Here is a 72,089-nt window from a genome sequence, read left to right on the forward strand (position 1 = left end):
TTTGGTTTTGCAGAAGAGTAACTTTCTCGGTTTCTCTTGAACCTTGAAACGTCTGTCCTTTTAGGATTGAAAAAGCGTTCTGCAACCATGCTTACCTTTCCCAAAAGTAACTTTATTCATTCATCAAAATCATCGGCAGGGGAGGGCACGGTCTGAACTCAGAGGGAACGGCAGAACATGAGTTATTCCTGCCATGCTCCTGGGGCCTGGCGAGAACGAACACTCGCCGGGGCACCCGCTATGTGCTATTAAGTGTCGGCGCCCAGAGTTCTAACACAGCCACTTGCGCTGCATGTGCTGGCTCCCGGCCGGGCCAGCAACTCGGTCCCGGAGGCGGCTGACTGCCCCCCGCAGGCCTCGGCTTTGGGGGCGGCTTGGGCCCGGCTCGGCTGCGGCGTTCCTACCAGCCAACCCTCACTTCGCGCCGGCCCCGCTCTAGAATCCCGGGCAACTCCGCCAGCCTCCCTGGCTAACTTCCTGTTCAGAATGCGCCGGACGCCGCCCCGCGACGCGCGCCTAGCGGCGTCAGAGCCGGACAGAAGGAAAGCACAGACGCGCCACTGGAAGTTGGCGCTCGCAGCACCCCTGGCGCGCTCCCACCGCGGCGCCTGCGCCAAGAGGCCGACCGCGCGGGCCCGTCTCCGATGACGTGGCGAGGCGGGGGCGGAGCCAAGGTCGGCGGCGGGAGGGTGGGGGAGGAAGAGCGAGGTGAGCGCGGACGTCAGAGTGGAGAGCGGAAGGTCAGGGAGGCTCGGAGCGGAAGTGAGACCAGGGAGTCTGTCCGCCATTGTGGACCCGAGAAGCGAAGAGCGAGAGGGGAAGAGGAGCGTGCAAGCGGAAGAGACGAGCCCCTTCCACCAACTCCCGAGCGCGAGGCCGTCTTTCTGGCTTCTCAGCGAGCGGCGGCGGCAGGAAGAGCCTCTCGGCCGAGGGCGGCAGCCAACTGCTGTGAGTGCACGGGGAGAGGCCCAGGCGGCGGCGGCGGCGGCGGCGGTAGCAGCGGCAGCAGCAGCAGCTCTCGGGTTGCGGTGAAGAATGTCAGCCACTAGCGTGGATCAGGTGAGGGAGCAGAGGCCGCAGGCTTGGCTAAGGCCCGAGCCGCGGAGCTCCACCCTCGCTTGGGGCTTCGGCTCCTCCCTGTCGCCGCCGCTGCCCGGCCCGTAACGGTGCCCGGGGCGCAAGTTGCTGCGGTCTCGCAGCCTGGGCCGGGGCGTGCTCCGTAGCCCCGGAGCCTGCGGCCCGGGCGGGCGGCCGCGGGGCCGCGGAGGGTGCGGGCAGGACTGCGCTCCGGGGCCTTCGGACGCGTCCCGAGGGCGGCAGACGCGGGGCTGAGAGCGAGCGAGCCCGGGGAGACGGCTTCCGAGTGGCGGGTGGGAGGTTTCAGGACCGGGATTGTGGGGAGATCGGTGGCGATGGAGGATGTGGTGGGTTTCACTCCTACGCGGATTGTTTAAAATAACTTGTCTTCGGTAACGTCTCGGGTTAACACACTTTTCCTCTCTCCCCCCTCCCCTTTTTTTTCCTTCTTATTACTACACCTTTCACCTTGCTACACAGAGACCTAAAGGGCAAGGAAATAAAGGTGAGTTCGGATATTTTTTATCTTCTCATTGTTAGTTTGATGATACTTTTAAACTACGTGAAAACCTTTTTGTTTTTGATCTTTTTTTTTTGGAAATGCAGGATTAGAAAAAGTTCATCACAGCTAAGGCAGCCAAATGCTGTCTTGAAAGTGTGGTAGTTCCTTGCTTTGAAGCCACTTTTATAGGAATCAAAAGGATACAAGTAACAGTTTCATTAGTTGTACTTCGCTTGAGGTATTGGTTATGAATTGTAGTGACATTTATTTAATTTTACAGTTTGTTTTAGGTAAGTTCTGCAGATTCAACAAATGCATGTAGATAGGTGGACATTGCCCTCGACATGTCTGGTTTACATCGAAACATGCAACCCACATAATTTTTCTGTTACATTGGTGAAAATTGTATTGTTAATCACTGGTTCTGTTGAAGTCAGTTACACTGAGGCAATAGCCTGTTAGAGATCAGAACTGAGCGGGCATGTCATGTTTCTGTTAGCCCTGAAAGGTTTGACTCAATATGGTATTTTAGAAATGACTGAGAAGGAAATAATTTGTGAGGTTCCTGCCAGGATTATGTGGTTTACTCTTTAGTTAGAAGGGAAAAAAGTAACACTGAAAGTCAAGCATTTTTAAAAATGAATGTATTTTTTTTTTATTAATATGGAACAATACAGTCAGCTGACTGAAACATGACATTAATCATGTGACATTTGTAAGTGTAGAACAATAACTGCTTTCTTGGGACAGTGCCAATTAAATAACATTGCAGTGAACTATGTATTTGTTACATTTTATAATAGGGCTTGAAATTAGACTAAACAGAATTAAGCTTCCTGTTTTTTATTTCTGTTACAAAGTATTGCCTATTAAGATCTGCAGAGCCTTTTAGATGTAAATTCAATATTTTTATTAGTGCCCTTTTTATTTTTAGGGTTTTTATTAGCTATTTCAATAAATTTGAAAGGCTTGGGTTCCGTATACACAGTTTAGTTAATTTTCTTTGAGTTGTACAATTTCTTGACAAGTTTTGCATGCTAGATAATGGCACTAGGTAATAAATTCATTGCTTCATTTTGATTATATATAAACAGCAATTTTAATTTTTAGACTAATTTTAATTTAGAATTATTTTCTGTGTTGTAAGCATAAAGCTCACAACTTGATATTGATTTATGTGAGTTTTAAAAAATTGGTTTCAAAATTTAGAGAGAGTGATCCATTCATTTCTTTTGTGCTGGTCTGCCCATTAGAAAGTATATAGACTTGGGCATATGTGAAATCTGTGGTCATTATTGCCTAGCATAAATTATTTTATCCTAGATCTGTGGGGAGGTGGCACTTTGCAAGGCTATTTGAAATGCTAAGTGTTTTGTGTTACCTGCTTTAAGGTAAGTGTGCAAGTTCTATGCAGTACTTGTCTGACAAAACAAGATAAGAGTATCTCCAGCATTGTAAAGCATTACTGTATTACTATAAGTATGATTTGTGACATAGTCATTTAACTTAGGTGTGTCCTTATGGCATCATTGATATTAGAGATACAGATTTCCTATAAACAAAATTGTGTATTGACTACAAATATTTTAGGTTATTAAAATTATTTTCATCCATCAGTATCACCTCTGTTAGATATATTTAGACACACATACAAAGTATTTATTTGTATAAATGTTTATTCAAAGAAATTTTCTTTCTTACTATTCAGTTCACGGTTTTACCCATGGATCCAGTAGTCTAGGATCCCTAAGAGACCTGTGTTCTAATACTGCCTGTGGCCACTGACTTGCCAAGTGATCTTGAGCACATTACACCTCTTGGTCAGAATTTCCCCTCTCCGTTAAATAAAAGTAATAATTCTGGCCTTGAATCCTGTTGTATGTTTTGAGGGTTGTTGTAGTTAAAATAGCCCACCACTTTAGTAGCCATTGTATTTGCTGCCTCACCTAATCTGTTGTTAAGGTGCAGGAAAGCTGTTGCCTAAGACATGGCAGAGGGGAAAAAAATCTACTGGCCTTAAAAGTGTTCGTAATGACTTAAGATGCTTCTGGGGCTTCCTTGGTGATTCAGACAGTAAAGAATCTGCTTGCAATGCAGGAGACACGGGTTCGTTCCCTGGTCAGGAAGATCCCCCAGAGAAGGGAATGGCTACCCACTCCAGTATTCCTGCCTGGAGAATTCCGTGGACAGAGGAGCCTGGTAGCCTACAGTCCATAAAGTTGCAAAAGAGTTGGACACAACATAAGATGCTGTAAATTGGTGGATACTCCCAAGTACACAGATACGCATATACATTACTTGTATTTTTATGCCTCTGTGGGAGAATTACAAGAAGGCAGCACCTCCAGCAAACTGATAACTCTGAGTAACTGTGTTTGAAAAAAGCTGCTCTGCATTAGTTGACTTGGTTTTCAAGCTAGTAAAATCGTTTTATATTTATTTTGTTTATTTTTATGAAGCAGAAAGACTTTCCTTGAACTAAGGCCCAGTATTCTAAGGATGAGTATGAAAGTTAAATTCAAGACTTAACACACGAAAAATGCATGTCTCTGAGGAATTATCAAAGTTTTGAAAAGCATATTCCTTTTTAGTTGACTTAGTATGATTTCAGGGACTGTGAATTTCCTTTCTTAATAGTCTTCAGTTGACAGCATCAGCCTAATACCTGGCTTTATTGTCTTGATTTTCTACTGAGTATTTTTCTGTATGTCCTTAAATGCACTGAAGGATCGAAAATTTGCAAAGAATTCTGTATCACTCTCTTTGTAAGGCAAAAATGCTTTTGTAGCATAAATAACACTGTTAAGTTTACTTATTTATAAGTTGAAATTCTTTTTAATTGATAGATTGTCACTGTGTTAAGTATTAGAACTGTTATTCTTGGCCAGGGTAGTACTGCAGGATAGTAGAAATTTAAGGATAATTGTGTATCTATTGGCCCATAATTTAAGGCTGACTTAATATCATTTTATTTATTAACAAGCTGAATTTTTGCTTGCTGGAATAAAAGTGTATATACTTTTAAAAAGTGTGTTAAAGTGTTTCCTTTCCCTGCAGGCACCACAGATAAGAAGTGTCAGATCCCAGGCTCCTTGTGGCCTCAGGCCTTGCTGCCTGCTTCCTCCTTTCCCTTAAGTTTAAAAATAGGCAAATATTTGGAAAGGAATTTATCTTTTCCATCCTTTCCTTTCCTACCCCTCTGAGCAGAGGGAAATGCTCATTGTTTGGTACCACAATTTATAAAAAATTAGGCTAAAAAAAAAAATTAGGCTAAATTTGACTATTTGTTAGTGTTTCAGAAAAGCAATGGAAAATGCCTTGTATTTTGGCAGTATCTTTTGTATCCTCTCCCCTCGCTACCCCCTCTGGAAATGATTGCAAAGCACTTACTGTTGTTACAGGCTTCATTTTATTAATCCTCAAAACATCCCTATAAGGAGATACAGGGTATATGGTATTGTCCCTGTTTTTATAGGTGGGGAAACATGATGCACAGATCTGTTGACTTTCCTAACTTGATGTAGTCAGGACCAGAGCAAAGAATCACCTGACTTCTAAGGCCCATGTTCTATCTTGATTTGACTCTGCTTCATAGAGCAGAGGAAACAGGCGAAGAATCATGTAAGTCATCTGTTCTTTTTTCCCTGCAGAACTTGTACAGACTATAGAATTGGCTGAGATTTCATTACTTTTTAATGGCTTTTGGGCTCCAAGACATTAGATTGTCATTAAGTGATGTCCAAAACCTAAAGTCTTTAAGACAATTGAATTTCCTTAAGAAAGGTATGCTTCTGAGACTCAAGGACTAGCTTCTTACTCAGATTCTAATTTGATGCAAATTGCTTATCAGTATGAGTGAAATACTTGAAACAAAACATTTTTTTCCTTAGATTGACATAGTCCATTGATAATCTTTTAGGACTTCTTAGACATTTTAATACATCATTTATAAAAGACTGGATTGTATTTATTCAGTGCTGTATTTAGTGTATGAGAATATTTTCTTAGTCTCAGCCTTGTAGAAGAAGAGAAAGAACAGGAAATGAGTAAGAATAGTAGTATAATATATATTTAGGTTAATTTTAAGCAGGTACTTTGAAAAAAACTACAGCAGTGTAGAATAACTTTCTGAGACTCTATAATGAGTATAAGTGATTTCATATTAGGTAGCTATTTCAGATACTGTTGAATACATACCAGCGACACATAAGTACCAGTCCAGGAGTGTGGTGAAGACATGTTTTTCAGATTAATGGATCAGGCATAACTAGCTTTTTGATAAAGGAGTGGTAAAGAGCAGATACATTAGAATCTCTTGGGCTGAAATGATTAGTCTACCAGAAATAACTTAAAGTACCCTCCACTTTAATTTTGTTTCTAGTAGTTGTTACATATTTAAATCCTGGGGAGCACATTCAGCTCAGCTCTGGCATTGATACAGTCCTTATCAAATACAGTAAAACCACCTCAGTGGAGCCAGGATCATGGTGACCTTCAGGTTTCTCTTAGAGGCTTTGAGGGGCAGTGGAGAATTCATGAGAGGTCTACTTTGAAGGCTTAAGAGAATAGTAGTTTTTGAGTGATCATTGATACCCAGGATGGCAAAAAACAAGGGATTTTTTTCTAGCTTTGCTCCCATGTTTCTGTCAACTTGTATATTTCGTTTACGTCCCTAAACTTTTTGGAATAATTAGGGAAAATAGAGATGCTATTATATAAGAACACACAACTTAAATCCATTGCTCCTAACCTTAATTTATAATATTTTATATTTAATGGTTATACTTAAAAATACATTGTATTTTCAGCAATAAATCTTCAGGTATTGAAGGGCTTTATTTTGTTCCTAAGAGATTAGTCAGTCATAAACTTGTTAATGTGGTCCTAAAGTAATTTTTAGTCCTATTTGGATCTTGTAATATTTTATGTAATAATAATATCCAAGATTATTAAATACTGTCATTGAATACTCAGATGAGATGAAGTAGGTACTATTAATAACCTCCTTGAACAGGGAAGTAGAGTAGAGAGGCTAAGTTATTAACTTGAGATCTCCCAGCCTCTCAAGGTTGGATTTGGGACTCACACCCAGGGTCTTTTTACCACCTTGAGTCTGTGCTTAAGAGTCCTGAGACAGTTTCCAGAACAGCAGCTTCATACAGAGCATTGATGGAAGTGATCTCTGAACAAACATGGCGTTACAAATCAGCCTCTAACTGGTGTTTTCATATGTTGCAAGAATATTATGGTTATCTTCAGTGTCTTAGTTTTATTTGTACTTGCTTGTAAAACTCTTCATTGTTTATTGTTTAGTGTTAAGGCCCTTTTTATTTAGGTTTTTTATGATATTTTATTGTGATACTACTTGAAGTGAATTTTTAACTGGAGATTCTTAAGAAACTGATTTTAACTTTGGTTACCAAACAAGGTTATTTATTTATCTTTATTGGACTGAATAGTTACAGTGATTTAGCAAAGGTAGAGAACATTCAGAAATCTATCTTCTCAACAACACTGCCTGAAGTGGTTATTTTAGATTCAAATATAGCATTAGCAAACCCTTCCAATATTTAAATTTAACTGTTTGCTTACTACAGTGTTGAAATTGAGATATTTATGTTATGTTTTTAGTAGTGGGAAGTGTGTATATATATATATATATATATATATATAGTTTGTGTTTATGGGATCTTGGGCTTATATATCCAAGATTTGTAAGTTTTTGGTGCCATATAAATATTTATACCCAAAATTAAGTCATCCTTAAGGGGGTTTTTAAATGAAAAGAACAAAGAACTCAGGATAATTTTTTCCAAGCCGACTTGAAAAATACTGAAAATATTAGGTTATTCTGTGAGTTTCATATAGATAATTACAATATATCTAATACAAACATATTTTTTAGTTTCAGTACAAAACGGTTCGATTCATCAAAAAGATGCTGTAAATGATGATGATTTTGAGCCATACTTAAGTAGCCAGACAAATCAGGTAAGTCTGACAGTCCCATGTTTAGGAAATGAAACAATATTTATTGATTTTTAAAAATAGATGTTTTAATTGAATGAGAGGAACTATATCATGTATTAATATAGTGTGCCTACATAATAGTGAGTAACAGTTGCAGGTTTATGACACAGGAGAATTCTTTGGAAATTGTAGATGGCTAAAACTCAATTATGAAATTTAAAGATTTAAAGATGAGCTTTTGTATATATTGTGGTTAGATTGACTGTTGAATTTAATCTTTCAATGCTGCTGCCATGTCTTCATAGCCAAAGCAAATGACAAGGTTTAATTAGAAATTTTGGGGAGAGGACAGTTTGTACCTGAAATTTTTGGTTAGTATATTTAAAATTTTTATTTAACCTGATAATAAGGAATAGAATTAAAGATATGATAAACACACTTGCCTTATATATTGTAAGCATAGAGAATTTCATCAAATCAAGTAACTAGTGGCTTTTGAGGTTCTTTGTTTGAATTTTTCACAAATAATCTTGTGAATTTATATACAGGAATAATTTAGACTTAAATATTGACCAAACTGAATGATATTCTTTAGTCTCTGTATTCCATTTCTGCATCTCTGTTAATAAAAATATCACTACTGGAAATTTAACAAATCATTATTAAACAGTTTCTTTAGAGACAACATTTTGGAACAAAACTACTTTTGTTAATTTTCCTTATAAAAAGATGCATGAAAAAATGTACCTTGAAATATTACCCTAGATTGTTTTTAAACTTAATAAAAGAACAAGGAACCAAATATTGTTATAGAACTTTGCAGTTGCAGAGAAAATTTCAACAAAAAGTAGTTCCCAATTTGTGGAATACATGATTATTTTTAGGACTTTGGAGAACTATGGTTATGTTCAACCTAATCTATGTTTATTTCTCTCTAACACTGCCTTCTGTCAGTTGATCTACATCCCTCGAGTATGTTGAGAGGGAATAAATAAATGAGAAAAAATTAAAATGAGTGATAAAATTTATGTTTTTTTTAGAAGTTTGGCTACTTCTAAAAAAAAATGAAAAAAATTATTTTCATGCTTATGTAATCTAACTTTGTGGTCTCAGTAACAGATCTACTTTCCACCTATAGGTGTGAAAGAATGTATCACTGGAAAGTAGGGAAAGATCATTTGTTGGGGGGTGTGGTGAAGGTTTTAAACAAAAGAAACAGTACTGTGTTCTGTTTGGGCCCAGACACTAATCTCAGTTAACATCCCTTATGGCAGTGTTTCCAATTTTTTGAGAAATTCTAATAAAGAGTTATAGTAGATACTCTGCTAACAAGGTCTCCATTGTTAGAAAAGTTTGGGAAATTTATTTGGTTTAAATAATTGAATTGTTTTTTGCTACTTGATTTTATACTTTGTGTGTTATAATGTAAAATAGAATGTCTAAGGAAGGGTACAGAATGAGTATTTTCTGAAATATTTGTTCAAACTTTATTTTCAAGAAATTTTAATGGATTATAAATGTTTGAGAATTGCTGCCTGTAAGAATCTTCTTGTTTTATTTGGTAACAGATATTTCATAATTTATTTGTCACAGGGACTTAGAAGATTGGTTTTTTGGCATTCCACAGAGATGCTTCAGGTCTGCCTAGGGGAGACCTGGGGAGGGTAACCTGGATCCCACCTGTGTAGCAACCAGAGCTGTGCTTTGCATTTTATGTGTTTTATATGTTGGAATTCTGCATACAATTTCACATAAAGCATTGGAAAGTCTTTTTTTTTTTTTAAACTGTTAAGGGCATTTACATTAGTGAATCCAGTTTTTAAATTGTATCATAAAAGTTTCCTTATGTTGGGGCAAAACATCTATAAAAGGTTTGTTTTAATGTGATGTTTAAATGAAAGGTCTTATGATTTCTATTAAATCACTTAAATCAATGATGAATTAATGTAATGTGCTATTTAAAGAGATGTCTTAAAAGTTTGATACCAGTGAGACTATATTTTACCACCTCCTTCTTGCCAGTACTAATGAATAGGTTTTTACCAGTTACCTTTCTGTAATAACTAAAAATAATGATCTAATCAGGGTAAATGGTACTAACACTTCCCTGGTGGTTCAGCAGGTAAAAGAATCCACCCACCAATGCAGGAGACATGGGTTTGATCCCTGGGTTGTGAATGTCCCCTGGAAAAGGAAATGACAAGTCACCCCAGTATTCTTGCCTGGGAAATCCCATAGTCAAGAGGAGCCTGGGGGGCTACAGTCCCTGGGGTCGTAAAGAGTCAGATACGACTTAGCAACTGAGCATGAGCGTGAACACTATAGAATATTGAAAACTGGCTTTATTGGAGAGCAAAATTGAAAATTATCTGAAATCTTAAAGATAAGCCTTACAAAATTTAAATTTGTTGTGATTACTTAGCTGAAATAGAAAATACTTTACAAATTGACCTTTTAAAGTAGATTAGTGAAAACTTCTGTTGGTGAAATATTTGAAGTAATTATTTGGAGATTTAAAGTCATGCAAGTATTTATAGCTTCTTGCACTAACCTAGCCGAAATAATTGTTTAATTAAATTTTCAACGAAAAACACATTATGTCTTTAAAATGAAATCCCTTCATCTGATTTTGCTATTATAAATAATAAAAATTATATTCTTTAGTCTGGAAAGGTTTTTATTGTTTGTTTTATATACTTAGAGCGAAATCAGTTCAAACTCAGGGATGCTTTAAAAACAGATTGTTGGTCTTTTACTTCTGTGGCAGTGTATTTCTTCTATTTTCCTAGTGCTCAATATCTTAGAAAATAATTTTCGTGGTAATTTAAAAAGTAAATGTCCTTCAAGATTTAAAATTAGTTCTCTATAGTTCCTCGAAATAGTCTAACGAGGAAGTTGATTGAAAATTCAGGTTTAATTACTGTTAAAAGATGCCATGTGATTTATGCATATAAATTTGAAGAATAAATTGAAAAACACCAAAGTTTGAATTTGTCTGCTTGTGTGTATATATATATATATGGGGAAATAAATTCATAGCTGTGTTGATCAGAGAAGAGGTATAGAGAACTAAGAACATAAAATATCTTTTTCTGTCCCTGTTACTGCCCTTAGGTGAGGTTTTCATTATCTCTGCCTGTTGGAATGATTTCCTGACTGGGGATTCCATATTGCCACCCAGTGGTCTTCTTAAAGTCGTAGTCTGTTGCCATAGTCCTGTTTAAAGACTTAGCAAAGTTTCACCACAGTGGATATATTCATAGTGGCTCCATTCTGTCCTTGACTCATCTTTGGCCAACTTATCCACCTACATTATCTAGGGAATAGGACTTATTTTCTGAAAACCTAAATATTTTCTGAATATTTTCTTTCATGATCTCAAACTTTTTTTATCTATGTGTATGATTTACACACACACAGTCTCATATATCTATTGCTTAGTGAAGTCTGCTGATTTTCTCAGTTACTTGCTCCCTCTTGTTTATACTCAAGTGTTTTGTTTTGCTTTGTTCTCATTTCTGTAACTGTCCTTCCTAGATTGTCTTCCCTCCTAAAGGTGTGAAATGCTCTAGGCCAAACACCATCTTTTTCTGTCCGTCTCCAGTGACTGGCACTGTATCTGGCATGTAGCAGGATTCATTAAGTATTTATTGAATAAGTAGATTAGGTTAACTGCTAGAATTAAGGAGTAAAGAAGTATTGTTGGTGAAATATTCAGATTGAGTATAATGTATAACGCTACATCTTCTTATTGACATCTATATGATTACATTTGCATGTATTACACTTTTTTAAAAGTATAATAATTTTAAAATAATAAAATTCACATACACAGTAAAAGTATATTAAACTCAACTTTTTGTTGTTAATCCAATAAGTTAGTTCTGGAGTTTGAAGTACCTCAAGTTCTTAATGGATAACAGTTTTCTCTGCAGACGTCCTGTTAGTGGTGAATAATACTTTAACCTTTTTTGTATTGACCTTCTAAGACATTGTACAGTATTCTCTTTTGAAAGTTTGGATATTTATGAAGTAAAAATTGGTATTAAGTTAGTATAACTGAAAGACTCAGTTATAATTGAGTTGTACTGAAGTGCCCTCAGGTCAGAACAGTAATCATGAATTTTTTCTTACTGTTGTTCAAACTTTGTTTGAGATAATAGAAAACAATTGCCCTATATCACAAGGCTAAGAAATGATAATTATAAATGATTGAAATTCTAAGGAAGAATTTTTAATCTTTTCTGTATTTGTTTTCAAATTAAAATAAGATTAACTCCTGTACTTTAGCACTTTGCAGTTAACAAGTAGATTTTTTAAATTTTGTAATTGATTAGAGCAGCAAGTGTTATCCCATTTACCAATGAAGGAACAAGGTTAGAGAAATTAAATGATCTGATGATCACTGACATAGAAACTGGTAGAGAATTGAACCTACTGTGTCCTTGATTACAATTGCTGTATCATTCCATGACTTTATACTCTAAAGATCCAGGCTAGTCAGTTTGAGTGAAATTATATGCATTTGCTGATTAATTTACATTTTAAACTTATATTTTCAAAAGGCAAGTTAAATTGTATTAATACAACTATTGTTGATTGACTAGTTAGTGTGTCCTAGGTACCTTATTTTTATTTCTTTCAATATTTGAGAAAACTCAAGTGTTTAAATAACTTGATTTTGGTTTTACACAACTGATGAGTACTGGGTTGGGATTAGAATTTAGATTAGATACCTCCTGGCGTCACATCTACCTTATATAATTAAATGGTCTCTCTCCAGATTGTATTTCTGAGTTTATGCTCTAGGTAAAGGGTTTGTGGATCTGTTACCTTACAAGTATGTTTCATTATTTCCATTGAATATTATATCAATTTTTGTATGTGCATATTGTTATCTTCCTATTTCCAGTTCTTGAGTAAGAGAGAAATACCAAACATTTCACATCACTTTGTTTAGAGGTCATATATCTTTAAACAACAAAGTGAAACTTCACTACGAATAAACTATTTTAAAGTGATTATTTGGACATAAACTGCTAAATTGATTATACCTCATTGTACCAGATTTGAAGTAAAAGGTGAAAGATAGTTTTGAGTTATTGTTTTCCATCATCAGTAGGTGGAAATTTTGTTCCCCTTCTTTACCCAAGGTACTTTCTCCTAATTGATACTCCACTTAGCAATTAAGAATTTACCTTATATTTGGCAAGACATTGAAAAATATTTCCAGTTATAACCAAAGCTCTGCTAATACAAAACGTGTTTACCGTATCTTACTTTTAAACTTTGAATAGTTTCCCAGAACTTTGTTTTCTCTAGAACCCAAACTGAAACACTAGCCTGATAAGGAGACTGCTTAGGTTTTTCTTTCACAGAGCTAAGGAAAAAGCTTCTCTTTCAGCTATAACTACCGAAAGAATTAGGAATTAGCATTGTTTGGTCAACTGGAGAGAGTAGGCCATTTATGTATTGTGCTCACTGTGGATAGCTCTGGAGTTAGGTATGGACAGCTGAGCCTCTCTGCTGACTAGCCTGAGCTGTCTAACAAAACACTTGTGGTTAATGGAGCACATTTTAAAGTAATTTAAACTTAGTATTTTGACACAATCACTAATTTAGGGGTGAAGTAAAACTCATCATTCAAAAATAATTATATTTAATAAAAATCTCCACACCAAAAGTGTTTGGACCTGGTCCAGCCCCAGAAGTGAAAGAAATGGCAAAAATTTGTTACACACTGAATCTAATGGTACAGGTTTTTTGTTTTTTTTTTTTTAAATAGGAATCAGTATAAATAGATAATCTATTAAAACCAGGTTTGACAAACTGATCCAGGGACCAAAACCTGTTTTCTTTGAGGAAACCCTTGAGCTGGCAGCTTTTTAAAGGGTTATAAAAAGATGAATATGTGACTGCAACCAGAGGCTTTATTTGGCTTGTGAAGCTTAAAATATTTGCTCACTGGCTCTTCAGTTTGCTAATACCTGAATCATGTGACATGTATAGACAAATTAGAAGCTTGATACGTAACTGTTGTGCAGAATTTAGCATTTGTGAGGGTAAAGAAAGCATATTCAATATAATTTATGAGTATGATTTTGCAAACACTTTTATCATGAAGAATGAGCTTCAAAGCTTTTCACTTTGTTTTTCCACTCCCACATCCAGGTAAGGATGTACTGAGTCCAGATTTCAGGCTAACATTCTAAATTAAAACTTTGAAAGTGATTACCTGCATGTTCTTTTATCTCTCTTATTCCCTTGTGTGGAATATATTCCACTTCCCTGTGCAGTATGTCTTCTTAACTGTAGGTTTTCCTTTAGAATGAATATCTTATGTCAGTATTTTTAACAATGTAGACTTTTAGTAAGTGTTTGGTTAGAATAAATAATAAAGTAATAAAGGGAATTATTTTAATAACTTCAAAAAATTTAAAAATTTAAATCTTGATTATTGGCTAAACTTAGGCTTTCTCAAGTGACTTCAGTATGAAGTACTGTGAATACTTTCAACAAGTAATTTACTGATTGAATTATAAACACAGATGTGAGTGTATCCCTGGCTAATGAAGTTTGTTCATTATCCTTCAAGAATTTTATTTTTTTATCAAACCACTGTTGGTGATTTTTCAGCATTCTTCAGGCTTCATTTCCTTCATGCTAATATTTTGAGAGTTTTTTGAATATATTTTCAGATATGGTTAATAATTATCTAAAAACTAAATTAGTAAATAGTTGACACACATATTTCCAGTTTCAAATACAGTGGAATTTACTTAATATCAAATATATTTAAAGTCTTTTTTTTTTCTTTAAATATTGCTAAATCACAGTTGTTTTTTGTTTTTAAGTTCATGTTTAACTGGAAATACTTGGTAAATCTGTGTCTTTTAAATGCAACCTTTATTTGATTCTCGTTATTTTCATTTAATTGTATCAGAATTATTTCAAAAGACAATATTAAATTAGCTTTCTTATAGATAGTGTAAAGTTTAACAGTTGTGAGGTATATATCACAGATACCTTAATAGTAATAGTAAAGCATTTTAACTTTTAGTAATAGGCCTTTTAAAAAATAAAATGAAGTCCAGGTAGTATCTATGATGTGATTGTCACACATTCGTGTTGATATTCTTTCTCAAGTGGGAAAGCAGCGACAGGAGTAATCCCAAGAGAGTAACAGCCCTTCCCACCCCTACCCCCCAAAAAAATGCACTTTGCTCCATCACCTTCTCCACTTTGCTCCAGGAAACTTAGAGTGTAAAGTGAATAATTTTCAAAATGGTATTGACTCTTGGGAAGGAATACAAATTGTCTCGACTGGATATTAGCTTAATTTTTTCATCTTGATGAATTTTACAAAATTTAAAGCTCTGTTCAAGGCTTTAAAAGTCACACCCAAAATATAGAGTGAAAATCTATTACAGATTGTCCCTTGGGGGAATTTGTTTCAGGACCCTACTGATAACAAAATTCACAGATACTAAAGTCCCTAATGGCATCTGTATCATATAACCTATGCACAACCTCCTCTATACTTCACATCACCTCCACATTACTGATAATACCAAATAAAATGTAAATGCCATCTAAACATGCTGCCCATGTGCCAAATTCAGGTTTTGCTTTTTGAAACTTAGTGAAAAACTTTTTTTTCCTGAGTGTTTTTGTGCCATGGTTGGTTAAATCCACGGATGCAAAACCTGTGGACTGGAGGGCTGACTATATTAGACAGATTTGGGGCACAAGAAACCTACCTTCAAAAGAAATCCATAGACTCTTATTTTTTACATTGGCTAGTTAACAAATTTGAGTTTTTTCTTTAATAAGCTTTGAATTTTGACATCACTAAATGAATGATTAGTTCATTTCATTTAAAATAAAGACCAATTTAGTTACAGTAACTCTGGAAAAAATGGTAGGAACTTAACTATTTCTAAGTTAAAATTCTGATCAGGAAGTTGGTAAATTTACTGTGTAAAATTTCTTTTTTTAAATTATTTATTATTTTTTTGGGCTGCATTGCATGGCATGTGGGGTCTTAGTTCCCCGATCAGGGGTTGAACCTGTGCCCCCTGTGTTGGGAGTGCCGAGTCTTAGCCACTGGACCACTACCGTATTATGTAAAATTTAAAACATAGAGAATAAGAAAAGCGGCACCTGTTACCAACCATTAAGAAACTATTAGAGTTTCATTTTGTTTTTCAGAATGAGCAAGGCAAAACTAAATATGGATTTGTATAATATTAAGTCTTTTTTTGTTTCTTCTCAGTGCGAACATTTCTCTATTTTTTATAAAAATACAAAATTGCTGAACTGGATTCCATCATAGATACACTGTAATTCCTCTATCAGTTGGCATTATTTCTGTGTTCATTTAATCCTTACTCATAAATTTTTTGATACATCAGTTGCTTAAAATAAAGCTAAGAATCAAGTGTTTCTGCAAAGTTTATAAATCAAGTTTTTGTAGAAATTAGTGTTTTTAAATTGTGCCCAGAGGATCTGGGTCTTATACAAAAATAATCCCCATCTTAACCTCCCATACCCCCCAAAACCCTGTGATTTTATTATAAATATATTAAAGTAGTCATCAGTAAACTTTTCTCTTGATAAAATCAGATTTAAATTTTTAATTTTTTTTAATCTGAAACAGGTACATCTGTTTCCCATTTATTTAAAACAATTTGGTTTTAGGGATGTTCCCCTCCCCCCACATCTTCGTCACTCCTGACTGTGATCTCTTGTTTTCCAGAATAACAGCTATCCACCAATGTCAGATCCATACATGCCTAGTTACTATGCTCCATCCATTGGATTTCCATATTCGCTTGGGGAAGCAGCATGGTCCACAGCTGGAGACCAGCCTATGCCATATCTGACAACCTATGGACAGATGAGTAATGGAGAGCATCATTATATACCAGACGGTGTGTTTAGTCAGCCTGGGGCATTAGGAAATACCCCTCCATTTCTTGGTCAACATGGATTTAACTTTTTTCCTGGTAATGCTGATTTCTCTACATGGGGGACAAGTGGATCTCAGGGACAATCAACACAAAGTTCTGCTTATAGTAGCAGTTACGGTTATCCACCTAGTTCTCTTGGGAGAGCTATTACTGATGGACAGGCTGGATTTGGCAATGATACTTTGAGCAAGGTGCCTGGCATTAGCAGTATCGAGCAAGGCATGACCGGACTGAAAATTGGTGGTGACCTGACCGCTGCAGTGACGAAAACTGTAGGAACAGCATTGAGCAGCAGTGGTATGACCAGCATCGCAACCAATAGTGTGCCCCCGGTTAGCAGTGCGGCTCCGAAACCCACCTCCTGGGCAGCCATTGCCAGAAAGCCCGCCAAACCTCAACCGAAACTTAAACCCAAGGGCAATGTGGGCATCGGGGGTTCCGCTGTGCCGCCACCTCCTATAAAACACAACATGAATATTGGAACTTGGGACGAAAAGGGGTCAGTGGTAAAGGCTCCACCAACCCAACCAGTTCTGCCTCCTCAGACTATAATCCAGCAGCCTCAGCCATTAATTCAGCCACCACCCCTGGTGCAGAGCCAACTGCCTCAACCGCAGCCTCAGCCGCCACAAGCGCAGCAGCCGCAAGGACCTCAGCCACAGGCCCAGCCTCACCAAGTGCAGCCCCCGCAGCCGCAGCTGCAGAACCGCTGGGTGGCGCCCCGGAACCGGGGGGCCGGCTTCAACCAGAACAACGGAGCGGGCAGTGAAAACTTTGGTCTAGGTGTCGTTCCTGTCAGCGCTTCCCCGTCGAGTGTGGAAGTGCACCCCGTGCTGGAAAAGCTAAAGGCCATAAACAACTACAATCCCAAAGACTTTGACTGGAACCTGAAGAACGGACGTGTGTTTATAATTAAGAGCTATTCTGAGGACGACATACACCGTTCCATTAAGTACTCTATCTGGTGTAGTACTGAGCATGGGAATAAGCGTTTGGATGCGGCTTACCGTTCCCTGAATGGGAAAGGCCCACTCTATTTGCTCTTCAGTGTGAATGGCAGTGGACACTTCTGTGGAGTGGCTGAGATGAAGTCTGTTGTGGACTATAATGCGTATGCTGGTGTCTGGTCTCAGGATAAGTGGAAGGGCAAATTTGAAGTTAAATGGATCTTTGTCAAAGATGTCCCCAATAACCAATTACGGCATATTCGCTTAGAAAATAATGACAACAAACCAGTTACCAATTCAAGGGACACTCAAGAGGTACCCCTAGAAAAAGCTAAGCAAGTGCTTAAAATAATTGCTACTTTCAAGCATACCACCTCAATCTTTGATGACTTTGCACATTATGAAAAGCGTCAAGAAGAGGAGGAAGCCATGCGTAGGGTAAGAGTACAATAATTTTTGTGTGTAGGGTCTTTTCATTGGGGTGGTGTATATGGATGGATAGTCTTTAATGCCTTGTGGTGTTATATTCTGAGTTTAAGGAAACTGACCACTTAGCTTATGGAACAGAATTCTACAAACATCCTTGAAGGCCTGGGATGCCTTCCTACGGGCAACCCTTACTCTGAATTTGCCTCCTGCCTATTCTTCATACTCCTCAGATGATAAAGGTCTTTGAGTCCTCTTCATCAGAGCTCTGAGTTCTGCATTCGTTATTAAGAACTGGCTAAGGATTCTAGTCGCTGATCTTTTAACTTTAATTTTATGGGAGTATGTATTTGGAGTTTGAGACAAACAGCTTTTAAGTAAATGTTTGAGTGCTACTGATTTTGTCTTTATGATAAATAGATACTTTCCCTTAAGATTCCTGAGGCATATTTATAATTTGTGCACTTAATAGCATTTGTACAGAACATATTGAATAGTGAGGATCCGACTTTAGCGAGACAGCTTAGAACTGAGATGAAGTGGACTTGGATGTACACTGCAGAATTCGGTTTCTGATTCTGTTATTTGCCCTCTGAGACTTTAAGGGAGACTGACCCTGAAGTTAAACACTGTTTACACTTGCCTCAGGTTGGCCAGGGTTTGATCACAGAGCAGGACGGGCCGAGGAATGTTTTCTGTTCCAAACTACAAAAGTAAATTGCAGAGTTCTGTTTTTAGGAGGAGAAGAGAATGGATGGAGTAGACAACTGGCAGATTTTTCCATTCATAATACATTTAAATTTCAAGTAAAGCAGAGCTCATTAGAAGCTTCTTCAGTAAATTAAGTTGGTTACAGTGGAAAGCTTCTATGTAGAAATGAAGATAAAGCAGGAACTTCAACTTGTTCTGTGTGTAAAACATCAGTGGTTTGTTTCTGTGTGAACCTAAGTATCTTGTGGCTTCTTAGTCTGGATGGAAGAGGGAACTGTTTCAAATAACAGTCCTCACTGCTCAATAATGTTGGAAATAATGATCCTAAGGCAGTAAGTTTCCAAAACTTAGGCCATACAAATATCAGTTAAGGTGCTTCCTGATACTGCAGCTTCTTGAATCCCACTCTAGGAGAATCTGATATGTTTGATTAGAGGCCTGGTGTGCAAGCATCTCGGGTGATTCTGGTGCTAGTGATCACTGTGGTGAATTTTGAGTACAATTAAGCACAATACAACTGACTGAAAAGCACTGCTCAGCCTTACCAATGAAATGCTGGATATCTTTGAGTTTTCTTCAGGTTAAATGTGGTAAGTGAGGGAAAAAGAGGATCAAGAGTAGCTTTTTTGAGCTCAGCAGTTGAGTCAGTGGCCTCACTGTAAGCACCTTTACAGCGAGCGAATCAGAAGAAGTGATTGCACTTTTCTTTCTCCCACCACTAAGGACAGGTCACCCTTTTACATATTCTCACATTTCTTCTCTACCCAATCTGAAAATTTATCCTAGTTTTATTTTTTTGTTATGTAATTGTCTCAGAAATTATTTGTTTTATAATCATATATACAACAAAGATTTAAACTGTATAATTTTAAACCTAAAATTTTCGCATTTAAATTGTTTCATGGCTTACTGCCAGTCTTTTTATAACATGTCTAAACCCACCTTTGACATTTTAATTTTGAATCTTATTATCATCATCAATTTTTTTTTTGGGGGGGGGAGAGTAATTTGGTAATTATTAAGTGCTTCTAGATCCAAAAAATGCCTTTCTTTGGCCATGATATGTGAACAACAGTTTTATCTGGATATAGAAATCTTGGGTCACAGTCTTTTCATTCAGGCTTTGTTTTATAGTTTTCTATTTATAGTATGTTATTTATAGTTTTATATTATGGAGAAGTCTGAGACCAGCCTAAATTTTCTTTCTTTGGAAATAGCTGTTTCTCTATGTGTGCACAAAATTTATTCTTGCAGTGTGAACATGTATGTGGAATGTGTGCAATGTAGGTCTCTCATAATTTTACTTATTCCTTCATTTATAGGCCAAGTTTTTTTTATTCTCCCTAGTAATGGCAAAAAATAATACTGAATCTTGGGTCCTTCAGTGCCATTGGTTCCTATCTTTATTATTGTTCTTTGCATTTGGAGAATTTCTCAGAATTGAACTTCCATGTCATGGATTTGACTGTTTGTTGACTCTGTAATTTGTAAGGCTTTCTGTACCTCACAGACAGCAGTAGTTTGCTTCCATTATCACATCCATGTCTCCTTTTATACCTGTTGTTTTCTTGCCTGAATCACTTGTTTCAGAGCCCATCTTGATTTTATTGAGCACAAAGATGACTGTTAAAAGCTTATTTCTGCTTCCTGTAATTATCATTTTTAGAAACTTCTTCCTTTTCCATAACTTCTTTAGCTTTCTCTTTTTAAAAATTAAAGTACAGTAAAGTTAAAAAATACCTTTTGCTGCGTCTTTCTAGTCAAGTGCTCCCTTCCCCCTTCTAGTAAGTAATTCTCTGACCTTTTTCTCTGTCTTCGTAAGGCATTTTCCATAATTACACATAAATGAAATTACAGTATGTGAACTTTAATACTGGAGTCTTTTACTCAGCACTATATCTTTGGAATTTATGTTTTGCCAATCAGTTCTTTGTTCCTTTTAATTACTACCATTCCATTATATGGATTTACCACAGTTCATTAACCAATCATTCTTTGAAGGACATCTGGTTGCTTTCAGATTTGGAGAATGTAAAGCTTCTATAAATGTTTGTGTTGTATATATCCTGAACAAAATTAAAAAAAAAAAATCTTACCCTGAAAGTCACTTTTTTGGGGTGTACAGTTCTATGAATTGTAACACATTTGTAGATTTGTGTAACTACCACAACCAGCTTATAGTATTCCCCCGATTATCTTTTTCTGCCCTCTTCATCTTTTATCTTTCCCCTGTGTCTGTCTGAACTCATTGTAGTTTTGTTAGTGTCTTTGTGTGTGTGTGTGAAAAAAATATTTTAAGACTCTGGCTTTTTTAATTTTTCCTATTATTAAACCATACAGAGATCATCTGGATCAGGTATTTGCCCTGAAATAGGTTTGTTTTTGTGTGGTGCTTTAGTGCTTGTGTTAGTTGCATATTGTCTTTCCATTGCAGATATGGAAATGAGAGAGCCATGATGTATTGGGTTGGCCAAAACATTTGTTTGGGTTTTTCCAGAAGATGTGATGGAAAAACCTGAAAAAACTTTTTGGCCAACCCAATATGTTGATGTTGCCAGTTAAGTGATTCATCAGTGAGGAATAAGACATGCTAGTAGGTAAAATTTGACTTTGCTTAGACTTTGAAACCACCATGTCAGGAAATCATTTCCCCTGCTGATTAACTGTTTGGCGTTTGGGATGTCATGTGTCCTTGCCATTTTCTTCCTGGTACTGTTACTCATTTGTGTATTTCCTCTTAGATATGCTTGTGTTTGCACTCTAGCTTTCCAGCAAAAATTGCTTTCAAATGCTCTGGGCATCCTAGTGATAAAGGATGTGTTCCTTGTCTGTTATAGTCCATTTTGGCTCCATCAGAAAGGACAAATCAGTGGTGTTTGCTAGGATTTCCTTTACTGGTTATGCCTTTTTTCTTTTTTAAATAAAAGGAGCAGCAAGTCATTATCCTAATATTCACTTTTACTATGACACCTTCCGTCTTGTATTCAGCTGAAATTTCTCAAAGCTTCTGATACCCTGTGGAAGTCACAGTTCCCCAGGTGACCTTGGGTAGCGTAGGGTTTCTTAAATGACACACGAAATGGAACTACTTGTAATAGAAAAGACTTAACTACTTGTAAGAGAAAAATTTGCCTGGATTAAAATCTGTTCATCAAAAGAAAAGTAAGTACTTAAAGTAAGTAATACTTTAAAGGAAGTAAAAAGACATGCTAGGAACTGGTAGGAATTTAACATAACTGACCAAAGACAGTTATATATAAAGAACTTCTGTGAATTAGTTTAAGAAAAAAATAGTCCCATACAGAAATGGGCAAAAGATAAGGATAGTCCTTTTATGAGAGAGGAAACAATTATGACTAGTAAGTATAAAAAGGTATTCACTCTTAATTCAGAAAATGAATTAAGAGTTAATTCAAGACTATAATGAGAAAATATTTTATATCTACTCATTTGGCAAAATTAAGAAATTTGATAATAGCAAGTATTGGAGTGTATACCAACAAAATGTCTTACTTGTTTGCAGATGGGAGCATTAAATTGATATAGCAGGTAGTTTTGGGCGGGTAGTTTTGCATTTTCTTAACAAACCTGAACATTTCAGTACCTTACAATTCAGCAGTTCTCCTCCAGGGTACGTACCTAAGAAAAACTTCCCACCTACCCCAGAATACATAGAAGAATGTTCTGAGGAGTGTAGTTGATAGTAGTAAATAGCAGGAAACAACCTAAATGTCATCAGCAGGAAAAATGCTTGCATAATATGGGTTTTTTGAGAGTACATTTCGTACATCATGGCTCTTTACCCCAGAAATATATTGTGTATATTTTCTAAGAATAAGGTTATTCTCTTAGTAACCATGATATTCTTTCAGTTGGTCCACAGTGTCCTTTTAAGTGTTTCGGGGTTTTTTAGCTTTTTTTTTTTTTTTTTGGTAGTATAGGGTCTAGGTTAAGATTGGAACAACCCAAGCAATTTTGAATAATAAGAACTATTTTAAAACATTTATGCTAACATAACTTCAAATCTTTGCCTTCTCCAAGTTTGAGAAACTTTTTTCCTGTACTTTCTTTTTTTTCTTTCTTCAGGCAGAGAAAGATTTATTATAAGAAAGAAAGTGACTGGCTTTAGAGAGAAACCAGTGCTCACCCTTTACAGCCAACACTCCTTAGTTTATCTTTAGCCCGAAGCTGGGGTCTTGTGATCACGGGTCTCACGGGCAGGTTTTCCTGTACTTTCTAATAGGACTTTTGTAATTTAAAATTTTACATTTAGTTTTGTGGTTACTGTAATTTCCTTTCTTTTCTTACTGTTTATGTTTTTCTTTAAGTTGTTGAGCCGACTTGCGGTAACAGAAGAAGTGTAAAGAGCTATAATTTCATTTTGTCGTTGGTAGATTTTTTTTTTTTTTTTTGACTAATTTTTTTCTTCCCCTTCTGGTTATTTTGGCAGTTGAGGAATTCCCCACCTTTCTTTGCCAGCACAGCACCCTATGGAGGAGCCGATCACACATATCCTGTTGGGTTATATAAAACTTGGAAAGTTCTAGTTATATAAAACTTGGAAAGCCAAGATTTTCTCTTTTATAGTGAAAGGGTAGTTGTGAAGCTTAAAGCTAAAGGAAAAATGTATGCCAGTGTCATTGTAGTATTTGTATATAGTTCTTAGATTTGAACACACAATTTTGATATATTTGATTAAAATCAAGCTAAAGGAAAAAAAAAACAGGCAAGACGGATCCTCTAAAACAAATAGGTAATTCAGAGAGCAGAAAGTAATTTATACAACAAAAGTTGATTTGTTAAGATTCATGTGTAAAAAGAAGAAAACCAGAAAATGTTCTTGGAAATGAAAAACACTATCAAAAAGAATTTTTTTTTAATCTTTTTAAGCAAGTGGGTTAATACAGTGTTAATGTTTTAGTTCTGAAATTTTAAATTAAAGAAATTTCCAAATGTGGCGCAACAGTGATGAAAAATACAAGGAGTGGAAGACATGGTGGAAAGGAGATCCATTGCCTCTAAAGGAAAAAACAGTCAGAGGGCAGAACGATTAAAGAAAACTTTTCAGAGCCAAGAGATGCATGTTTTCAGAATGAATGGGCTCACTGAGGAGCTAGCAGGATTATTTAAAATTTTAAAAGAAAAAAAATGTAAAGAGACAAGCTTTCTGAGCAAAAGACAGATTATATGTCTACTACCTGTAAGCTACAAAGGAAGGAGAGTCAGACTGCTATCAAAATTCTCTCATCTACAACTCTGGACACATATACAAAGTCTGATTTTGTTGTGTAGGGGAATGGGGCATAGAATCAGGCTCTTGAAGATGAGTGTTAAATTATATCAGTGAGGGACGAGTACAAAATAAAATTTTCAGGTGTACAAGAGCTTAGCTACATATCCTTGAAAAACTTGAAGAGGTATTTCAGCAGAATGAAAAAGGAATTCAAGAAGGATGACAGCTGCCAGCTGGTTACATTAGAATAAATATCCCTCTGTAGAGACTCTTTGCGTTTCGAGTCAGACAGTCCTCATTGTACAGAGTGAATCTCAGGACTGTAAGCATCTGCCTGCTCTGTCTGTTAAATGGCGTCGTGGTCTTTGAAGCCTGACAAAGACATGAGCCCTTGGTTGGGATGCCCTGAGCACTCTTGGCTGGAGTTGCTGTGTGATTCTAGGATTCTTTGCTGCATCCTTAGCACCTAATGCTTGGCCTGAAGCAGGCAAAGTCAGGGATGGTCACTGGAGCTAAAATAGGGTGAGCTCTGTTGTAGAGAAGAAGAGAATATACCATTCACTGTGATAGCTTGCTCATCATGTACAATAGGAGGGTTTCCTTCATAGCCCAGTCTGTAAAGAATCTGCCTGTAGTGCAGGAGACCTGGGTTCAATTCCTGGGTTGGGAAGATCCCCTGGAGAAGAAAATGGCAACCCACTCCAATATTCTTGCCTAGAGAATCCCATGGACAGAGGAGCCTGGCGGGCTACAGTCCATGGGGTCACAAGAGTAGGACACGACTTAGCAACTACACCACCACCACCACCATACAATGGGAATCAATAGTGTCTGAACTGGCAAATCAAGAAATGTATATATTAGTATGCCACTTAAAGCTTCAGTGGTAGCTTGTCAGATTAAGTTAAAATAGGAAGGACTTGAGGAGGGTAGGGGAGCTTTACTTTCTTTAACTTGCAATTGTATGTGTTACTTCTAATGATAAAGCCAGTGTGATTGCAAAATAAAGAAAACAAAAAACTGCTAGTGTCTGGAGTATATTTGCCCAGTATAAATTCTAGACTACATAGCCATCTTAACTATTTAGGTAACGTTTTACTGAAATTTTACCTTGTTATAATGACTGCATCACTTAATTTCTATATTCTGTCATTCTTGTAAGTCCTTATTGATCAGTAAACAGACTGAGGTGAGATTTTTAGTTTAATAGCTTTTTAAATTCTATATAAGAATAATTAGTGTTTTTGAGTACCTGTATCATTGGGGTGCACTTCTAAAATATGATACTCTTTCCTTAGAAAGAGATGAAGCCCTGCAGCTTAAACTGAAACAAGCAAGACATAATTGTAATAAAGTTCCTATTAAATAGTTTTGATTTCCAGAACAGTCTGTATATTTTAGTCATTTATGCTATTTTATATTGTTGAGTATTTCCAAAGAGTAAGTTTTAGTCCCTGATAGAAGTTTTTTCACAGTTGGAGCAATTTTGATTCTGAGATGAGATGATGTTAGGTCTGTCTCAGAGTAATCAAGTTTGTGTTGATACAGAAGAAATTACTTGAGCAGTAGGTATACCTTTGTCAACAGTAAACATTTTCCTGACAGTTCTATACTTCTTTTTCTCAAGTGGAACGTTTAGTTTAATGCTTTCTCATTGTCAAATTATAGTTGTTAACTGTTGTATGGTTGAAGTTGTCTGTTAGTGAGTTCATTATGGTGAACAGAAGCAAACAGTGTATAAAATCCCACTTTTCATTTGATCCTCACTATAAAAGAAGATTTCTCTGGAAGATAGGTTTTGGCCCAGGATGTATCATACTTGATAGAATAAACTTATGTATTTAAGTGAGTAATTCTGTGATAAAATCTTGAGTGATCTGATCCTCACTGTAAAAGAAGATTTCTCTGGAAGATAGGTTTTGGCCCAGGATGTATCACACTTGATAGAATAAACTTACATTACATATTTAACTGAGTAATTCTATGTTAAGACATTGAATGGTCTTCTGAATAGTCAAGATGATTCCATTTTTATTGTGGTAGTACTCTATTCTGAGCTTGGTAAATAACTCATATCTATTATGGTGTGAACAGTCAACCGTAAATTGAATGGTATTTCAACTGTTTCTTTTTCTTCAGCAGCAAATGCATGATTACAGTCAACCCTCCATGTCCACAGATAAGAACCTGTCGATATGGAACCCATGGATACAGAGGGCCAGCTACTGTGAGGGCCTTGAGCGACCTTGGATTTTGATATCCACGGGGGTACTGGAACCACCTCCCTGAAGCACATAAAGTAAAAGACCTAGGATGTAAAAAAGTTACACGTGAACAGTTTCACTTACAAATGACAGTCTGGATTATAATAAGTTTATTATTTTCATTTTATCATAAAGAGTCCAAAACCTCACTCCAAAATAGGGTTGCGTATTGATTCCTCTGCTTGTTTTTAAGAACTTGTTACTGGGTCCCAGATACGGTCCCCCACACCCCTCCCCCCACCAGAACGCTAGCATGTATCTTGTGCTAGTCATCCTTTATCACCATATATTTAGATTGTTTGTGTTCTTTTCTTAACTGTTCCCTTGTTCGTTCAACAGATAAATATTAAAGGTTTACCAGTAAGCCACTTAAGGTAAATAGCCCTTGCTCTTTAGAACTAAGTTTTGGGGAAAGACAAATATAATTGTAGTAAAATTTTGTTGTTTTCACTGTTGAAAACTTCATGACTCTTAACAGAATTTTTTTGCTAACTATTTTATATTTTTTTCTGCTCTTATAATTTGTATTTTCAGTCTTCCCAGTTGTTTGCTACAAGCTTATAGAGATGTCCTATATTGTGTGACCTTGCTAAATTCACATATTAATTCTAGTAGTTCTAATAGAACATCTTTAGGATTTCCTGCCTAACAGTCATATCATCTGCCAGTAGAGACCGTTTTATTTCTTTTTGATTTTTAGCTTTTTTCTTTTTTGTTTTTTTAATGCTTTTTTCTTAAAGTTTATTACTTATATAGTATTACTTAAACCTAAAGATAATAGGAAGTAAGTCATTTACCTGTTATGTTTAGGTGATGATCCCTTTGAGGACACTGAAGAAAATTTTTGCTTTCAGCTCTCTCCTGCCCTTAAGGGTAGGGGAGTTCTTGGCTCATCTGTTAAGCTGTGTCAAAAAGACATGGGCTGGTGAGTAAACTTCCCCCCAGAGTTCATCTCCACAGGCTGAATTCTAGGTGTTGGTCTTGAGATCTCCAGTGCCTTTGCTGATATCTGGGTGGGGAAGAAGCTATCAGATATCTGCATCTGCTTGGTTGAAACCTAGCCCTCTATTCATGGAGAAGAGCTGGAGGAGGGATTTTTCTGCAGACTTTTATTTTTTTTGAATTGTCAGTCCTTGTTAAAAGTAAACATTGAGTTCTGTGAATCACTTTGGAAAGTTTGTATCCTAAGGATGTCTGAAGTGCTGTCTGCTGAACCAGGGCTAGAGGCTTCATCCTTTTCCAGGTCTCCTGGGCCTTGGCTCCTTTGTGTAATTCAGGTTTCCTGTCTCCCTGTGTTGCTTCGTATAACACACTGGGACATGTAGTTATGACCTCAGCTGTGTCATATGTGCCTGGTTTTAAAACAACACTAAAAGTTATATCACTGATAGATAGCTCATTATTTCTTGTCTCATGTTTTTAGTGGTCTATGACTAATAGCATATCCAGAGATTTCTCATATTCAAATGTTTATTTAATACTGATGATATCAAGCACTATTCTAGATCTTGTCATATAAATGTGGGGTACTTAAGGGTTTTTGTTAAGGGTTTTTGTTTAGTTGTTTTAGTTAACAACTAAAGCAGAGGTGTTGATGACCTTGTAGACTTCAGGAGGAATTGAATTTTGTTGAAGGATGTTATACCATGCTGAGGACTTGCAAATTTGTATACTCGCCTTGGACCTTTCCTTCTTTCTCTAGACTCATGTATCTGATTGCCTATGTAATATCTTCACTTAGTTTCATAAGCATCTTAAGTCCAATATGGCTTCTGTTCCTTTGCCTGCCCCTGACCTGCCCCCACTTTGTAGAGGGCCATTGTCCTTCCAGAATAATTTGATATTTCTCTTTCACACTCCATAGCTAACCAGTCTGTTGGTCAGTCTTGTTGGCTGTGTTTTCAGAATACATCCTGAATCCAAGCACTTCTCACTAGCCCTGCACCCTTCATTATTATCATTGCCATGCTGGAGGAGCATGTGCTGTCCTTACTGCCTTCCTGCACGCCTGTGCTCCTCTCTCCTCTGTTACCATCAGAGCAGCCCAGAGAGATCCTTTCGGGACAAGTGAGACTGGATTCAGTTTTCTCATGCTTCTCTGAAGTTAGTGTCAAAGTGTTACTAACCTCAAAATGCATCAAGCAATATTCTGTCTTTTCATTATCTCTAATTCTGGGATAATTAATCAAATGTATTTATGAAACCGTGAATCTGGTAGTTTTTAGTTTGCTGTAGATTTTTAATTGTCGGTTAAAGTTCTTTAGTTTTTATAAGTCTCTTCAGGTTTTCTTTTTACTGTTGAATTTATTTTGGTACATTGTATTTAATAAATTATATTTTTAGCAAGTTGTTGGTATTGTCTCAAACTTTTTTGGCACATTGGCATTTGCAACCCTATGGACTGTAGTCTTCCAGGGTCCTCTGTCCATGAGATTCTTCAGGCAAGAATACTGGAGTGGGTAGCATGCCCTGCTCCAGGGGATCTTTCTTGCCCAGGAATCGAGCCGCAGTCTCCCACATGGCAGGCGGATACTGCACTGTCTGAGCCACCAGGGAAGCCCCATATCGGTGTTAATAGTATTTTAAGTTTTTTTTAGCTATATCAGTCTTCATATTATTTATGCTTTCCTTTTTTAAAATGAGTCTGTCTAGAGATTTTTCTATTGTTAGCTGCTTTTACCCCCTCCCCCAGCACCAGTTTTTATTTTTGTTTTCTTGTGCTTTGTTTTTTGTTTTCTGTTATTTTCTCCTGGGTCTTATTTCAGTTATTCTACTTTGAGGGACTTAACTGCTGCTCGTTTCCTAACATACTGAGTGGATGATGAGCTCACTTTTCAGCTGAAAGATATATATATCTTCAAATCAACACTTGTAAATTTCTAAGTGCTATTTGAGGGCTTAGATTTAGTATATTGCACTGGTGTAAAAACTTTGGAATTTTTGTTATGGTTTTTTGGGAGACTTTTAGAAGTGTTAGAATTTCCAGTGTGGAAAGATTTCATTGTTACCTGTTTGCTGTTTAAATTGATGTCAGAAAATGTGATCTCTGTGATACCGATTCCTTGGTATTTAGATTCGTTTTCTGGTCTAACATGTAGTTCCTTTTTGTAATTGTTCATTGTGTACCCTGCTGTAATTATTTGGCTCAGTTTTCTGTATATTCAGTCTTTATTTTCACCAATTTGTCTTCTTTATCAATTACTGAGAGAAATGTGTTTAATTCTCCTACTATAATTAAGAACCTGTCAGATTTTCTTTGTAATTCTGACAACTTTTTAATGTATGTAAAGTTGTATTTTTAGCTTAATACTGTTGTAACTCTTTATAAAATATGTTTTTCACTCAATATGTGTTTATCTCTAACAATGGTTTTTGCCTTTAGAATCCACTATATATACACACATATATATCCACTATATAACTATATATATCAAGTATATACAGTTGATTGATTCAGTCTTCATCTGGATTGTTTTTCACTATTTTTAACTTTTCTGTCTCCTTATGTTTAAGGTTAATTTCTTGTAAATCATTTTTTTAATAGGAATTTGAGCTCTTTTGTGTTTCTGTTGATGAACCTACATGTTTTGATTGCTTGATATAAATGTGTATTTCTGCCACTTTATATTTTGTGCTTTCTCATTAATCATTTCATGGGGAAGAATGAACAGTGAGCCATTCTTTGCCTCCTGTGTTTTATAATCCAGCTAATTTTAGCAGGCTTCACCATTTCTCATACAAATCTGTTTCCTTCAGCTGAGAAATAAACTTACTTTATGTTTAGGCTGATTTTTTTTTTTTTAAAGCTTTAGGTACCTTGTAAAATTAGACTATAACTTCCTGGTTCCAAATTATTATTTTTTTCTAATTTTTGGGGGTCTCTTTTTCCTTTATGTTGTTGGATTTTTGTTTTTGTTTATCCTTTTGAAAATTAGCTCACTTTGTGTCTGTTTTCATTTTTGTTTTATTCTTTAATTTCAGAATATCCCCCTGATACTTACGGGTACATAAAATAGTTTATTTGTAGTTATTTGTATAATAGGACATTTATTTGTTAAACTTTCTGTATTACATACTGTGATTCAAGTTGTTGAAATATACACAAATGAAGAAGGAAGGGCTTTAGTAACAAAGAACTTTAGATTGTCTTTAAAATTTTAAATAGTTTCCTGATGTCGCAGAGGATGGGACATTAATTTGACCATTTTCAAAATATGCACATATTTATTATGGAACCTGTATTAGTCATGAAAAAGGAGTAGTGTAACTAAAAATAGAGTCTTGGGATGTATTAGACACAAGTGGCTTTCAAACTGTGGTCCTTGGACTGGAAGCATTAGATCACTTGTGAACTTGTTAGAATTGCAGGCTCAAAGATAAGTATTGCAGGTGGATATTTGATTAATAACCATCATGAAAACATCACTCAGTTCAACTTTTGTTCAAGGGATTTCTGCTTTCTTAAAAGGAATTATTAGTAATGTAATAAGTATTAATATTTATTCATATGAAGAATTATGCTGAATGTGAGAGTATGATATGGAGAAATGAACACTGAAAGCTTAATTTAATGCAACTTTAATGCACCTCTTTTTCTTTCCTCCCAACCCTCCCTCAGCCCGTAGTTCTCAGATTGCTTCACAGGACTTATAGTCTGTTTGATACTTAACCATCAAGAACTCATGGAAGGGGCTAGAAAGACATTTATTGTAGTAGTCTCACCTAAACAAAATTCTGTGGGAAAATAGGGCTGTGGAAGGGACCTATAATCTCTTGAACTGGGTCTTTGTGTTTGGAATTGTTCATTTTAAAATGGCTTGTGGTACTCCCACTGAGGTGTGGGTAGGTAATAGTGAATTGTTTTTACCTAACTACTTGTATTAGTATTTGAAGAACTTCTTATGGACATGGTTTACTTTCTGTGTGCATCTAATTTAAATCGCTAAATAATGATGATGATTCCTTAAAGGTCTTTGTGTTTTTCTTTCAGGAGAGAAATAGAAACAAACAATAACCCTATGAAGATGTCCTGTTAGAATTACAACACTAATGATGTAGACTCTGGAAATGCCTAATAAGTCAAAGAAGACGTTATTAAAGCTTTTTTCTGCTTAAGGTGACATCTTTGAACTCTAACAACACAGAATTGACTCTTCTTGTAATGGTTTTCATCAGCGCGTCTGCCCTTATACTCTCACCAAACACACTTGAGAACTGTAACTCCGTCAAGCACTTTCTGTCCTGAAGCTTTTACCAGTATCTGCTGTCTTTTGTAATTATGCATCCTAGCTAAGGCACAGAAGACTGAATGAATGCAAGGATTCATTAACTCTTTGAATTTGTTAAATACTAACAGTTAACCATTAGAAGTGGTTCAATGATGTAAGAGTCACACTGCTTCAACTTTTTCTTTGTTGTAGTTTTTAAATTGTCAATTTTTAGCTATTTGACAGATTAAAAGCAAAAGAATCATGCCATACTTAGTCCTGGAGTTCAAGTCTAAATGTTTATGTGAAAATTATTGTAGTAAACTTTTAATATGGCAAAGCAACCTTAAGCTCTATTTTAGCCAAATGAAACATAATCTGAGATTATATTAGAACATTTCCCTTGTCTTCAAACTGTTTGGTGTAACAGAATATTGATATGCAGCTTGGTGGATCTCACCAGTTAATGCACATTCTTCTCCCCTCCTTCCCCCAATAATATGTATACTGAAAAATGTGCATTTGTCTGAGGAATTATTTTGTTTGCTACCACTTAATGAATCTCAAAATTTTGAGTAATGTACCTCAGTCTAATCAGACTTTTTATGACCTTTATAACTACATTTAAAACCCTTAATTCCTATTTCTGGGTGTTTGCGAGCCTGATTGCTATCATGAAGTAAAAATTTATTACTCTAGGTATTCACTAGCTAAATAAACATAGTTCTTGTTTAGCAAGCATATATTGTTCCTCAACTCCTTTCTCCGGCTTTTGCGGTGTCCTGGCATCCTTAAAATATTTGAAAATATGGCCTTGATCCATGGATTAAATCAGTATCTAAGTGAATGTGTTGATGTTTTATTGATCAGATCTATATAAATGGGAATACAGCATATATCTGGGTATTCTTATAGTTATCTTTTTAACATCTTATTTTTTTCATTAATGACATATCAACGTTAATTTTGTATCTTGAAACAAATTGATTTTGTATAATTAAATGTGTCAAGCATCTGTATTACCTGATTTGATGGCATATGGTTATGAAATAATGTACTGCCCCTTATATTACGGTTCCAAAAGGAGAAAGCTATGTAGAAAGATACATTAAGGATGGAAATAGCAATATAGTAGATTTGAATACCTTGATGTTTTGCATTACTCCACTTATGTTTACATCATGTTTAGAAATGTTTTCATTACTATGGTCTTCGGTCACTTCAACTCAAAAATTTAATGACAGATATTTCTTTGACGCTTTCATTTATATGATTTTTTTTGTACAATATTTTCTTAAAATGTACAAATACTGTATTCAGGTGAAAAAAATACAGTATTTGTAGATAAATTGTAGTGACTTCACAGTGCTTTGGTAGTCCCAGCATAGTTATCAGTGTTTACTGAAGGGAACATCAAAATATTAATAGTGTATTACAAAAATCAAGACTTTCTTAAAGGAAAATTGCACCTATTTTACCTTTTTCAGAGTAAGCCATGAAATCTTGTAAGATATCTCTTAACTATTTATAATGAAAATTGGCGTTTGGGTGTAGTCCCCCGCAGCAGCGTTCCACATCCCTTGGATTATATAAGTAGGACGGGTCAGAGAGGACCATTGTCACTCTGAAGGTCCTGTGGGAGAAAACTGTGAGGAGTGACCTTGTAGAAAGGCTCTGAGTCCTCTGAGCTTCTCTTTTTCTTGGTGCTTTATTAGCAATTCTGAATATTTTTTATAAAACTAGTTGTTACATTATTCACAGATCGAAACTTGTTTAATTTATAGTAGGTTTCTGTGTAAGAAATGTCACAGAACTCTCAGCAGGCAGGCTGATTGCAATAGCAGACTCAGAAGTGTCACCTGTAATTCTACTCGTGGTGAGGAGTTCCTCCCAGTGCCTTTAACCTGGATTTCTAATATTAAGTGAAATGGGTGCAGCATTCCTTTGGGAAAAACGAAAACAAAACTTTTCAATCGGTGAATTTTTTTTTTTCCCCCTCATTTAAGTTTTCTTCAGAGTACCTGTTTTCTCTCCCTTCTTGGTCTGTCAATGTACAGCAGAATATTTTTCCTCTTAAGTGAAAGGATCGCAGGTTGTCTTGTTAGCACAAGGAATGGGAGGTTTCCTAACTCCCAGGACCCAGAAGGGTGAGAAACCGGGCTCTTCAGCAGGAGACTGACCCTATGTTTTGAGCAATCACAGATTGAGACATTATTGGCCCAGTAAACTCCTTGCCTAATGTTTTTCGAAGATCTGGTTTGAATGTTTCTTAATTAAAGTTATCTTATATGGGTGTTTTATTTTGAAAGGTATTATATAGTTTGTATATTTAACAGTAAGGGGGAAAATATAACCAAAATTAGTATTCTTTCTCTATACATATTGGTACTTGAAGATTCCTTTCAGAAGAAACCCCAGCCTTTTCCTGAGTTCAATCCTCGTTTTAACTTAAGTGATCTTTTTAATTCTGAAGCTGTGTTCTTTTTGAATACCATGCATGGGGGTTAAAGCTGATGTTAAAACAGTTTGCAATAAAAAAAAAAAAAAAGAATCAGCTTAAGTCATTTAATCATTTCAAGTGCATTCTGCATCCTATAAACGTAAGTTTGAGAAATTTAAGAGAATTGTGTTTCATTAAGTTTTGCATATCTTTTGTTATGCCATGTAAATTCCCTTCTTTTTCATATGATTAAAGAAAGGTTATGATAAAATGATTAGTTCATTTACATTCACTTGTAGCAATTACATGAGAATTTGAATTTTGTCGTGTTTGGGTTTGTTCATTCCTGTGAATGATGGTACAGTTAGGTGAGATTTTCTGTTATGGTACCCAAACTCACCATTTGGTCCTCTTTAATCTTTGAGGGTTTCAATAAAAATTGTTCACTCATATCTGTGTTCTTTCCATTTTATCTTTATAAATATGCATTACCTTCCAGAAAAATGTTAACATTTTTGCCAACTCTGTTATGAATTTCCTGATTGACATATCTCTCAAGTACAAAGAGATTATATCAGATTTAGTTGACCATTTGAAATTAAGTAGGGGAATTAAAGAGAGGAGGAAGGTTAACAGTTTATCCTAATCTTTATCCACTCCAGTGAGCTTATTGAATTACATACCATTAATACTAAACTTAGAGCAAAAGAGAAAGAGGCTTATTTAATGGGAGGAAGTCTTGGCACCAGCTGTCTAATGACCATAATCCCCCATTCTTGGGACTAGGGAATGCTTTTTAATAGTGTGTACATTATCCTTTGGCTGGTTACAGCTCATGGAGGTAGGGTGGTGGTGACTCTGAATGGTGTGTTAGTAATCATTGCTGGGCTCTATAAAGCACTTGTTCAGATGGGGGAAACCAGAGTTTAGTTTTGTGCTGCATACAACACAGTTAGCCTACGATCAGGACGTTGTTTTACAGATACCCCAGGTGTCCACACTGGCATCACTGGAAGCCACCTTCTTACTGTTCATTTCCTAAAGAGAAGGTTTGCCTCACTTCAGCAGCTTATATTTGAGGCTACTTGCTTCTTGTTGAGACTCTTACTGGCTTGGCTTTATCTTCATGACATTAGATTCAGTAATTCTAGCCTAGAAACTAAAATAATCTTGCAGTTAGAAGTTAAGTGACCTAAGTCGTTTGCTTTCTTAGAACAGTTGACCCATGAACACAGGTTTGAACTACATGGGTCCACTTGGACTTTTTTTAGTAGTAAATATGAGTGTACTGCACAATGAGGTTGACTGAATCCATGGACTCAAGAGTCAGTAGTACTTGTCATTTCCTAATCTTGACATGTAATCTTTCCCCATCTCCCTTGGTACAATAATAGTGAGGAGCAGAACTCTCCTGTAGATCACCCACAGATAGGACTGTTTAGATACAATTTATTTATAAACATTGCACTGAACTCTGTGTCTAGTCCATAACTTGAGATATTTGTACAACATTGGAATTAATTGTAAATAAAAGTTGCTCTTGTAAAATTTAGTGTTCAAGTAACATGTGAGTTCAGAGTTTGTAGCACTGTGGGGTGGGCTTCCACATCCCTTCCTACTACCCTGGGCCCTTCCAAAGAATACCCCTTAAGTAGCACACTCGGAGGTTAGCTACTGGAATGTCATTTTGAAACATCGATGGCTACTTCTGACATGTTTGTAACCAGAGTGGAATTATTGTATAGAGGAGGATCTTAGAATTGGAAATTGGAAAGCCAGACTTACACAGTCTTTTTTTCCCCCTCAGGAAATTTACCCATTTCATGGATAGGTTGCAATTGCTCTACATTTTACCCTATTAATGTAGAAAATACTGAAATAGAAGCTGCTCTGTAAAATGAAAGACAAAACATTGTATCCAAAGATAAACTATGTTTTACAAACAATGGTCCCTTTTCCCTTAGTATTAAATTTTAAATATTTCTTTTTGTTAAAATGACTATTTTACATACTCCTTAAGTATATCTACATCACAAACATAGCTCAGTAATTCTCATACTGTTTCTAAGAGGCCTGTAATAGGAAGTGCACATGAGTCCTAACTGGTAGACTGACGCTGAACAGATGACTGTGTTAGTGCACTTGATAAGTTCAGGAGGTTGGCATAGAATGCATCTTAGGTTCTTTGCAGTTCTGACTTTTTACAACTTTATGATTTAAATCACTTTTTAAGCTTGACTTACTCCAGCAATAACGAGTGTTCATAAAAGTAAGTCTGGAAACCAGTAAAATTTGTGATGGTTATCTTTTGTTTATTTCAAAATATAGGTACTGAATACCTCAAATTATATTTGATTAATTGCCTCTGATAAAACACAACCACTGCTTCCCTTCAGTGAGTCTCGAAGTCTAGTGGTTCAAACCTTCATCTTTTCCACACTGTTTGTATAAAGTAAGAGAATGTGTGTCCTAAAGAAATCCAGTCCATTTTTTTATTCTACTGCCATTTTGCATTAATCCTTTTCTTTTTTCAAATAGACTGTTTTTAGAACAATGAGACCTGGGTTCAAACCCTGGGTCAGGAAGATCTCCTGGAGGAGGAAATGGTAACCCACTCCAGTATTCTTGCCTGGAAAATGCCATGGACGGAGGAGCCTGGTAGGCTACATACAGTCCATGGAGACGGCTGAGTGACTTCACTTTCACTTTTCACAGAACAGTTGAGAAAACGGTACAGAGAGTTTCCATCTGCTTTGCACCCAGCTTCCTTTCTGGTTAACATCTGCCGTTAGTCTGGTACATATGTTGTAATCAATGGATCGGTATTGATCTGTTGTTATTTTTTTCTGATTTTTGTGTGTTTTTACCGAATGTCCTTTCTCTGGTTCAGGGTGCCATCAAGGATAGATACCACGTTACTTTCAGTTGTCATGTCTCCTTAGATTCCTCTTGACTGAGATGGTTTCTCACACTTGGTTTTGATGACCTTGATTAGTACTGAGAAGAACTGGTCAAATATTTTGTAAAGTACTCCTTCTTTGGAACATATGTCTTTCTTATGATTAGACTGGGGTTACAAGTTTTTGGGAGGAAGACCACACATGGCTAAAGCCATTTCTACCACATCACGTCAAGGATACATACCACCAACACACACCTGTTGATTTGACTTTGACCGCTTGGCTGTGGTGGTGTCAGATTTCTCTACTGTAAAGTCACTCTTGTTCCCTCCTTTCCACACTGGGCTTTGGAAGGAAGTCACAGTCCATACTTGAGTAGACAGTTACACTCTTCTTTCATCCTTGTGTTTGTAAAGAGGAATACAGGAATCTTACTACCTAGGCTCATCCTGGCAGGCTCGTGTGTCCTTTTTACTTTTCTTAATTGGAGGATAATTGCCTTACAACGTTATGTTGGTTTCTACCATTTGAAAACGTGAATCAGCCATAAGTATACTTATATCCCCTCCATCCTGACCCTCCCACCCAACTCCTCTAGGTCGTCACAGAGCACTGGATAGAGCAGCTTCCCCATGTATTTCACACGTGATCGTGTGTATATGTCAGTGCTACTCTCCTTTTATCTCTTTAGAGCTACCCTCCCCTCTCTTTCTTTCCTCATTTCTCAACAGTTAGTTGTATTTTGGAAGAATTCTATTAGAGATTCATACCTCCTTCCTGAATGGATCCTAATTGTGTGTATAACGGTGCAGAGGTTTTAATAAAGGAATTGAAGGTGTATTAATAGGGAAAATTTAGATGATGGCTGGTTATCTTGGTCTTATGTATAAGAACAGATAGTCATTCAAATTTGCCTGGATTGAAAAGCCAGAGGTAGGAGTTAAGCAGAATATTATGGTTAGAATGATGCATTCCTTTTAAAGAAGGTGATTTAAATAGTTCGGCATCCTTTTTGATGGAATGGTTTTGAAATATTTCTGAGTCTGCTGCGTGATATTCTTGCCAAGAGCATAGACTTTGGAGGCCAATAAACCTGTACTGGAATCTGGGTGCACTAGACTCCAAGCCTACATTTCCTCATCAGTTAGAAAAATAAAGGAATGAGTATTAGTCACTCAGTCGTGTCTGACTCTTTGTGACCCCATAAACTGTAGCCTGCCAGGCTCCTCTGTCCATGGAATTCTCTCAGTAAGAATACTGGAGTGGGTTTCCATTTCCTTCTCCAGGGGATCTTCCTGACCCAGGGATCGAACCCAGGTCTCCTGCATTGCGGCAGGTTCTTTACTGGCTGAGCCTAGGGGTGAGAATGGAGCCTATTTCAGAAGGATTAAGTAAAAGTGAGCACAATCCCTGGGTCTGTGGCAAGACTTTTAAGTGTTAACTTGCTCTCTTTTGTTTCATATGGAAAATTTAGGATTTATGGATTACCACTGGACATTTCTTAGGGTAATTTTCACTGCTCAGATGCAGTAGAAAGTTTATTTTCAGTTCATAATGTTATATGATTGAGATCCTGAGAATAGGCACTGCCTGTCTAAAGTTTAGTTAAATTATTATTTATCTTTGTTTTTTGCAATTTGGGGTTTTCAGTGACTGTCAGCCATTGTTTTTCAAAGTAAGTGAACTGCAACAATACAGTTAGTTTATCCTGCTAGAGGAGAGCAGACGGCAAACCAAAGGCAAATTAGACTAAAAGGAGAGCAAATGGGGGAATAGCAAAAATATCTATAAGCAAATAAGAAAATAAAGCCAAAGATGAAATTAGATCAAGAAATTTTGGTGTAACTAGGACTGGCACTGCTAAGTAAATGTGTGTGCTTAATTGCTCAGTCGTGTCCAGCTCTTTGCAACCCATTGGACTGTAGCCGCCAGGCTCCTCTGTCCGTGCAATTTTTCCGGCAAGAATACTGGAGTGGATGCCATTTCCTTCTCCAGGATCTTAGTGACCCAGGGGTTGAACCCACATCTCTTGTGTCTCTTGTGATGCAGGTGGATTATTTACCTGCTGCTGCTGCTGCTAAGTCACTTCAGTCGTGTCCGACCCTGTGCGACTCCATAGACAGCAGCCCACCAGGCTCCCCCGTCCCTGGGATTCTCAAGGCAAGAACACTGGAGTGGGTTGCCATTTCCTTCTCCAATGTGTGAAAGTGAAAAGTGAAAGTGAAGTCTCTCAGTCATGTCCGACTTGTAGCGACCCGATGGACTGCAGCCTACTGGGCTTCATGGGATTCTCCAGGCAAGAGTACTTGAGTGGGGTGCCATTGCCTTCTCCATTTACCTGCTAAGCAATAAATAAATACTAAAAAAAAAAAGAAAAAAAATGTTTGCTTTGCCTGTTACAAATGCCCCTTTATATCCATGCCACTTAAGTATGTTAGTGAATTATAAGAGCTTCACTATGAATGTTTACTAACAATTCAAAATGGAAACTAATGTGGATGTGTTACCTCCATATATCATTGGTAATATTGTACAGCTTTAGAAGGAAGAGGTATTTGACACATAGTAGTACTAGCTACTCTAGTATATATTCAAGATTATATCTTGAGGTAAAGAGTTTACAAATTAAGCTTTATTGTAATATTGTTGCATGCTAATATTAAAGCTATTATCTCCAGTATATTAAGCTTACTCTGCTTGGGCTGTCAGCTGTAACTGACTTGGTTAGATCACAGTTAATACTTACATCTCAGAGCTGTTTTCTAGTTTGCCCTTGTACATATGCTTACCAATATAATCTGTGGTTTTTTCTAAGCTTGTTTATTCCAGTTGTACTTATTTCTTTTATTATGAGATTTAAATATGTAAACTGATAAAATGTGACTGAAAGAGAGTTGTTGCTTTGGAAACTAAATTGACTGCTTTGGAAATACTTGATAAAAGTGAGTTGTCTAATTAGGTGTAGATCAGAAAACAGTAAAAACTTGGCAGGAAACTCATTAAAATGTAGACGTTTGCATGTAGTTTGCAAGTGTATTTTCCATTTTCACTCCAGTGGGAAATTTTAGATGGTGCCTTAGAGGTGAGGTGTGGTTCATAGAAGAAAGACATGATTCCTATTTGAAGAACTCTTTGACCTAAATCCTTGTGGGATCCTAATTCCGAGATCAGGAACTGAACCCAGCCCTTGGCAGTGAAAGCACAGAATCCTAACCACTGGACCGTCAGGGAATTCTCTGCGTATTTGTTTTAAATTACAAGGTACAAGGTTTGTTTGTATCACTTATGAATCCACTCCTTAAATGACATATCTTTCATTATTTAACACTTTATTTTAAAGGTTTTGACCTAAATTATCCTTTTTAAAGTCCCCAAACTTCTTTCCCTCTGTATTAAATATCTTAACATGACTGCCTGTGTCCATATGTAATGATAAGCTCGTAGGACATCTTTGCAAATAAATGTAATAAAGACAAGTATTCATATCCCTTGGAAAATATAATGTGCCAGCACTTACATATTTATTTCAAATATCTAAACTATGAGCAATGTTTTCTGTGTAATGTTGGAGAGAAGAAATGTACCCACTAACAATTTCTTGTATCTAAATTTAAAGCCAACTGAAACCATGTCAAGTCTTAAGTCAAACCATTCCTCTTTTGGAAAGGCACATGTTTCCTTTCTCAGAATTTATGTAAATTGATGGTCCCCCCCCCCCCCCCCCGCCCTGCCCCCCGTTACTCCTTTAGTAAGGTTGGGGGTGGGAAGGCCTGAGAAAGAGGTTAGATATTCAATACCTATCTTGGAGTTGTATAGTTGTATGTAGCCTTGGCTTGATTCTTTGTTTTGGTTCTTTTTTTTTTTTCTCAAATTTCTTTAGCTTTCCAGGCAATGGTTGAAAAGTCACGTGTTAAATGAAATGTGAAATGGAAAACTGAAGTTTTCAAATTTCTTCAGGTTTCCAGGCAGTAGTTCAAAGGTCAAATGAAAAACCAAAGGAATGAATATCAATAGCATATATATGTATGTGAGTATGTGTGGAGAAATATTGAACAGCTTTCTGAAAAAAGTTCAAATGTAAAAAAAGACATTAATGTGAGTTTCATTCTCATAGACACAGCCTCTTTTTCCCCTTCAGTTCTTGTGTATCCTTTGGTGTAGAAACATCCATCCCTTTCAAGGAAAGCCTCCTATCTTCTGTCATTGTAGATCTGCTTTTACATCATTCAGGAGTGTCACACAGGCCCAATGCTAGACAAATTACTGCCTTGGAAGTGGTTCAAGGATGGTTTTGAGTCTTGGATCTACTGTCCTAGTACCTAGTCTTAATGCAACTCCCCTAATTAATAATAAAATGATCACCAATCACTATCCTATTGTAACATTTACATCATATTTATAGTACAATACTATATAATATTAATAACCTCAAATTTACTAACAGGTTGAACCACAGTTCTCAAACTTTTCTGTTACCCTGAAATGATTGAGGAACCCCAAAAGCTTTTGTTCCTATGGGTTTTATCAATAGTTACCATACTGGAAACTAAAATGGAAGAATTCTGAAGGGCTTACTGTTTCATTTAGTAGCAGCTGGATTTTCATCGTTCTTGTGTTCAAGCTGTTGCCATGTCTCTTGTCATGTAATTCTCTGGGAAACTGGACTGTACACTCACGAGAAAATAAGAGTGAAGAGTCCTGGTATGATTATGAGTATAAACTTGGCACTGTGGATGCCCCCCGGGAACCAGTGTTTTGGGGACACTTGATGGACTGTGTGGTGTTCGTGGTCTTTTGTGTGAATAGCTGTCCTTAGATCTGTCAGGTCCTGTTGGACAACTCCACCATTCACGGGCACACAACCCCCCACCTTTCTAGAGACACACACCAGTCTTTGTCTTTCTTGATCTGCCAACATAAAGTCCAACAGGCTTCTCAGCTAACATCTTCATTACAAGGGACCTATTGTTCAGAGATTTTAATTACCCCTGAACTTTTTTCCTTTAACTTTGTATCATTTCCTCACCTTATCTGCTGCTTTATTGCCTATAGAAATAAGAACGTAAATGATTTGATGCTCAAATTAGTTTTGTTTTTTTTTTTTAATATTTATTATTTGGCTGCGCCGGGTCTTAGTTGCCACACTCAGATCTTTAGCTGTGACATGTGGTATCTAGTTCCCTGACCAGGGATCAAACCTGGTCCCCCTGCATTGGGAGCATGGAGTCTTAGCCACTGGACCACCAGGGAAGTCCCTCAAATTAGTTTTGACTTGTGCTTGTATTTGTCAGGGATTTGTTTTGGGGGATATCTGCTGGGGGATGCTTGCTTTCATCCTTGGTCTTGCTTGCCTCTCGTAACCCCATTTAGCACCCTCTCACTTCCTTTTTCCTCTGCTCTTCTTTCCACACCACCATTTAGCTTACAAAGCTCCAAGTAAAGGTCAGTCAGTCAGTTCAGTCACTCAGTCGTGTCCGACTCCTTGCGACCCCATGAACCGCAGCATGCCAGGCCTCCCTGTCCATTGCCTACTCCCGGAGTTTATCCAAACCCATGTCCATCGAGTCGATGATGCCATCCAACCATCTCATCCTCTGTCTTCCCCTTCTCCTGCCCTCAATCTTACCCAGCATCAGGGTCTTTTCCAATGAGTCAGCTCTTCACATGAGGTGGCTAAAGTATTGGAGTTTCAGCTTCAGCATCAGTCCTTCCAATGAACACCCAGGACCAATCTCCTTTAGGATGGACTGGTTGGATCGCCTTGCAGTCCAAAGGACTCTCAAGAGTCTTCTCCAACAGCACAGTTCAAAAGCATCAATTCTTCGGCACTCAGCTTTCTTCACAGTCCAACTCTCACATGCATACGTGACCACTGGAAAAACCATAACCTTGACCAGATGGACCTTTGTTGGCAAAGTAATGTCTCTGCTTTTTTTTTTTTTTTTGTCTCTGCTTTTTAATATGCTATCTAGGTTGGTCATAACTTTCCTTCCAAGGAGGAAGCGTCTTTTAATTTCATGGCTGAAATCACCATCTGCAGTGATTTTGGAGCCCAGAAAAATAAAGTCAGCCACTGCTTCCACTATTTCCCCATCTATTTCCCATGAGGTGATGGGACCAGATGCCGTGATCTTAGTTTTCTGAATGTTGAGTTTTAAACCTACTTTTCCACTCTCCTCTTTCACTTTCATCAAGAGGCTTTTTAGTTCCTCTTCACCCATAAGGGTGGTGGCATCTGCATATCTGAGGTTATTGATATTTCTTCCAGCAATCTTGATTCCAGCTTGTGCTTCTTCCAGCCTAGCATTTCTCATGATGTACTCTGCACATAAGGTAAATAAGCAGGGTGACAATATACAGCCTTGATGTACTCCTTTTCCTGTTTGGAACCAGTCTGTTGGTCCATGTCCAGTTCTAACTGTCGCTTCCTGACCTGCATACAGGTTTCTCAAGAGTCAGGTCAGGTGGTCTGGTATGCCCATCTCTTTCAGAATTTTCCAGTTTGTTGTGATCCACACAGTCAAAGGCTTTGGCATAGTCAATAAAGCAGAAATAGACGTCCTTCTGGAACTCTCTTGCTTTTTCGATGATCTAGTGGATGTTGGCAATTTGATCTCTGGTTCCTCTGCATTTTCTAAAACCAGCTTGAACATCTGCAAGTTCACGGTTCATGTATTGCGAACCCAGGATATACATATAAGGGAGAGAGAGACTGAATGTCCCTAGTCGCCATAGCTGAAACAGTTACCCTACCACTCCATTCTCTTACCCTCTACTTTCTTCATAGAACTCATCCAGAACTGTTTGTGTTTGTTCTTGTCTTTGTAAACTGTGAGATTAGGAGGGAAGGGACTTCTCTGGCATGTAAACTGCTCTGAAGCTCCCAGTTGAATGAGTCATTGGCACCTCCCAGCCGCTCCAGGGTTGGGGTGAATGGAGCCTTTGCTATTGACACTGCGATGGTGGCCTTTGCTGATTGAGATCCAGACGTCAGTCTGTGAACTGGCGGTGGGTAGAGCAGGAAGAAGTTGCTGCTGTTCATTATTGTTTGAAAAAAAGCCATGTGACTTTAATTTTTCTCACCAAGGGGCACGTTTCGCCACCTGACAATATCTCCATTTCACTGCAAGTATTCTATCTGGCTGCTCTTTTGAAATCTGCCAGCTTCCCTCCCACTTTTCCTCCCTCCTTTCCTCCTGATCTCAGTGAGGCAGCAGTGAGCGATGGCATGAAGCAAGATCATAATTCCCTGACTAGGAATTGAACCTGGGTAACTTGAGTGAAAACCAGGAATCCTAGCCACCAGACCAGCAAGGCTAGAGGCTAGAATTTCTTTTTCCCTGGATCTTTGCCCCCAGTGAAAGATCCCGGGGGCAGAAACTATAAATGCAGGTACAGAGTTTATTATCAGAGACATAACACAACAACAAGTGGGAGAGCACATACAGAAATGGTTTGTTTAGTTAGGACAGAAGCAAGGAAGAGATGAACACCCGCAGAGAAAGGGTGTGACTGTCCCCCCACTGAGGAGGAGCGCAATAAAGAGGCAATTAAGTCATTTATGTAGGGCAGTTCTTCTGGGTCTTTGTTTATCTTTAACCAATTTTCTGGTTCCTTTTTCCACATCTGACCTATCCTGGGACCCTCCCCTGGGTGCCCACACACCCCTGAGCCAAGATGGATCTTGAAGTGAAGGCTTCTGGGAGGAGCAAGACTCATTGTGGCTGGTATTATCCCCTGACTTGTGACCCCTAGGAGCCTTTCTGCGCATGTGTAGTGTCTCATGTCCCCAAAAGGGGGGAAATGGAGCTCCTTTAATCCTTTACTTGAACAGGGTTTTGCCCCTGTTTGTCCTTGCCATGACCATTACCTTGATTATTGTCATGACTGTTATCTTAAGGTGTTTACAAGAGACAAACACTGGCTACTTACCCTGTTTCTGTTGTTATTTCCATCTCAGAGGGCAAACAGGAGGCTGCTTGTAAATGCCTTAAGTGGAGCCCACCTATCTCTTGTCTCAAGAAATGCTAGCAGTATTAAGTATCTAATCTGAAGGCCACTTCTTCGTGCCCCATGAAATACAAACAGGAGGCCAGTTTTAAATGTCTAACCTGGAGCCCATCTATCTCCTACCTCACTCCCACTCTTTTTCCCTCTTTCCACCTTCTTCTTTCCTTTCTTCCTTCCTACCTTCCTCTCTTTTTTCTTTTTTCCCCAAATTGTCTTTGATTGTCATGTAAACTGAACCATCTCTGGGCCAGATAAAGGGGGGGAATAGAGTGTGATGGGTCTGCAATGGTTTCGAGTGCTGAAAAAGACCTGTGAGGCCTTTGAATCACATCTTTCAATTTCCAGGGGAAGAAACAGGCTGCGAGGCTATGACTTTCCCAGGGTCCCCGTGAGTGACAGAATGAGGACTTCAAAGCCCAGATTTTCTAGCTCCCACTTCAAAGCCAAAGGCTTCTCAATCTGTGCCCAAGCTTTCTCTTTAGTTGTTGATGGACCAAACAATTAAGTGTCTTCTTGTTCGTAAAGTGAGAAATATCCCCGCTCAGACTTGTTGGGAGTGTCCGGTGAGGATGCCCGCCGAGGGGCATCCTGCCTGCAGCCTCCAGGACGTGTCAGTACTGGCTCCACCCCCATCCTGTGCCTGCGGTCCTGGCGCCTCAAGTGGAAGAACCTGTTCTTTTCCTAATTGTCCTGGTGTTTGTTCCTTTCTCTGCATTCCAACCTTACGTCTTCCACATCCTTTTCAAAGCCGTGGGTTTTTCAGCTCTCACAGGACCAGTGTGGCCTAGACAAGTGAATCATTCAGAGTTGTCTTTTAAAAAATGTGCCTAATTTTTAGAGATTGAGGTTTATTGAAGCATATGTATCACTTTTCACTTCAGAAATGTAGTCATTTCATTTGTTGTTGTTGTTTAGTAGCTAAGTCGTGTCTGACTCCATGGACTATAGCCCACCAGGCTCTTCTCTCTAGGGGGATTTTCCAGGCAAGAATACTGGAGTGGGTTGCCATTTCCTACTCCAGGGAATCTTCTCGACCCACGGATCCAACCTGTGTCTCCTACTTTGACAGCTGGGTTCCTTACCGCTGAGCCACGAGGGAAGCCCAGCCACTTCTTTAAGTTACCCCACTTCTTTAAGTTACCCTAATGCCTCTGCTGTATAGAAAAATGCCCCACCGTCAGATCATCCTTATTCATGATACAGGAGTGGGCTTCCCAGGTGGTGCTAGTGGAAAAAGAACTGCCAGTGCAGGAGACATGATCCAGGGTGATGCTTCCAGTTTTAGATAAAGTAATAAGGATTTTATCAACTGACTTCTATACTACCCAGCTTCAGGTGATTTGTAATTGAATAAAACAAACAGAAAAATTAAATTACATAAAACAACAGCAGAGGGAGCTGTTGAGGTTTGATTACATTTTCCATTGCCCTGGCTGAGGTTTTTCTTTATCATATTTCGACTTAGACTTTCTCTGTTTTCTCACTCATCAAGAGGCCGGGAAAGCTTTATTATATTGGAAGATAATGTATACACTGTGGAGGATTAAAAAAAATGAGTTTGTTTTTCTTTTTTCTATCTGGTCCTCTTTCCGTCCCTTTATCATTCCCCAAACCTTTATAAAGGTAGTTGGTATAAGAAAAGTCATAATTTTATGGCAGTGATTTTGGAAATGAAGCTCCTCCATTAGTCTAAATCTGGGTCAATAGGATTAGCTGTTCTACCAGCCATTGTCCCAACTTGTGTTTCTGTCTGGCTTCGTGGAGACTGATTTGGGGGTCTCAAAGTCTCACGGTGATTGCCTGTATTAATGTGAGTACTATCTCTCCACCCTGCTTCAATTATGTATGGTGGAAAATGAGATCTGAAAGTGTTGAAATTCACAGCATTTTGTGAAAAACCCTCATGATGAGGAGGGAAGGTTGCCCTGGATGATATGTGCTGTGTGCATGTGTGGGTGGTGTGTGCTGTGTGTGGGTGGGTGACAGTTTGGGGAGGGAGGTGAAAAAAGTTTGTTTCAGGCCTTACTTTAGGTCACACCCATGTGTGTGATCTATTTCTGGTCTCCATGGCTCTGGTCCCTGCTGGCCCTGTGCCCCCTAACTGGACCTTCAGCTTCAGAATTCTCCCCAGTCCAAGCTTACTCTCTTCACTTCAGCCGTTGTCTTCATTTTTTCAACACCACTCTGAATTCCTCTCCTAGGAAGTTCTTTTTGTACATAAGTGCACCAAAATAAAGGTGTGTGTGTGCATGGTGGGGGGGCATACTCCTTGCAGTATTGTTTGTAATAGCAAATTAAAGAATGGAAACAAACCTGTTGGTCTAAAAACTAAATGGTGGAATTCCTTACAATGAAACAGTAGGTAGCTGTAGATGCTAATGCAAGAAGATGGTGATATATTTTCTTAAAAAAAAAAAAAAAAAAAAAACAAACCTTCATGGCATATACGATCTGTACCAGGAGTTTTAAAATTTAACACACGATTGAAATAAAAGATCCACATATAATTTTAATACATAATTTAAGCAATTTTTAAAAGGGTTTTATAGCTAAAGATTTTGGAAGTATACATAAGACATTCATAACAATGACTACTTCTGAAGTATGGTGTTAGCCTTGCTGGCTGAGGGGGAGGAAAGAGGAGAGGTTTTGCTTTTTGTTTTATATCTTTCTTTGTCTTTCTAAAATGCAATTTTGTTGTGTCTTTATTTTTTAATTATTATTATTGGAGTCGAGTTGCTTTACAATGTGTTAGTTTCAGATGTACAGCAAAGTGAATCAGCTGTAGTTATATCCACTCTTCTTGAGAGTCTTTTCCCAAGGTCATTACAGAGTACTGAGTAGAGGTCCATGTGCTATACGTGCATGTGGGCTCAGTCATTTCAGTTGTGTTCGACGTTTTGCGACCCCATGGACGATAGCCTGCCAGGCTTCTCTTGTCCATGGGATTTCCCAAGGCAAGAATACTGAAGTGGGCTGACATGCCCTTGCCCTTCTCCAGGGGATATTCCCAACCCAGGGATCAAACCTGGGTGTCCTGCATTGCAGGCAGATTCTTTACCACTGAGCCAGCAGAGAATATAGTAGTGTGTGTACGTCAGTCATAATCTCCCAATTTACCCCCACTCCCCGCTCTGTAACCATAGTTTCTTTTCTCCATTTGTGACTCTATTCCTGTTTTGTAAATAAGTTCATTTGTGTCATATTTTAGATTCCACATACAAGTGATATCATATGATATTTGTCTTTCTTTGACTTGCTTCACTCAGTATGACAGTCTCTGGGTCCATCCATGTTGCTGCAAATGGCATTATTTTGTTCTTTTTTTTTTAATGGCTGAGTATTATCTTTGCTTTGAACTGCCTACTGAAAGCTTCTAGTTATAATTGACAAAATAATTCAAATGAATGAATCTACTGATCTTCCAAGAGTGAATCACAGCCTCAGTGTCTCCTGAAGCCTTTCAGGCACCTCCGGGTCTGAGTTGGATGGTGTTTCTTTGTGGTCACTGAACTGAAATCCTCCTTTCTGCTTGAGGCAGCTTTTGTAGTATGAAGCAGAAAGGGCTTTGATCTTAGGACTGGGTAAAATCAAGACCCGGACTTTACCTGCCATGTGATATTGGGCAAGATATTTAACCCCCTTTAGCCTGAATTTCTTCACCATGAAAGTGGGGACCCTGATGCCATTTTGCAAGATTGTTGTGAGGGACAGAGTGAATATCTGCCAAGATTCATCCAATGACAGGCAGATATCTGTGGTCAATAAGAAGTCACAGGTATTTTTTTAGAGAATGGAAACTATTTTGTCCATTCTCAGAGCCTTGATGCCTCGTGGGATAAATGTAGTAATGGTTTTTATACAGGATCTTCTGCTGGCATGGTGTCATTCTTTAGACTTCTGTATCGAATTGTACCTGTGCTATGTCCCATTCACTTCAAGCTGTGCTCCCAGCTAGCTGTGTGGATGAAGAGTCTTGAGTGTGGCTTAATACCAAAGCTTGCTGCCGTAAGTCCAGTGGTCCCTTAGTGGCCTTCCTCCAAGGCGAATCCAGTGGTGACATCCAGGCACTGTATTAGGAAAAGCAAAATTATTATAAGAAATTCAGACTGAAAATTTGGCTTCTTGGTGGTTTTTACTGCTGATGGTGTGGGTTTTGTCTGGCCAGCATGGAGCAAAGAGCAATTTCAGCTGATGTTGCAACACTGAGATTGTGGGTAGTCCCACAGCTTTTAACAGTGTCACCCCCTCTTATGCCTGACCTCTCTTTAAAGCCACTTCTCCTTACTGCTTTTTATGATACTTGATTTTGAAATGGTAAGTCACATTTGTCCTATGGCAGCACCTTGTCAATGAAAATTTTTGAATGAATGAATGAATCTATGAGTTTTGCCCAAGTATGATGACTTCCCCAAACATCTGCTTTTATGTCATTTTGTTTAATGAGGTATAATCAAATACTATCTCGTGCTTCTTGGGTAGCATTTGGAATGCAAGAACCACGGATCAACTCAATTTTTCCATAAAGATGTAAATGCTACTGGCAGAGTTCACTTGGTTAAGAGATGTTTCTGGAAACTGGTACTGCATGAATGTGATGAGGGATGCATGCAGGTGAGTGAAATACATGTCAGAAATAGATCTGATAAAAATTCAGTGCAGCTGTCTCCTTTAGTTCCTTTCAGCGAGGAGCTAGAAGTGTGCTTGGTTTGAGCTATGTTTCTTTTGACACTTTGTTTTTTATCAGCAACAAGAGATGTGTTGTTTTATCTTCTGTTTTTAATCTGTTTTAAACTTACCTCCCCATTCCCCATACCAAGAACAAATTAAGGTCTCTTTTTTCTTAATAGCTAAGATTGTTATTCCAGGAAATGAGTCGGTAAAAATGTCTCTGCATAAAATAGCAGTAGCAAAATCTATTCTTAATGAAATGCATTGTTCTAGCAAAATCTGGCAGCTCAACAAAGAGGTCAGATGATTTTCCCAGAGCACCGTGGCTGAAACTTTTGCCAATCAGGTCAAGATGCCAGGTCACATATTTGGGAGGAGGTAATTCCGAAAGCACCTCTTCAATAAGCCTATTTGGGGAGAAAAAAAATGAGCATAGTTCCTTCATCATGCCCCTCATTAGGAGTTGGTGGTGGTCATTTAGTCACTAAGTCGTGTCTGACTCTTGGGACCCCATGGACTGTAGCTGGTCAGGCTCCTCTGTCCATGGAATTCTCCAGGCATGAATACTGGAGTGGGTTGCCATTCCCTCCTCCAGGGGATCTTCCTGACCCAGGGATCGAATCTGCATCTCCTGCATTGGCTTAATCAGCAGAAGGCAGTGCAAGTGACACTTGCCTATGTGGATCCAAGCATTAAGGTTGGGAACATTCAAGTTTCACATTTCTTTAAGCCCTGAGTTGCCATAAAAAAAATCTGGCCACCCTGCTGGAGAGACCACATGACACTACATGGAGAGAAAGTCCAATCCATCCAGATATCCATGGGAAACCTCCAAATAATTTCAGTCTTTTTCCCCTTCTGATCGCGTGCATGCTCAGTCACTCAGTTGTGTCCGACTCTTTTGCAACCCCGTGGACTGTGTAGCCCACCAGGCTTCTCTCTGTCCTTGGGATTTCCGAGGCAAGAATACTGGTGTGAGTTGCCCTACTCTGGTGGATCTTCCTGACCCAGGTATTGAACCCATGTCTCTTGGGTCTCCTGCATTGGCAGGCAGATTCTTTACCACTGTGCCATCTGGGAAACCCTCCCCTCCTGATTACTGTCGACTTAAAAAAATATTCACAACCTAAAAGTTGAGAGTTATGTTTTATCCAATGTAGGTTTTTAGGACTTAAGCCCAAGATACAGCATCTCAAGTAGCCCTGAGAGAACTGCTCCTAGGAGGCAAGGGGAGGAGCCGGGTTATATAGAAAATTTGTAACAAAGGTCAGGTAGTCTAAGCATCAGAAGATTATTGTTAATTAAACAAAACCAGATATCCCAAGTCATGGAATTTCTAGTGTTTTTCTATGTATGGGAAGATGCAGGAGTCAGGGCTCTCTGAAATCATTCCTTTCATATGCATCTCAGCTGTTCTGGGCCAGTATCCTGTGGTTTTTTTTCACATTCTGAGCTCCCTTGGGGCTCACCTTAGGGAGTGACCACAGTCTGATGGCTGGTATTCTTCCTAAGTGCCCTCAGGGCTCACCAGCTCACCATCCGTGGTGGCAGCAACTGCCAACAACTGTGACATTCCTGTTTACGCATACGGCAGGAAATATTTCATTTCTCATTCAATCTATCACAAAAACTTATGACTTAGGATTTGGCTTCGGGGTGGGGACAGTCTGGAAGGGACTCAAGGAGATTATTGCTCTGTGGCCTGTGAGATCTTCCCGGACCAGGGACTGAACCAGTGTCCCTTGCATTGCTAGGCTGATTCTTAACCCCGGGACCACTAGGGAAGCCCCTGTTGTTCACTTTTGATTGGCAGTTTCACAGACTTGAAAAAATTAACATAGACGGTTATTACACTCTGAAATTTCCATTTAGGCTTTATGCCAGTTGTCAATTTATTGCCCGTCAACTCCCAATTCATCTTTCAACATCTACTATGTCATAATGGACAGGATAACGTTAAACATTTTTCCTTTATAGTGAGCACGATATTAAGCTTTCTCGTAGAGGGTACTGGAAGGACGCCGCCGAAGGAAGGGGCGTTTGTGCTGGTTCTGGTGCCTGCACCGTCTGTCAGCAGTGTGGGTGTGAACACTTCTGTGGTACTCTGCCCCAGCGTGAGTCCAGAACGCATGGTCCTTTGATGATTTGCAGTCCTGGCCTGAGCTGGTGATCAAGACACTGCCCTGTGGGCCTCTGCCCCACTGGCACCCTACCCCCTCCCCATCCCTCTTGCCTGCTCCCTCCATCCCAGCTTCGTCTCCTGTAGCTCTCTCAGTATAAACACTAGGCCCCCCAGACACGCAAGTGTCCCCATCCCTCAGCACGTTGTGGGCTGGCCCATCAGCCGCAGCTCGCTTGTGTCACAGAGATCGCTTCCTCTTTGCCCTGTGACTGTGGACTGGCAAATTTATCTGCCAAGTAGTGGGCTGAAACTATCCCTTCTCTACTGAGATCTGCACCCCAGCCCTGGGGAGGGGACCTTCTCTTATGCTTGGTTTTCCTTGGGGACTTACTCTTATAAAGTTTTCTTACGTATTAAAATTACCCTTAAGACGCAGTATAGTAATTCTTCACATTGAACGCCCCCTGTCAAGTCACTGTGTAGACTTGGTCTCCTGATTGAACCCAGACCGACCTAGGTCTCCTGAGAAGCTCTGGCTGCTCTTTACTGTCTTGTGGCCCCTATCCCCAGGGATTCAGAGAAGCAGTGTGAATGGAGAGAGAAACACCAGGAGAAGAAACAGGGGACCTCAGATTTCTGGTTCTATGACCAATAGACTCTAAAATCTCAGGCAAGGGACTTTCTTGGTGGCCCACACGTTAGGACTTTGAGCTTCCAATGGAGAGTGAGGGTTCAATCCCTGGTTGAGTAGCCAAGATCCCACATGCCTAGTGGCAAAAAAAAAAAGCTCAGGCAGGCAGCTCACCTTTTCAGCATCTGTGTATGGAGCATCAATTTTGTCCTTGCTGTTGTGCTAAATCTGAGGGCTTCTACTATGACTAAGACACCACCCTCTGTTTGCCTTCATGAAACTCAGTGTCTAGTGGTGATGTGGGAAGACAGATACGGGGCAAAGTATTATTAATATTGAATATTTTTATAATTGCTACATGTACAAAGAGAGCCAGAGGAGGAAACGGAAGTCAGGAACTGTTCTGGAATAAAAAGAAGGGCTTTGCATAGGAGGTGATATTTTTGAGTCCTAAAGAAGGAATAAGCTGGGAAGGGCATTTCAACCAGATAGGGTGGAGTGTACAAAAATGTAAAAGCGAGATAAGGAAATGATAATAATACTAACAATTTATAGAGAACTTACGACAGAGCACTCATCAGGATAAGAATTTCACATGGGATGTAAGCCCCACTGGTCAATTCTAATGAAGTAATCCTCTTATTAACTCTATGGAAAGAAAGAAAATGAAGTCACTCAGTCGTGCCCAACTCTTTGTGGCCCCATGGACTGTAGCCCACCAGGCTCCTCCATCCATGGAATTTTCCAGACAAGAGTACTGGAGTGGGTTGCCATTTCCTTCTCGAGGGCATCTTCCTGACCCAGGGATCAAACCCGGGTCTCCGGCAGTGCAGGCAGACACTTTACCATCTGAGCCTCCGGGGGAGCCCTGTTAAAGCTATGCAGTTGGTTAAAAAACTCCTAGTGTTGCTGAATATCAATGAGAATGTGTTTAAGTGGAAAGAGACGCACAGACTTAGAGAAGGAACTTTTGGTTGCTGGGGGGGAAGGGATAGTTAGGGAGTGTGACGGCCATGTACAAACTGCTACATTCAAAGTGATAGTCAACAAGGACCTACTGTATAGCCCAGGGAACTGCTCCATGTCATGTGACAGCCTGGATGGGAGGGGAGTTTGAGGGAGCGTGGGTATTCGTCTATGTATGGCTGAGTCCCCTTGCTGTTCATCTGGAACTATCACATTATTGTTGATGGATTATACCCCAATACAAAATAAAAACTAAAAAAAAAGAAGGTGTTTAAGGACCTGTTTTTAAAATGAGGAAACAGAGATGCCAAAACATGCGATCTGTCCATTGGACTTAGCTGCTCTGCTCTATGAGGAACATGGAGGGTGGCCGAGGGGCCCACTGTGGGGTCAAAAAGGCAGGCAGGGCTGCATCACAAGAATCTGCATAATGTCACCTCTTGAGCCCAGCCTCCTCAGCTGCAGAGAGAAGGATCTGGCTGAGAGACCTCTAACTCATAGAGTCTGAGTGCTCCAATCCACCATATTCTTTAGGATAAGATTCTGTAAACTTAATTGCCCATTAGTGTTTAATATTCTTCTTCCCGTGAGATTTTCTGAGCTTAGGAGGAGAAAATGTTTATCTTGTCCTAAGAAAAGGTAATGGGGAGTTGAGTCATGACTAACTCCCTTAGGTCCCTTGCCCACGAATCCTAGAAGTCTAAGCGGCTGGTGGGGACAGGCTAGCATGCCACACGCTGACTGCAGAGGGGGCCGAGTGTCCTCTCACGAGGTGAGCGTCTAAAGAAGATGAGCTGATGGGGGTGAGCCACTGGGTCTTCTGATCCGTCCCACAGATGTCACGTTAGCAACCACCATGGCCTAGCACGCGTAATATGGAGTCAGTGACTCCATGCCAGATGACTGTGGATCTGGTGAGCGCTCCACGTGTGGCTGTCTCCAGGACGACACTGACTTAACCAGAGACACAGGCAGTGGGGCAGAAAAAGCACAGTTTGAAACTGGCCATGGCTGTGAATCCCTGCTGTGACACTCACTAGCTCTTTGCCCTTGATAATATTCACTGTATCTCTCCAAGCATCAGTCTCCTCACCTTAAAATGGGGAAATGAAGACCTGTTTCATAAACTTGTAATTATGCTTAGATGAGATATGATACAAAGTGTGATTCTATTAGAATGGGGGCTCAAAGAAAGAAGCTGGGGTGAGCATTAGTCGAGTCCTCTACTGTTGCCAAGCTGAGGAAAGACGAGGGAGGCCACTTTAATGAAAGATTAGATGAGGGTTGAATATACAAGTTTAATGGACAGAGATTATCTAAATGATACTAACTTGAATTCAAGTTAATTTTAGTTTGCGAACTCAGTGTCTGTGTTAAAGCCTCTTTCCCTCGTGTTTGTATTCCTCATCCATTGTTCTCTAAACCCTAATACTGTCATCATTCTTAATTCCTTGGTGACACTTTATGCTCACCCATAGCCTCAAAGTGTGTCCATTATAATTACTTTCCCAAGACATTTGGTGACAAGTTTGATCTCATTATAAATTGTTGAATGGTTGCTGGAACCAATTTTATTGACCTTGATCTTTTGAGAAATTGATATCCTTCTTTGTTTTCTGCTTGACTTGATGGTGTTCTAACAATTACTGAGATTTATTAAGGCGTTTCAGAAATTGTTTCTTCTGGGTTGAAAACGCAGTCTCTTGTCTTTTATAACTCAGAAGACGTGGAGGAAGCCTTTGTTGTTGTTTTGCAAAAGCAAGCTTTTCTTGGAGCTGGGTGTTTTGCTTTTAGAAGAATCTCCTCATCAGTAGATTATCTGAGATTTCACACAGACAACAAAAACCACTGTATAGGCACATCGGTTTAAAAGATCTCCGTGAAGTCAGGTAAGAATCTGAGCCATGTAGGTGATGTTCAGCATTGGCAATGGGTTGTTCTTCTTTTTAAAAAAGGATGAAGTGGGGAGAGAAGGATAAAGAAAAATAAAAATTACAAAACCTAAAAATTCCCTCACATTTTGGACTGAAATTGTTGAAATATCTGATATCGTGGAAGGCTGTCAAGGTTGAGTCTTAAGTCACTAATAAGTGAAGGAGTTGATGTGATGCAAGTCTGAAAAGGCTGATCATCGATCCCTCTTTCCTCCCCCACCGCTTCCATCTTCCCCTCATTTCTTCCTTCTTTTTCTTAGTTTTTAATTTTTTAAATTAAATTTTTCTTTATATGCATGCATACATATATATGTATCAGTTCAGTTCAGTTCAGTCACCCAGTCATGTCCGACTCTTTGAGACCCCATGGACTGCAGCACGCCAGGCCTCCCTGTCCATCGCCAGCTCCCAGAGTTTACTCAAATTCATGTCCATTGAGTCAGCAATGCCATCCAACCATCTCATCTTCTGTCATCCCTTCTGCTCCTGCCCTCAATCTTTCCCAGCATCAGGATCTTTTCAAATGAATCAGCTCTTTGCATCAGGTGACCAAAGTATTGGAGGTTCAGCTTCAACATCAGTCCTTCCAATGAACATTCAACTGATTTCCTTTAGGATGGACTGGTTGGATCTCCTTGCAGTCTGCTATATGTAATTTAATATAAATGATTAAATGGCATCATACAATAATCTGGAAGGAGAAGCTATAATATCTTTTTTCTCCTTTTTTTGCTTTTTCTTTCTTCTCTCCTTTGCTCTTCCCCAAATCAGGCAGACCCTCCCTAACCCTTCTGAATGTGTTTACTCCATGTTCTATAATTATAATTATAAACAAACTACATATAAATACACTCCTATACATACAGGTAGAGAAACAGAAGGTCATTTTTAGTTCTTATTAAAAATGGCATTATTATTTTTATTATTTTTGGCCTACTGGCTTGTGGGATCTTAGTTCCCTGACCCGAGATCAAACATGGGTGCCCTGAAGTAGAAGCTCAGCTCAAAGTCTTCACCAATGGACTACCAGGGAATTCCCTTAAAATAGCATTATATTATTCCTACTATTATGTGTTTTCTTTTTGTACTTAAAACTTCAAGGAGCTTTCTTAAGTATATAGTATCATTCTAACTCATTGCTTTAAGTGATGCAATTATTTCATGATGTGAAATTATCTTAATATATTCAACTATTCCCCAAATTGGTAGTACTACATATCAACAGTCATATGAAGAAAACAGAGTTGTAGATCAGGTGTCTTTATTTTTATGTGATAGATTACCAATAGAATGGCCCTATCAAAGGAGGTAATACTATTACATTTTATTATATGTTGCTACATGGTTTTCCAGAAAGACTGTAAAGTTGACATTTCATCCCATAGTTTGAGTCGCTTTCCCCTGCATTCTTGTCAGTAGGAGGCATTTACTGCACTTGAATTTTTGCTGGATGTAATACCTCATTGCTACTTTTTAATTTTTTTTTTTTTTTTGCATTGACTACTAATGAATCTGACATCTTTTAGTGTGTATGCTGGTCACTCAGATTTGCTTTTCTGTGAATTGCCTGTTTTCATATCCTTTCCCATGTTTTTGCACGTTGTTTTGGAGGAAATATTTACACATTTCAAATGATAACTCTTTGTTGATCTTTCAACTTGTGACTTCTTTTCCCCCAAAGCACTGTTTATCTGTATTATCTATTGATTTGGTTTGTGACACTTTCACCCTAATGAAAAAAAACTGTTTTGTCAAAGCTGTCTTTTTCTCTCTTCCTCATTCCCTTCCTAGTTTTTTGTTTCTTTCAGTTTTCAGTTTTTCTCACTTGGTTAATAAATTTTCTTCCATACTCAGAGTATATATACAGTCTTTTACATTTTCTTCTAACATTTTATTTATTTACACAAATAATTCTTGTATACGCCTGGGGATGGTTTTTATATACAGTGTACATAAGGGCCCATCCACTCTCACTTTCTCCTTATGGAGCATTATATTATCAGGCTTTTTAAATGAATCAGTTCATTACTCATGAAATTAATGTATCTCTTTGTGACATATACACTGGGATCTATTTATGAATTGTCTATTTTATTCCATTGATTTATTATTTTTAATCTATTTTCAAGTCAATACCATAATGATTTTATTACAGTGGCTGATGACAGTACATCTCCCATTGTCATTAGATTTTTAAATAGTTTTCTTGGCTACTCTGGATATTTGGTCTTCCATAGGAAATTCAGGATAATCCTAATGAAATAAAAATTCTTTTGAGATATTAACTAGAATTACATTGATATTCATATTATTACTTTTGGGAGAACTGACATTTTTATTGTTGTCTTCCTATGCAATATGTTATATCTTTGCATTTGTTCCAGTTTTGTTTTCTGTCTTTTAGTAATATTTGTACTGTTCATTTCTGTGCTGCTCTTGTACTGTTACTACTTTATAGTTTTTGTCACTTCTGTGAATGGAATATTTTTCCATTTATAAGTGCTATTGTTTCTTTTTTTTTGGCCATGCTGTGTAGCATGTGGGATCTTTATTCCCTGGCCAGGGATTGAACCCACGCGTCCTACAATGGCCACGCAGAGTCTTAACCACTGGACTGTGAGGGAAGTCCCTGAAAGTGCTATTATTTCTGCAGAGAAAAGCTACTGAATTAGAAGTATTTATTTTGAACCCAACAGATATATTCTTGCAGTGAGTTTATTGATCATATTTACCATTCCTTTAACAACTCTAGGTTGAACACTTTTCTAAGCTCTAGGATAAAGCAGTTGAACTTTGCCCTAAGGGGGCTCACATTCTAATGCATATTACAGTAACTAAAGCGAGGCACGTGGTCTCAGTCATTGAAACGAAGGAGCACTATGATAGGCTGAAGGAACAGACTCAGAGCCTTTATTCTCAGACTGACTTGGTGGTGTCTTGCAGGATATGGCAAAGTGACCATCGACTGAGATTGGAGTCTTGATCACAGTCTTTTTCTGAATTCTCTCTGCCATGTTTGGAGATGTCCACAATTTTCCCCCCTCCAAGCACCTCTTTTCCCACTACATCTTATCTTTTTTGCATCATGTACTTTCAGAGTGTCGCTGCTCTGAGACAAATCTTTTAACTTAGGAAGTTGGGATGCACCAAAAATCCTTGTGTTGCCATTTCAAACTTGAGAAGAAAGGTAAGAAGAAGCAGTACTGCTATTTGTCTAAGCTTTTCTAGAAACCAATTAGCTAATTACTATGTCATCTTCAATTCCTTCATCCATGTGTTTGCAGCCTTTTCATGGATTTTCATCACAAAACAGTGTCGAGTGCTTTGTTAAGATATAAGTAGATTGTTATTACTAGATACTTTCATGTATTCATTCAATAATGTCAAAAGACATGATGTGGTCTGATGTAGCTTAGGCTCTTATAAATATGTACTGATAACAAGGCTACATATCCTTCTTTCCCAGATAGACAAAATTAATTTCCTCGTTGTATCTTCAATAATTTTTGAGATATCAAGAAACAAGTCATTTTAGTGATTAACAATTGACTCTATCTCTTCTGGAGTTGACTCACATCATTTTCTATAGCTCTGAAATAATTCCTTTGATGACCATAATAAATCAAAGATATCTTTCCCAATAATATGCTGCCTCATAATCCTGATAAGATTGTTAATCTTTATTATTGCCTGTCTAGACTCTCACATCTAGAGGTTGATTATGACAAATCTGAATTGTACATTAATCCCTCTCGAGTTTGTTTGCAAACTTATTATCTGAAATTTATAAACCAGCTTCTGTTTATACACTCCTGGAACAAGAATATGACACTGGATTGTTCAGAGTCTCCATGTACATAGTAATTGTTGATCAATAAAACATTCTTTAAGTGATTTAGCTATTTAACTTTTGGCGGGGCCAAATAGACTATAGGATGAAATGATGGCTGACAGAAGTCTGCTGAAGCCTGATAATCGTGCTTACTGTGAGTGAGAGACACTCAGAGGTTAGAATCACGTTCGTGCACTCTGATCCCTTCCTTCTCCATACTGCAAAGAACCATGTACTCTCCTCAGTGTTGTTTAATCGCTAAGTTGTGTCCAACTCTTTCGCGACCCCATGGACTATAGCCTACCAGCCTCCTCTGTCCATGGGCTTCTCCAGGCAAACATACCTGAGTGGGTTGCCATTTCCATTTCCTTCTCCTGGGGATCTTCCCGACCCAGGGATCCAACTCATGTCTCCTGCACTGGCAGGAGGATTCTTCACCACTAAGCCACCAGGGAAGCCCTTACTCTGCATTATATTAAGGTCACTTTAAAATTATTATTTCCCTTACTACTGTTGGGTTTTCTCAGGTAGATATTGTATTTCTTGAAAATAAAGCTTATGTCTTTATTTATCCATTTCTGACCAGTCTTATCACCCGGTGCAGTGAGCCACACAGTATACATACCACAGTTAATGAATGGGATTGACATGTGGGTTTGGAAGTTAAAGCCATGACCCCTGGGTGGGGTCATGCAGTTGCTAGCTGAGCTCCATCAATAATATAATACCTCTCATTCTGTTTTCTTGTTAACAAAACACTTTAACACAGAAATAACAACCTTGGGCTACGGTGATAGAAGTAAAGTCTGATGTTGTAAAGAACAATATTATATAGGAACCTGGAATGTTAGGTCCATGAATGAGGAAAAATTGGAAATGGCCAAACAGGAGATGGCAAGAGTGAACATCGACATTTTAGGAATCAGTGAACTAAAATGAATGGGAATGGGTAAATTTAATTCAGATGATCATTATATCTACTACTGTGGGCAAGAATCTCTTAGAAGAAATGGAGTAGCCCTCATAGTCAACAAGAGTCGGAAATGCAGTACTTGGGTGCAAACTCAAAAATGACAGAATGATCTCTGTTCATTTCCAAGGCAAACTATTCAATATCACAGTAATCCAAGTCTATGCCCCAACCACTAATATTCAACTTCAGCTTAAAAGAAGCTGAAGTTGAATGGTTCTGTGATGACCTACAAGACCTCCTAGAACTAATACCAAAAAAAGATGTCCTTTTCATCATAGGGGACTGGAATGCCAAAGTAGGAAGTCAACAGATACCTGGAGTAATAGGAAAATTTGGCTTTTGAGTACAAAATGAAGCAGGGCAAAGGCTAACAGAGTTTTGCCAAGGGAACACACTGGTCATAGCAAACATCCTCTTCCAGCAACACAAGAGACAACTCTACACATGGACATCACCAAATGGTCAACACTGAAATGAGATTTATTATATTTTTGCAATGGAAAATGGAGACACTCTATACAGCCTGCAAAAACAAGACCAAGAGTTGACTGTGGCTCAGATCATGAATTCCCTACCACCAAATTCAGACTTAAACTGAAGAAAGTAGGGAAAACCACTAGACCATTCAAGGATGACCCAAATCAATCCCTTTTGATTATACAGTGGAAGTGATAAGTTGATTCAAAAGATTAGATCTGATAGATAGAGTGCCTGAACTATGGACAGAGGTTCGTAACATTGTACAGGAGATAGTGATCAAAACCATCCCCAAGAAAAAGAAAAGCAAAAAGGCAAAATGGTTGTCTGAGGAGGCCTTACAAATAGCTGAGAAAAGAATAGAAGCAAAAGGCAAAGAAGTAAAGGAAAGATATTCCCATCTGAATGCAGAGTTCCAAAGAATAGTAAGGAGAGATAAGAAAGCCTTCCTCAGGGATCAGTGCAAAGAAATAGAGGAAAACAATAGAATGGGAAAGACTAGATATCTCTTCAAGAAAATTAGAGATACCAATGGAACACTTCATGCAAAGATGGGCACAGTAAAGGACAGAAATGGTATGGACCTAACAGAAGCAGAAGATATTAAGAAGAGGTGGGAAGAATACACAGAAGAACTATACAGGAAATATCATCATGACCCAGATAACCACATGGTGTGATCACTCACCTAGAGTCAGACATCCTGAAGTCTGAAGTCAAGTGGGCCTTAGGAAGCATCACACAAATAAAGCTAGTGGAGCTGATGGAATTCCAGTTGAGCTGTTTCAAATCCTAAAAGATGATGCTGGGAAAGTGCTGCACTCAAGATGCCAGCAAATTCGGAACACTTAGCAGTGGCCACAGGACTGGAAAAGGTCAGTTTTCATTCCAATCCCAAAGAAAGGCAATGCCAAAGAATGCTCAAACTACTGCACTGTTGCACTCGTCTCACATTCTAGCAAGTAATGCTCAAAATTCTCCAAGCAGGCTTCAACAGTATGTGAACTGAGAACTTCCAGATGTTCAAGCTGTATTTAGAAGAGGTAGTGGAAACATATTAAATTGCCATCATCTGTTGGATCATAGAAAAAGCAAGAGAATTTCAGAAAAGCATCTACCTCTGCTTCATTGACTACACTAAAGCCTTTGACTGTGTGGATTACAACAAACTGTGGAAAATTATTCAAGAGATGGGAATACCGGAGCACCTTACTTGCCTCCTTAGAAATCTGTATGCAGGTCAAGAAGCATCAGTTAGAACTGGACATGGAACAATGGACTGGTTCCAAATTGGGAAAAGAGTATATCAAGGCTGTATATTTAACTTATATGCAGAATACATTATGTGAAATGGGGACTGGGTGAAGCCCAAGTTGGAATCAAGATTGCAGGAAGAAATACGAATAACTTCAGATAGGCAGATGACACCACTCTTATGGCAAAAAGCAAAGAGGAACTAAAGAGCCTCTTGATGAAAGAAGAGAGAGGAAAAGGTGGCTTAAAACTCAACATTCAAAAAACAAAGATCAAGGCATCAACATCCATTACTTCATGGCAAATAGATAGGGAAACAATGGAAACCATGACAGACTTTATTATCTTGGGCTCCAAAATCACTGCAGATGGTGACTGAAGACATGAGATTAAAAGAGGCTTGCTCTTTGGAAGAAAAGCTATGACCAACCTAGATAGCATATTAAAAAGCAGAGACATTAATTTACTGACAATAGTCCATCTAGTCAAAGCTATAGTTTTCCAGTAGTCATGTATGGATGTGAGAGTTGGACTATAAAGAAAGCTGAACGTCAAAGAATTGACGTTTTTGAACTGTGGTGTTGGAGCAGACTCTTGAGAGTCCCTTGGACTGCAAGGAGATCAAATCAGTCCATCCTAAAGGAAATCGGTCCTGAATATTCAGTCCTGATGCTGAAACTGAAGCTCCAGCACTTTGGCCACCTGACGCGAAGAACTGATTCATTGGAAAAGATCCTGATGCTGGGAAAGATTGAAGGCAGGAGGAGAAGGGGGTGACAGAGGATAAGATGGCTGGATGGCATCACCAACTCTCTGGACATGAGTTTGAGCAAGCTCCAGGAGTTGGTGATGGACAGTGAGGTCTGGCATGCTGCGGTCCACAGGGTCTCAAAGAGTTGGACATGGCTGAGTGACAGAACTGAACTGAACTGAAGGCCTCTGAGTCAGTTCCTTTGGGAAACCAGATGTGGTGAGTGAAAGTTAGTTCCCGGAGAGCTCAGGGGAAGGGGAAAAGAATCTGCCTACAATGCAGGAAACCTGGGTTTGATCTCTGGGTGGAAAGATCCCCTGGAGAAGGGAGTGGATACCCACTCCAGAATTCTTGCCTGGACAGGAGCCTGGTGGGCCACAGTCTGTGGGGTTGCAAAGCATTGCTACCATTAATTATATGCTTATAACCTATCAGACACATTATATACATCCATAGTTAATCAACGAATTTGAAAAATAAGTGCAATTATCCCGATTCTGCAGATGAGAAAATGAAGTACAGAGCATGCAGAGCAGTTAGGTTATTTACTGAAAGTCACTTAGCTGTGCACTACCTTATGTGGCTTGAATCTATAGCCAAAGAACTAAAAAACTCATGAACTGTTAAAAACTTTGTATTATGGTAACAAAATAAAATGAAGTGGCCTTTACAGAGTTTATTCCCCATTATTTTGGGGTTGTTTCCTGGTCAGGGACCTTGTTCTATGCAGTAATTAAAAATCTACTACAGACCGAGTTTGAGTGAAGAATTTCTTTGGGCGTATCACTAATATAAGGGCTTCCCAGGTGGCACTAGTGGTAAAGAAATCTGTTTGTCAGTGCAGGAGAAGCAAGAGACGTGGGTTAGATCCCTGGGTTGGGAAGATCCCCTGGAGGAGGAAATGGAAACCCACTCCAGTACTTTTTTCTGGAAATTCCGATGGACAGAGGAACCTGGCAGGCTACAGCCCATGGGGTCACAAAGAGTCAGACATGAATGAGCACACACACACAGACACACACACACATCACTAACATAGATGCCTGTTTTTTTTACAGGTAATTGTCTAATTCTCTACCTGCACTTACTTTATGGCAAGATACTTAAATTTGCAGCTGCATATAGATATTGATAGAGTTCAAATTCTATACAGAGAATTTTAAAATTACAGTACAGAACCACATTTGGCCACCAGAGGGCAGCAATGCAAGATTCTGAAAGCCTTTCAAATAAAATCTCTTCCTGAGACTATATTCTTAAATTTTATAATTCGGCATGTGTACTACTGAAATATACTTTTACAATATCTCAGGAGAAACATATATTTCATTTCAGCATAGGGAAAATTAACTTAAACTCTGAATTATCGGAAGCCAGGATTGATGAGGTTTTAATATATAGACATGTTTACAATAATTAACAGGATAAATTATTTTTTAAAGAATCTATCACATTCATTATAGCATATAAATGTATAATTTCAAGTATGAATGTGTCTTATCTTGAAGCAGAATAGACAAAACTGTATTTGATTGCACTTGTTGGCAGGAGCTTCAAGTTAGACTGTGGACTTTACAATAACACTACATTTTAATAACACAGTGTATGATTTAGGCTGTTCTCTCCCAGGCAGTCTGGATTAGTGTTTTTTTTTTTTTTTATACGTTTCAACACCAAATTCAAATAAGGTGATGGCTGAAGTAGTAATCATTAGGATAATAGCAAATGGATTCTGAATAGTTGACCAAGCGTTTTCCTATAATTGATCTCATTTTGTGATTGATAGCTGGTAGACTGATTTACGTATCAGTTCAACTATTATAGAAAGATATTACAATATTTGTTTAGGAAATACTTCCCTAACTCTTTCTTTCTTTCCTAGATGACTGCTTGGCCCTCCTGGCAAACATAAACAGATCAGTTTGAAAAATATGTTTCGTTTTATGGAAGATCACCCATAACATTTTTCAGGTTTCGCCGGTGGTTCAATGGTAAAGAATCCACCTGCCAATGCAGGAGGCACAAGAGACATGGGTTCAATCCCTGGGTCCAGAGATCCCCTGGAGGGGGAAATGGCAACCCACTCCAGTACTTTTGCCTGGAGAATCCTATGGACAGAGGAGCCTGGTGGGCTACAGTCCATAGGGTCACAGAGTCGGACATGACTGAGTGACTAAGCAGGCACACACACACACCCCTCTGTCTCAAACTCTTAGATTGATACCCAAGGGGGTCCCTCTGGTAAGAGTTACTCTGCCCCTCCTGTATAACAATTAGTGAGGTTTTGTGAAATGACAGATAGCATTCCTGGATTATATTCAATTTAAAATTACAATTAAAGAAATTAAAAATCACTTAACTCCACATCTAGTGTCAAACCTGGGGCTTAACAGGTTCCCTACACGTCTGAGAATTCATTAATGTTCCTTTTCCTTTGTTCTTTCACGTGTCTTGACTTCACGCTTAGTGTAGTGATCCTTCCTCAGCCATGCAAGAAGATCTAAAAGTATCTGTCTACAATACTTATTTTTTAATTCCGAACAATTCCTCTCCCAAGGTTAGTGCTAATTATACTGTCAGGATGCGGTGGTGGGGTTAGCTTAGTTAAAAAGAAAGAAACGCAAGGAAAAAAAAGGCTATTGATAACTTGAGGCGACGTTCTGAGTGTGAGAACACAGCAGAAACACTTGGTGGATGGGGAATTAAATTTCTACATGACTGTATAGATGTGCGTAGATGATTCAGTGAGTCAAAGATAATGAGCCTTTATTTGCTTGGCTCCATATCCAAGGCTCTTCAATTGATTTCCATTTCAGAAGCATCTTCCCGTCTGTCCTAAGAGGATAGATGAGGCAGCCTCTTCTGCTCCTCACTGCTTGTTTGGGGGTCGTATATACTGTGTCCTAGCCCTAGTTATCAATTCCACTGTTTGTAAAAGTGAGCTACTAATCAAGGGTGTCTCTCTTGTCCCCTCTACCCTCACTGGGTTGTCTTGAGCACCTTTCTTAGGCTCTCTGAACCTGTTTTATCATCAGTAACAAGGAGGTGTCAATGCCTACCTATTATCAGCTATGCAAATATACACAAAGAGCCCTGGCATAGTGCCTGGGATGTTCCTAAACCCCTTGCTCCTTTATGCTCTTTTAATCTTTCCTCAAATTCTTCTTCCGAGAGGGATAGCGGTCAGCATTTTGCAGACTGACAGTTCTCAGCGTCTCCTTTCTGCTTTGCGTTCTTTCTTTTTTAAAAAATTCATCTGTTTGGGTCTTAGCTGTAGCACGTAGGATCTTTAGTCTTCGTTGCAGTATGCAGGATTTTTTTTTTTTATTGTGACATGTGGGATCTTGTTCCCCGACTAGGGATCAAGCCCGGACCCCTTTAATTGAGAGCTCAGAGTCTTAGCCACTGGACCAACAGGGAAGTCCTTTGCTTTATGTTCTTTCTCTGCATATTCCCCTAACTTTAAAAAAATGAGGTATAATTGACACGTAAAATCATCAGTTTCAGATGTGCATATTGTCTTACTACAACGATTCCAAGATGTCTGGATTTATCAGACTTGTAAAATTTAAAGAAAGCTTTGAGGGCTCAAATAAGGTTGCAAACATTTTATTTAGCCAAGTATTTAAAAAAAAATCTACCACCTACTGTCATCATCATTTAATAAAAGAAGGGGGCTTCCCCGGTGGCTCAGCTGGTAAAGAACACACCTGCCAATGCAAGAGAAGAGGGTTCAGTCCTGGGTGGAGAAGATCCCCTGGAGAAGGAAATGGCAAGCTACTCTAGTCATCTTGCCTGGAGAATCCCCATGGACAGAGGAGCCTGGCAGGCTACAGTCCATGGGGTCTCAAAGAGTCGGACACCAGTGAGTGCACATGCATGCACACACACATACATGATATTTTAACAACCAAAGGATATAATTTTGAAATAAAGGATAGTTTTAAATGTAGTCCATCTAGTATAACAGGAATGTAAGCAAAGTTGCTGCTCAGGCTCTGTGAGGAGGGAATGGCCCTGTGTCACACGCAGTATAAACCAGGAACTCCTGTCTAATGTCCTGGGGGTCACAGATAAAGCGTCTTTCCTCCAAAATACATGCACACTCCCAGAAACTGGGGAAGCTTGAGAAAGTGTGGGAGGTATGTTGGAGACATTAGGGAGCCACTGGCAAGAAAAAGAAAGATGCAGAGAGGTTGAAGGAGCAGGGAAGAGAAGGAAACATCCTGAGGTCAAGGCGGGAGCTTGAGTAGAGGCCATGGGTAGAAAGACGAGAGATGGGAAAAGAGGACTTTCAACGTTGGGCACTTTCCTCCCCAGAAACTAAAGTAAAAAAGTTAGTTACCTTTTATAGGCTAATGACTGCGGAACCTATATTTCTGCCCTGAATTCTATTTTTGAACCTTGAACGGAGCCAGCTGCCTGCTGAATATCTTGACTTGAATGTGTCTCGACTTGAATGCCCTGCTGGGCCCACTTGTCACTTACATTGTCCAACATTTTTCAGTTGCAAATTCATTTTGAACAGGAACCACATATATCCTTGCTTAGGCCAGAATGGGGGAATTCACAGGATTAGGCGACCAAGTCCTGGACACCTGGGATCAGGGACTCCAGTGCGCTGGGTTTTGCCCCAGTCACTTGTCCTGGATTCCCTGGTATGTTGGCTTTATTCCAGCCAAGGGTGTCCTGACCTTTTCAGTACGATGGCTGGCAGTTCTCAGGTTCCCATTTCAGAGCTCCTACTAGGACAGGAAAAGCTCTTTTCTTCAGCTCCATTTCAAACGTACCCGGGAAGGACTCTGCCGGCCCGTCCTCACACTCAATTCTCCTGTGACACCCACCACACACTAGTGCAGAGCCCAGCTCAATGGCCTGCAAGCTCCTTGGGACTTGTGTCCCTCACATGCCTTTCCCAGCGCCTGGTGTGACACAGACTCACGTGTAGAGGGGCTGAGTGTGTCACAGAGCTGTGACTTACCTCCTAGGAAGCTGAACCTGACCCTGGGGGCGGGGGAGGAGGTTCCATCAGAGGAAGGGATGGCCCTTACCACCCTGACGAGCTCCAGCCTGTGTGTGTCAAAGGGAGCAAAGATGCGTGTTTATGGTGTGGGTCTCCCAGTTCGCTCTGTGACTCAGAACTCTCACAGGAACCCTTCAGAAATCGGATGAAGGGACTTCCCTGGTGGTCCAGTGGTTGAGAGTTCACCTGTCAATGCAGGGGCACAGGTTCCATCCCTGGTCTGGGAAGATTCCACATGCTTTGGGGTCACTAGGCCCTTGCAGGACAACTGCTGAGCCCACGTGCTGCAACAACCGAAGCTCACACGCCTAGAGCTCGTGCTGCTCAAGAGAAGCCACTGCAGAGAGAAGCCCGTGTGCTGCAATTAGAGAAAGCCCACACTTAGCGGTGAAGACCCAGCGCAGCCAAAAATAAATAAAAATTAAAAAAAGAAACCGGGTGAAGATAAATGATAATGTTGCAAGGGTTTATGTAAAAAATAGCTGTGGAGTCCTTGCTTGATGCTTGTGGTCAAGGCCTTTTTGTAGCCTGCCTTCAGTTATTCAGAGGAAGACATTTCAAAAACAGTGCTTCATCCTTTTCCTCCTCCTCATCACCTCTAATAACTCCACATCGCAAATCTGCGTTATTTCTCCTTCACCAAAAGTCAATCAGTCTAAAAGCACTCACTTTATGGACAATTATTCCATATTCTACTGATGCAGAGCACATTTAATGACAAGAAATAAAAAGAATTGGCTGTGACTGCGTGCTTGTCACCTTTGATAGCCTGGATAGTTTTATTTCCCTGTTGTGTAGAGAAGACTGTGTGATGTCTGACACGGGGGCCACCACATTCATTACACGCTCAGTCCTTCCATCCATTTGTTTCTTTTTGATTTTTTAAAAATTATATTTATTTATTTTAAGTTGATTGATGATTGCTTTATAATATTGGTTTGATTTCTGTCATACATCAATATGAATTAGCCATTGGTGTACATATGCCCCTTTCTTTTGAACCTCCCTCCAACCTCCTACCGCATCCCACCCCTCTAGATTGTTACAGAGTCTTGGTTTGAGTTTTGTGAGTCACACAGCAAATTTCCATTGGTTATCTATTTTATATATGTTAGTGTATATGCTTCCATGCTAGTTCCAGTTGATTTTTGAGGGTACATCAAGGTATAGAAAAGTTTTCCTCCTCTCTCCCACAAAAAAGGAAAAAAAAAACCCCACAATGATTACTTTTACTGTTGATTTACAGTCGCTAAGTCACATTCAACTCTTTGCGACCCCATGGACTGCAGCACGCTGGGCTCCTCTGTCCTTCACCATCTTTCGGAGTTTGCTCAAATTCATGTCCATCCAAGCATTTCATCCTCTGTCATCCCCGTCTCCTTTTATCTTCAGTCTTTCCCAGCATCAAGGTCTTTTACTTTTACTATGGTAATGGAAACCACAAAACCTCTTGTTGGAATAGATAATCAGGAAAATTGTCTAGCAGTAACAGGAAAGCTATGTTGGGTGTTGGTGCTTCCTTTTCTCAATGCCATTGGACTGAAGGGAGAGGCCACACTGCTCATGGCCTCCTGTAGCCTGCAGAGGCTGAGGGCAAGAGGGTGGGGAACAGCTTTTATCTTATTAGAGAACTGTCACTTCTGTTTTGTCCAAGGTGCTGTGCTTGCTAAGATTATTACTGATAATTCTGTGTCTGGTAAGCTTTGCTTGGGTTTCCCTGGTGGCTCAGTGGTAAAGAATCTGCCTGCAATGCAGGAGATGCAGGTCTGATTCCTGGGTTGAGAGGATCCCCTGGAGTAGGGCATGGCAACCCATTCCAGTATTCTTGCCTGGAGAATCCCATGGACAGAGAAACCTTGAGGGCTGCATTCCATGGGGTCACAGAGAGTTGGACACGGCTAAAGTGATATAGCAGGCAAACTTTGCTCACCACAGTCAGAAGTGTTGATCCAGATTCTAGTAAGAAAGGACAGAGAGCCCTAGCTGGTGGCACTGGAAGGAAATCAACCCTGGATATTCATTGGAAGGACAGGGCTGAAGCTCCAATACTTTGGCCACCTGATGCAAAGAGCTGACTCATTGGAGAAGACCCTGATGCTGGGAAAAATTGAAGGCAGGAGGAGAAAGGGACGACAGAGAATGAGATGGTTGGATGGCATCACTGGCTAAATGGACATGAGTTTGAGCAAGCTCTGGGAAATAGTGAAAGACAGGGAAGCCTGCTGTGCTGAAATCCATGGAGCAGCAAAGAGTCAGACCCGACTGAGCGACTGAACAACTGCCCCGGGGCGGTGTGGTGGAGTAGAAAGGTTCCAGGTTCCACAGCCTGGGGCTGGTTTCTGGCTCTGTAACAGTTAGGAGAAAGTCCTGAGTGTCAGTTTCATCAACCTGTAAAATAGGCTCCCTAATTCCTACCTTGACACTTTATTGTGGGAATCAACAAAAAGAAAAATAGCTAAAGAAAACATATTGAGATCTTTCTCTAAAACAGCTCCATGCTGTGTCTTTTATAAACTCATTTGATTTAAACAAATGATGGTATTTCATCCTCTTGATGTGGTATGGGATGGTTTCTTGGTATTTCCGGTTACCAGAGGAGAGACAGGTTTACAAGGGTTGAGGAACTTCCAGTAGGTTAAACAGCTGTGAGAACCCAGACAGGTATGTCCTAAAGGTGTGGCCATAGCATTGACACAAATCTTTCTTAAGCTTAGAACTGTAGGAACCCTTTTTCCTAAAAAATTTATTTTATTTATTTGGCTGCACGGGGTCTTTGGGAAAGCCCAAAGTAACAGTGGTACTCACTAGATCGTGTCCAACTCTTTGCGACCCCATGGACTGTAGCCCACCAGGACCCTCTGTCCATGGGATTCTCCAGGCAAGAATACTGTAGTGGGTACCCATCCCCTTCTCCAGGGGATCTTCCCAACCCAGGGATTGAATCCAGGTCTCCCACACTGCAGGCAGATTCTTTACCATTATAGCTACCAAGGCTTATAGTTCACATCTTTATTATGGATGTGGATTATTTTTTTCAGTGTTGCTTAGTTTCCAGAAGCTGAAGATTAGTATGTGTTTGATAGTACAGGGAAGACATTGGTGCTTTACACTTTATGGTACATGCTAAGCAGCTCAGTCGTGTCCGACTCTTTGAGAACCCATGGACTGTAACCCACCAGACTCCCTTCTCCATGGAATTCTCCAGGCAAGAATACTGGAGAGGGTTGCATTTCCTGCTCCAGGGGATCTTCCCAACCCAGGGATGGTACCTTCATCTCTGGCATCTTCTGCATTGGCAGGCAGATTCTTTTCCTCTGGATACTAGGGAAGTCTCATTATATTTTAAACTAAACATTTTTGAATAGGTGACTTATGGTCCAAAATTTTAAAAGTCTAAAAAGGAGAATTGGTATTTAAATGAACAAATCTATATAGTATGCTAGAATTGGTTAATATATACATGTATATATATTTTACCATTTTTATTTTCTCTCTGCCAATCAAAAATTTGAATGATCCCAGAATGGTTATGTAGAACATATGGATGACCATCTTTTTTTGCATCTCTTGTCACAGCTAACTTTCAAACACCAGGGAGGCCAATTTTTAGAAGGACGGATAAGTACAATCATATACTATACACCTATGTATACCTACACGGGTTCTCCCTTGATGACAGAGATACAGTTTTGGAGAGAAGAGTCGCAATATTGACAAGGAAACACGTGGTGTGTTGGAATGAGTGGATCTTCAGTCAGTCATGGGCACGTTGCTGGCTGCACAGCATAGCATTTGAAGATACCACATCTAGATTTGTGTCACTGGGAAGGCTTCGGAGAGAACAGATGTGAAATGCTAAGCCAAATGAGTGTGTGAGTTTTGCACATCTGTCCCTTTAATTTCTCGTATTTTTGCTTCATTATCTGCGCCATTGGACTGCTATATCTGTCATAGGCCGACAGATGGCAATATTATAAGATCATTTTTTTAAGACGGTTAAAATGAACGATAGTCTCTGCTGCTCTGAGATTAGTGAGATGGAAGAAACAAGATCTTTATTGGTCGTCTCTTTGGTATTTACAAAATCTTTTTTTCTAAATTTTTCATAAAATATTAGCCATGTTTTTTTTCACTTCACTGCTGCCTCTCTGTGATTGGTTTTCTTTTCTTTCTCTTTTGCTTAATTTTTAAATTTTTTACTCCATAGTTAAATCCATCTTTGTTGTATTCTGTGTGCATATATGGTGGTAAAGAATCTGCCTGCCAATACAGAAGATGCAAGAGACACGGGTTTGATCCCTGGGTCAAGAAGATTCCCCTGGAATAGGAAATGGCAACCCACTCCAGTCTTCTTGCCTGGAGAATTCTCTGGATAGAGGAGTTTGGCGGGCTACATAGAGTCCATGGGGTCAGACAAGACTGAATGACTGAGCACATGTACAAATATAAACCTGCTAGTAATGAAGGCAAAGAGTATAACTGTATAACTATTATTAATTAAGTAGTACTAGGCATATAACATAATGAATTTAAATGAAATTGGTTCTTTTGGAGAACAAGAGATAAACAAGCCACACTCATATTACACCTCTTTTATTTTTAAAATAATTTTAAGACTGGAAGAAGTGTTTTTATTTTTTAATTAATTTCTTTAATTGGAGGATAGTTGCTGCACAATATTGTTTTAGCTTCTGCTCTACAATGAAGTGAATCAGCTATATGTATACATACGGATGCATTTTGAGCCTCCCTACCCCTCTCCCTACCTCCCACCCCTCTAGCTCCCTACGCAGCGA

At 38.9% G+C, this 72,089-nt stretch overlaps 1 protein-coding gene across 12 annotated transcripts; it reads left to right on the plus strand.

The window, feature by feature from the left end:
* The first annotated feature begins 756 nt into the window (after positions 1 to 756).
* Positions 757 to 34,199, plus strand: YTHDF3 (YTH N6-methyladenosine RNA binding protein F3). 12 transcript variants are annotated; one of them, XR_009689540.1, is made up of 10 exons: positions 757 to 1,059; positions 1,558 to 1,582; positions 5,055 to 5,200; positions 7,485 to 7,570; positions 9,143 to 9,187; positions 16,308 to 17,906; positions 25,978 to 26,137; positions 26,442 to 26,476; positions 26,913 to 27,027; positions 31,093 to 34,199. XR_009689540.1 is itself a non-coding variant. In XM_061123377.1 (9 exons), the coding sequence occupies exons 3-7, from the start codon at positions 5,143 to 5,145 to the stop codon at positions 26,125 to 26,127; spliced, it is 1,938 nt and encodes a 645-aa protein (XP_060979360.1). In that variant the 5' UTR covers positions 757 to 1,059; positions 1,558 to 1,582; positions 5,055 to 5,142; the 3' UTR covers positions 26,128 to 26,137; positions 26,442 to 26,476; positions 31,093 to 34,199. The 12 variants fall into 12 exon arrangements, 10 of the variants coding, with proteins under 10 accessions (XP_060979360.1, XP_060979361.1, XP_060979362.1 ...); XM_061123377.1 differs by lacking the exon at positions 26,913 to 27,027; XR_009689541.1 differs by lacking the exon at positions 25,978 to 26,137 and having other exon boundaries at positions 759 to 1,059.
* The last annotated feature ends 37,890 nt before the right edge of the window (positions 34,200 to 72,089 follow it).

This window comes from Dama dama, chromosome 21, assembly GCF_033118175.1.
Source record: "Dama dama isolate Ldn47 chromosome 21, ASM3311817v1, whole genome shotgun sequence".
Lineage (NCBI taxonomy): Eukaryota > Metazoa > Chordata > Mammalia > Artiodactyla > Cervidae > Dama > Dama dama.

Bases quoted from the DNA above. Each gene is read 5' to 3' on its own strand.
- YTHDF3 (XM_061123377.1), top strand. From the start codon at position 5,143: ATGTTCTATCTTGATTTGACTCTGCTTCATAGAGCAGAGGAAACAGGC. The intron at 7,571-9,142 runs GTAAGTCTGACA...TATTTGTCACAG, and splicing joins TAAGTAGCCAGACAAATCAG to GGACTTAGAAGATTGGTTTT. The intron at 17,907-25,977 runs GTAAGAGTACAA...CTTTTTCTTCAG, and splicing joins AGGAGGAAGCCATGCGTAGG to CAGCAAATGCATGATTACAG.